This window comes from Primulina eburnea, chromosome 11 (genome assembly GCF_022965805.1).
Source record: "Primulina eburnea isolate SZY01 chromosome 11, ASM2296580v1, whole genome shotgun sequence".
Taxonomy (NCBI): Eukaryota; Viridiplantae; Streptophyta; class Magnoliopsida; order Lamiales; family Gesneriaceae; genus Primulina; species Primulina eburnea.
Window position 1 is genome coordinate 6,240,444 of NC_133111.1, and position 70,474 is coordinate 6,310,917.

The window sequence follows — 70,474 nt, forward strand, 5'->3', positions numbered from 1 at the left end:
CATTGTTTAAAGATTAAACTTTTATTTTATTTCAAATAATTTTGTAACTTTGTATTTGCCTATAGTCTTGCTTCATTCTAGGTTTGAGAGTTGGATTTGAAAAAAATAGATTAAAGAGAAATGGGTATTAAATTTTTATAATTTGTTGGTCGATAATGAGCACTTCTTATATTGATCAAATGAATCCAACCAAGTATAACATTTATACCTGTTGCGGAGACAAGGAATACCCATACCAGTTCGAGTACTCGTCGAGTGAAATGACCATCTCTCGTTTCTCTACGAAAATATTGATGATTATAGTAGAATAGTTCCAATCTTATGTATTGTAATGTCAAAAGGTTGATCTACTAATGCAGAATCATAAACTACAAAGATACAGATAAAGTCTCTGTATCTTGGATAGATTACAAATGAAACAAAGCATTTGACCAGTACCTTGCTTGCCTGTGAAAATTTGGATTATTTCACCCTACCCCTGCAGGCACTGCCTGCAGAGATACATCCAAGGGTCAGAATTTTTTCTGGCCCAATTTTTTATTTTTTTTATAATTTTTTTTTTCCCATGATATGAATCTCAACCCTTGATCTTGGGTGTGGGCACTGCCCCCACACCCAGGATCGAACCTTCCGTGAAAATTTATATATGATGTCTTTTCATGTGTACAGATAGTAAAATCAAATACAATTTTGATTTATTCCTCAAAATAAATAAAGATCTTTTCCTCAAAAAAAAAACAATTGATCTAGGAACCTCCATTGGTCTTGTCCAAGAAGAGAGATGTACATCGCTTCAGTGTGTCTTCAGGACTAGTTACTGATAACAAATGAAAAGATCAATTCAAAACGCCAAGAAAAGCCATAGTTGCAATCTAGATACCCGACCCAAATGGAGATTGCGACTACTCTAAATGATGACAAAAAATAAGGACATGAAATATATCATGTAAATCTGACCTGTGTGACCTATGGTTCTCGCGGACTCGAATATCTCAAAATCATTTCCTCCCTGTTCAAGTTAAAAAATAAAATAAAATTTTCACAGGTTGCCGGAAGTGGAAGCAGCCATATGTCAAGCGAAAAGAATGATCGATCCATTTCTTAGCGCAGTTAGTAAAAACAAGTTCACTACTACATCAATGATAATGTAATTTGGAAATTTCGAAAAGAAAAGAACTAGAGGATTAGTATCATAATGATGGCTTGGATACCTACCTTGTATGTCTTATCTCCAAAGAAGTGAATTTCATGAAATTCGTCCAGATATCTTAAACAATATGTCTTGTCCCAACCTTGAGGGAAAACCTGCTCCAATGTGATAAAATCAGCAACGGATAGAGTATAGTGAAACGTTCAATATTTCTTACATCAAAACTGATTTGCCCCCCGATGGAAAATGTTAGGTTGAAATGGGCAAACTTTTCACGGAGTACGGACACCATTTTGGAGCGTATGTTGAGAACCTGATTCATTATGAACTCTTTCAATCAGAAACAAACTAAATTGAGACTAGTTTCTACAGTAGAGATAGAGAGTAAGAGAGAGTAAATCAGAGAACGATTTCTTATGATAAAGATTTACTCTTGTATATCAATGAACAAATGTTTAGTCCCTCATCTTTGAACTGTTAAATATTGGCATTTCGGATATACCTTGTCATACTTTTCAAACTCATCCCGTTCTTCCTGGCTGCAGTTTCTTCCGATTGGAGATACATTAAGCATCCCGCTTCGAAATTCAATAAATGTCCCCCTAAAAGAAGAAATAATAACCAAACCAGCCAATTATAAATGAAGAGTTACTACTTGAGCTTCCCTTGACGCACCTTTTGATGGGAATATCTAAATCAGCAATATAGTGGAGAGTGAAGTTTATAAATTCCTGCACCATTGCATGCAATATATCAACATAAAAGCTACCAAAAAAACATCCTAAGTTATTACTGTCAAATAATTTTAAAACATTATATGGTTAAAAACTCAACACATATTACACAATGTGCCACACTGCATTTAAAAAGAACACCACAAAAATCAGACCCCATTACAAGCTCTATTGCCTTTAGATATTCCTTTCGGAAAGACAGTCCTATAATCTTGTGATTATTGAGAAATCAAACAACTTCAATCACAACCCATTTAGGTATGATTCATAGACTATAATAAATAAATTCAGAAACAATTTGGTAAGTTCTAACCTTGAGCTTTTCTTCTCCAAGAAATGACTTCAAGCTCTGCATCGAGATAGATAATATGGTCAAATCAAGAAGCGGCTGACAAATGTAAAATTTAAAGAGCTTAAAAATAAAGAAAGTTTACCACCATTATTAATAAACATCCACATTCGATTTGTAGTTCTCTAATACACAGACCGACATGACAAATGTATCAATCAATTTTTTTTAACTTTAAAGTTGTTACGGGCCTAAAGAAAGGGGCCGAAAATTATTTTGATATTTCAAGAGGGAGGAGAGCGGTTTGTTACATCCTTCCATTAATTTGATATTTTGAGAGTCGAGTGACTAGCTTTTCTAGAAAGATTATACATGTACATAGCAGTGTCTCTGGAAAAACTACCTTACATTTTCATTATAATATTTCAATCAATGTTTCCTCTCACTTCCATATTACGTATTATGATCCATTTATTTGTGAGTGTGCTATCGTTGTCGCAACAAAAGTAGTCAAATTCTCAAATAATACCTGTGTTCCAATCAACATGCCATCCTTGTAAGCCACAAGGCCATTCTCAGCAAACACATAGTCGTAGTCATTAATAACTGCATGGGTAAAGAATACATACCATATTCAGAATGTTGAGAATGAAGATGGCGTGGCCACATTTAAATTTTAATATTCCTCAGAGGACAACCCACATCCTTCAAATTTAAGAGATTAAACAAAACACTTGCAAAATAATAAATCGAAAGGAACTATTAGAGATGGAGAATTAAAATGTAATGGTGCTTTAAAGGAACACATATGATAGATTTCACGATCATCCATCGTTAAAAATCAAACATAGACATTTATTCTGATATGGCAAAAGTGAAGGTCTTGAGAACGTCTTATCATGCTTTTCCATCTTTCGTTGCATTGGATTTATCAAAAAGTACGGGGTGGGTATGCGGTGGACATTGCTATGAGTTCCAGAATCTTTAAAAGCTAGATGACCAAGAATTTGAGACCACTTCTAACTGGAGGTGACCTGTTTTCCCAAGCTGCTCGGATATCTTAATAAGGTCAGATCCTCCAACAACACCCACCGTAACAACCTAGAAAAATAAGACTACATTGATTAAAGCACCATTTTTCTACTTTCTATGTATTTTTTTCAAAAGGAAATCATGATAGAAGAAGACACTTTATCATATTATTCTACATTGGTACCATGAGCTACATACTTAAGAAATCAAATACCTTCCGAAGTTCCCGCATAAATTCTATCATCTTAGTATTAGACACCTACAACAGACAAATTAAAAGCATAAATTGAAATAAGAAAATACTAAAAATCGGTAATAATGGGCAGAAATGCATTTAAACTACCAAGTAAACTATCATATGTCACATATCACATACGTGCCACTTCAAAACTACCAAGTAACCCATCATACATCGCTTACGTGCCACTTCAAAACTATCAAGTACAAATGTCATACATCATATATCGCATACGCACTGCTTCAAATCTACCAAGAAAAATGATCGTACATCATATATCATGTAGGCGTCGCTTCAAAACTGCCTGGTACAACTATCATACGTCATAAATCATGTATCAGCACCGCTTCAAACCTACCCATTCACCCTTTTCACTCAATGTATTCCATGGCTTTGCATCATAGACAAACTACTCATTTCGAGCTTTGAAAATGTCAGATTATTGCAGCTAAACATTGAGACTTTCAATGTCATATCTAGTAGACACACCAGATGCATCGATTATCACTACATTATATAGCGTTTGTTATGCATCTTAAAAAAACCCATAACTCGCCTGAGTTTTACTCGATGAAAACCTAAATTCTTATCACCACAAATTTTTTAAATAAAATCAAATGGCCACAGTTCTTGAATTATTAAATTAAAATGACAGATAACTCATTTAATTGAATCAAATAAATATTCTTCACACCAATTGAATGGGAAATCCTAAAACAATCACGTTAAAACAAACAAAAAAATGAAACCTTTCTGGGAGCAGTGAGAGTTCCGTCGACATCAAACAGAGCAATCAAACCAGGATTCCTGACAGCCTCCATGGGAAAAATGAAGCCCTTCTTTTTCCTGCAATCCCAAGTTTTCCGTCTTTTATCTCTTCAGATTCAAAAATCAAAATATAAACTAATAACGCAAGATTCAGCTCAAAAAGCATTCATTACCTCAGTAGATGAAGAGAGAGCAGAGCGCCACCCGAAAGGAATATAGAGAATAGATTTCAATGAGACTGACCGTTGGCTGTAGAGTAAGCCGTAGTTATAGTAACGAGCAGAATTTTCAATTTGCCCACAATATTATTGTTATTTTTCGCCAACCCCCTCTACTTTTTAGAGTTGGTCTTTATAGTTAGAAAAGTTTTAACTGATTCATATTTAGAAAATTATTATTTTTTAAATACAAATTAGGTCGGTTTGAAGTTCTGTCTCAAAGTTGATCCATGAGACAGTCTAATATGATTTTTGAGCATTTTTTTGAATATTGTCTCATAGCTTCTATGATATAAAGTATAAAGGGGGTGTATTGGTTATAGACTTTTAATGACTTTTATGGAGTTTAAAAGTTTAGAGGTATTCAAACTAGACTTTTATATACTCCATAAAAGTTTAGTGGTATTCAATGTAAACTTTTGTAGAATTTTAAAAAGTCATGTGGTATTCAAGCTTGACTTTTAAAAACTCAACAAAAGTCTATAGGTATTCAAAATGTCAATAGACTTTTAATGACTCTATGGAATTCTATTTTGTACAAGAATTATAGCCTAAAGTACAACAATAAAATGTCAACAAAAGTCTTTGTATTTGTACTTTTTAAAAACTAAAATTTAATTTTTTATTAATTATTATATAACATTTTATTTTTAATTATTTTCTTTAATTTTAGTTAATATATCTTAAATTATTGTATAAGCGAATTCATACCGATACTATACCAAAATTTTCGGTATACCGAACCAAAAAAACCTTACATTTTAAAAAAAAAATTATAATTTATTGTTTTAAAATATTATATATTTTAAACTTTTTGTATATTTTTCCGGTATTTCGGTATATACCAAAATTTTAAAATTGGATATCGTTATCGCACCGAAAAATTCGGTATTATTACCGTACCGTACCGAAATCTTCGTTATATTTAAAATTCGATAAATTCAATATTTTTTTGTTACGGTAAACTCTGTATACCGAAAATTCGGTATTTTTTCCCACCACTAACAGGGCATGTATTGACATGTGCTTTATTACACAATTTTCTTTGAAAGAAATGTTAATTTGATGAATTTCAAATTGAACTAGATAATGAAGCTCAATTGTCTTCATTAGCACAAGTTTATGAAGGTGACGACTTTGATCAGTTATTTAATACTAAAAAACAACGAGCAAATGCTAATGCATGGAAGGATATCATAGCCAATGGAATGTAGAACGATGTTGATAAAATTGTCAGTAATGATTAGATTTTTTTTTATAAGAGACTACTCATTATTTTGTGTAACGGCCCGAAAATATGCGGAAAAATTAAAAATTTTCTTTTAAACTAAATGAAGTATCAAATTCATAAAAATAAACCGTTAAATAATGTTTACTGTTTTTAAAAAAAATAGCAGCGAAAGAATTTAATGTTTGGAAAGTAACAATTTAAAATAATTCAACAAGAGATAAAATGTTTGAGCATAAAAAAATATCGTAAGTGCTTAAAATGAGGTCCTCGGGTTCCACTACTGCAGACTCGAGCTGGCTCACTGGTCCCCGCCCTCGGTCCTGACATCATCAGTACCTACAACAATCAAGTCTAGTGAGCCTAAAGACTCAACATGCATAAATCGTATATAACGAGTACATAAATAAATAGTAAAATTTTGCATGGGGTAAGATGTCGTATCAGGAGTCATAAAGTGAAAATACTTCGCCATAAACAATTATAATACGTGCATAACTAAACTGAACATCGTAGTAAAAATGGTTGCTCCATCGAGCTCTGTCATAAATATCAAGTAACAATTTTCTGGTGAGATTATGGTATCCGCAAGTGGCCACTGCACTAATATAAACTGCAAAATGACCGGTGACTGGCGACCGGACCGATAACTGGCGATCGGATTTAAATATGCTCGTCTGATCAGACAAAATGCCACAGTATACTGGGTGGTACAAACTGAAACTGACCGGTAACTGGAGACCGGATTTACAAAGTCTCCCATGATAGTGCTACGGCCACAAGCAATATCGCATAAATCTCAAAAATGAACATTTTAAATTTCTATGCACGTAATATAATTAAATGACATCATCAAATCTGAAAAATTTCAATCTCCTGTATTAAAATCATTTACTTGCGATAATTTAAAAAATATCTATATGACTTGATTGAAGAGTCAAAGGAGATATAAACATGCCTGGGTTTGTTTTGACAGAAAACAAACGAAATACTGACGCGGCGCGGTGGAGACGGAGTGTTCTTCCTTAATTCCTTTAAACCAAACATGCATGATAATTATTATAATAGTGTAAAAATCGTAAGCGTGATGCATGAACATTTAAAAATATCATGATTTGTGCTCAGGGCGATTCTAGGACTAAAATCTCACCCCGGGTGCAAAATGACCATTTTGCCCCTGGAAACCAAAAAATTATCGTTTCAACCCTGGATCTCTAAAATTGACCCGAAGCTTACCAAGATCCCTAAAATATCCCAAAACATTTTAAAAAATATTTCTAGACGTAATCTCAAGCCAAAATCGCAGCTTATCTAATTCGTTTTAAACTTAGACCGATGTCCCGTTTTTTTTTTTTTTCCGAATCGACTCGAAATTTTACCCAAATTTTTCCGAACTTGCACCATAACTTAAACAACTCATCCTAAAACATTTACTACTTAAATTATGTCCTTAAGCCCAAAGTCTTTAGGCCACCACCTATTTTCTAAATTAAGCATCTTGGCCACCTCCCCCCAACAAGACACGTACACCATCATTCACCCGTTTAAATCTTTGTGATGGCCCTTCTCCACCGCAAAACATCCCTCAACCAATCAAATCTCGGCAACTCTAAGCTCACCTGGACTAAATAACTCACGCCTACACTTCCATGCAAGACTACACGACAGCCTCAACGCAAATCACTCAAACCACTCTACTCGAGCCTCCCCTCTTTCATGCATGCGGACGTCTCTTCAGGTGGTTCCAGCGGTGGCTGGACTCCTCAGGGCCGTGACTCAGACCCACAGGGTCTTGTCCATGCCCTGGTTCAACCAACACACCGCCCGTTCCACCCCTTATCCGAACACAGCCCCATTCGAGCCCCACAATGCAACAGCCCTTCGATCCCTCACCCTACAGCATCGACGATGAATTTCACTCCTCAAACCACATCTTGACACTAACATCAGTCCCTTACCAACACTGAAATCGCAGCCCATTGCACAAGAAATCATAGAAGCGTGAATTAACATTAAAGAATGCATACATGTACAAAAACCGAAAAGGGTGTTTCATAGAATTGCTTAGATCGCGGTTCCTTATGCATGAATGAAAACATCAGTATGTAACCCGTGTGTGATATAGAAAAATGGAATAAAGCGTGCCTTAGATGTTTGAATAGCAAGAACGATGCGAGGGAGACCCGGGTGAAGTTTTCTTTGCAAAACAAACCAACAACTCAAGCTTTCGGCTGCTGGGTCTGAATATTTCGGGTTGGAAAGATTTTGAAAATAATAGCCGAACCATTAAAAAGTCCCCCGATGCGATAAAATTAGCGTACCGTTTAAAAATTAAAATCCTGCGGGTAAAAATATCCAAAAATTCTCATTTTTGAAAAGTACGCTTAAAAATATTTTATCTTAATTTATAAAAATAGATCGTGTGATAAAAAAATTTTTCTGAAAATTCTCCGGTCTCCGATCCTCGTTCGAACGTGAAATGCACCTAGAAATCCTAATGCGTGAACTTTTAAAACTTCATGAATTAAATTCTACAATGCATGAATTATGCATAAAATGCATAAAAACAATTAAACATAAATAAATGAAATGAACATGCTAAATTACCACTTCTTAAATGAGTCTTTATTAACTTATCTTAATACTCCATCTCCAGTCCGGCCTCACTTATTTAATTGAAAAGGTAACAATCAAACTACTGTGTAAAATAAATAAATTTAAAGAAAAGAATTTAAATGCTCATACAATAAAAATCATTTTAATTTTAAATCCTAGAATTATGCATGGCTTATACGCAGTCTAATTTACGGGTTCTACATTTTGAGTGTTCTTTTAATAAAATTTTATTATGAACTTATAAAAATATTATTCATTAATATGTTGAATTGAAATAAAGAATTGAAATTTTGATTTCAATAAATTGGATAGTTCATTTGTCGTTTTTCACAAATTAAATTGATTTAACTTTTAAGTAAGTAAAATCCATTTACATTCATAAATAAAAATAATAATTTAAAATTGAAGAGGTTATCTATGTCCAATAATTATTTTAAAAAAAATTAATAAAAAATAAATCACAATTATAAACTACAAAATTCATATAGTTCTATTAAAAAGTTTACAAAAGTCTACAAAAATCTTGAAAAAAAGTCTATAAGAGTATGAAATTTGTTTTACAATTCTATGAAATTCCATAAAAGTCAATAAAAATCATCAACTCCACAAAACTCCATCATTTAAAAAAGTCATTAAAAGTCTTTGAAAGTATAGAATGAATACACCCCCGTAAATTATGTCAGGTTCGGAGTAAAATCTTCTACTATCAATCAAGTGGACAAACGAATAAATCTTGAAAATAAGAAATATACATAGTATCGACCGGATAAATTAGATTGAGTTTAGTGGGTGATTATAGCGGGTCATATGAGTTTCTTCTTGAGTACGCTAGAGATGAAGTGTAGAGCACCCGGACAGGAAAATCTTCAGAATTTAAAGTGTAAAGAACGTTAGTGGGATGTCGGAAGGTTTTCCGACGTGCACACTCTGACGCTCAAATCAGTCAAGTGTTTTACGTAAATGAAAGTATATAGAGAGTATTCTTTTTAATGGAAAAATATTTGAATGCGTTAATGTCAATTAAACCTGGTATTTATAAAAGAAAAAGTCTGATAATCTTGTTTTCAATGTTTGGTTGCTACTAATGACAAGATAGTTGTTTATCCTCTACTTCCTAACATCGTCATATCTGACAACTCATAGCAATCATGATCTAATCACATCGTTCTTACGTATACTGAAAGACACACAAATGATATCAAATCATGGCACCTCATATCTATGTACCCGAAAGTGACATCTATACCAAGGTATTTGGGTTGATGATCATGGTGTGAAGCCATGTTCATTGACTCGTCACTTTGCCCAGGCTTACACCATCTGGGCTCAGCTGAGAGCCCAGACTCGCTCGTGCTCGTGTTGATCTGATCTGTCTCCGTGGTTGGTGCTTCCTCAGCTACACAATTTCACAACAATCCGGATTCTAAAATGACTCGTGCACTTCTTGGGTATCAATACAAACTGATGAAAAAAAAAAAACCAATACAACAAATTAAAATTTCACATTCAAAATATTTGAATCCTTCGACACCTCATTGACACGATTTTATTTTTGGTTAAGAGTAAGATATCTAAAATTGTTAATCAAAATAACTTTACAAGTTAAGAATATTAGAAAATGAGGGAATACTTTCAAGACTTGAAGGACATTCATTATAGTATATATATATATTTTCTTGAATTTTTCTCTCTTTGTATTACGGGCTTTTGGGCTACAGTGTAATTATTAAACGTATCACTTGGATTACATTAAAAAGATATTGATAATGTATTGCTATTAAAATATAGTAGGCCGATATCATGGGCCTTTATATTAAAATTATAATAGACCAGTCTAGCTTAAATATATAAAATAACTGACTAAATATTTAGTGGGTTAGCCTGCGTTTCAGCCCACTAAGAGTTTCGCCTATGATCAGTTCTGTATAAAGTTATTCACCAATTAATTTGAAATTATATTTAAAAAAAACTCGAGGATAAAATAAAAATATAGAAATATATAAACATGAAAAAATAAAAAAATAATTGTATATTTTTTTCCTAATTTTTTCAAACTTTTGTTTTAACAATTTTCTTTAAAATTATTAAATTTTTAATTTTAATATTTTAAATGTCGTAAAAAATTATATATTTACTTCTAATTTTAAATAAAGTTTATGTAACACCCGATTTGAATTTTTCTATTTTTTTATTAAAATCAAATTTTCTTCATGATATGAGTTAAAAATATTTAATTCTATTATTAATTTGTCAAAAAAATTTAATAATAAATTATTTCAAAATATTCAATTTCGTCTCCCAACATAAAAATCCAACATGAGTCAATATTATTATTATTATTATTATTATTATTATTATTATTATATGTACCGAAATTTTCGGTACAACACCTAATTGAGCTACTAGATAGGAGGAATGAAGGGGAACAATGATACGATCAAGCGTAGGATGACCGATTAGAAGAATCGTCGTGTGCCTTATATGCAGATACATATATCAAGCGACGCCGGTAGATGAGATCTTGCACTCAAGATAAATAGAGATATGTGTTACCAAATATATGGAAGAAACAGAAAGGTATACGGAAATCAACGGGCTATTATCGTAAAGAAAACAGTAGCACAATGCTTAAAATAAAGCAAACCGTGGCCTGCATGAAATACAGTGTCCTTAAAACAGATCGTCCCCTCCGAGATGTGCTTCGAGGATGAACTTGGACGTCTGTTTCCTAAGATACAATGAAACAACCAGCAGTACCCAAGCACGAGGTACCACTACGGCGAACTGAAATATACCTGAACTTTATCATAAGGACATAGTAACGACAGAGGAACATCAGCCGAGACAACAAAGAAGAGCAAGGCTTTGAAAATGCAGAGTGTATTGGGTGTGTGAAGGACTTGAGGCTGCCTCTATATATAGATACTCTGGTTCCATATGGACAGTCACGGTTGGCCATCCGAAAGGCCAAAGGTCAGCCCAGCTGGAGCACCAAAGGTCGTTTCAGTTAGAACACCAAAGGTCGGCTGATAACTTCTTTCAAGTAAAATGCAAATAAAAAGGGGGATTTGTTTTGATAATTACTAAATAAAATAATCTAAACTGAAATTACCAAGCAAGAAAGAATATTGAATCTAGAATCGAAAATTAATCGACGAGAATAAATTGAAGAATTTAATACGAGAAAAATACTGATTCAAGGGGATTCTACTATTTAATTATCTCACTGTTCATTGGTTAACCGATCATTTTATTCATGTTATTCCAAGCAATTAACCTTAGAATAATAGGGATAGCCGTAAAATTCTTGTGTTTTCCTAAATTAATTGGCCAACCCCAGCATCCAGTCAAAACTTATCAATAATCAATTGAGCACGATAGCGTTCAATATTAAATAAAGATAGCATTTTAGTTTTGTGAAAACAGTTAATCCTAAAATCTAACAACCGAGATAGCTGCAATTGATAGATTGAGTTTCACTGATTTATTTAGATTACACATGTTATGATAGCACACCACATCTAACCTATTGCTACTCACGTACCAATCGTTCATGACAATTACGGATCAATGAATCTTGTGAGAAGTTGTTAAATCCCATGCATTTTAATTTCTACACATTCTGATTGCAGTGATTGTTCATGATGTTATTTTGTGAGATGCTCTGCAACTAAAATGTTTTGTTGCATGACAAATGTTTTGGATAACTAAAGGAAGCAGAAGGAGGACGAAAAATTGAGATAATGAGTTGATCTATTTTATGCTTGAGGACAAACATCGTTTAGGTGTGGGAGATTTTGATAGTCACATAATAGTTAGAATTTTTATTTTCATATTTCTCATTATTCCAACTTCCGATATGTTTAATTGACACATTTTTGTGTAATTTTATTTTAGGAGGAATTTTTATGATCTTGGAGCAAATTTGAGCTAAAAAGATGATGTTTGTCACATTTGAAGTTTCCAAGATAGAGTTTGAAAGAGAATGACCAAACCAGAAGAGGTCCTAGAACAAGGCGTGACCACGCCTTATGATGATGTTTCAGCTGCCAAAAAAAAATTGCAAGGAGGAAAATCGAGATAAAATATTATTTTATATTTTAGGAATTAATTAGGGTTAATTTAGAGTTAGTGGTCTTTTAGCTTAATTTTTTAGACCCAACCAATTTTCCATTCCTACTATTCACGCACAAAGAGGGGGCGCAGCCTTGGATTTTTTTCTATCAATCACCAACCAACAATTCTCACGTGAAAAAGGGGCGCATCATTGAAAAAAGATTTCCTCAACCAAATTCCACTCTCATCGCACGTATGCAGCAAGAAGACGCTGGAATTTTCTTCGTCTCTTAATTAGTTTGCACTCTTTCTTTTCTATTGTTATTTAATTTTCATGGATATTGTAGATCAAACTATGTTACACTAATTTTCTTAGTCTGATTCAAGGGATAGTCTCCTATTTTAATTTTATCACTGTGAGGTTTTTGCACTTTAATTTATTAATGTTTTTGTTTGCCCAAGTATTCGTTGATTTATGATTTAATTATATGAATGTTATATGTCGATTAATCTGACAATTTAATTTGATGTATGATTTTCTAATGCTAACCATGAATTCAGTGATCCGTAATTGTCATGAACGATTGGTACGTGAGTAGCGCTAGATTAGGTGTTGTGCTATCATAACATATTTAATCTAAATAAATCGACGGAACTAGATCTTTCAATTACAGCTATCTCGGTTGTTAGATTTTAGGATCAACTGTTTTCACAAATCTAAAATGCTATCTTTAATTAATATGGAACACTATCGTGCCCAGTTGATTATTGGTAAGTTTTGACTGGATGCTGGGTTCGGTCAATTAATTTAGGACAACACAAGAATTTTAGTGGCTATCCCTATTGTTCTAAAGTTAATTGCTTGGAATAACATGAATAAACGATTGGTTAACCGATGGACATTGAATAATTAAATAGTAGAATCCTCTTGAATCAGTATTTTTCTCGTATTAAATTCTTCAATTTATTCTCGTCGATTAATTTTCCTAAGAGGCATATTGGGCTTGTATCTTTTGAATGGAAATTAGACAAGCAATGCCCAATAATTGGTAAGTGGGAAATGTCCCACATAGGAAAATAAACATAGCATTGGTGTTGAGTTGCACTTTATGGAGGTATAACAATGATTGGTCAAGACTAGGGGTGCAAACGAACCGAATCGAGCCGAATAATAGTAAAAACGTCAGGCTCGAATTCGGCTCGAAATAGGTATATTTGAGTTCGAGCTCGATTCGAAGTTCGATAATTTCAAATATTTGGGCTCGAGCTCGGCTCGAAATGAAGTTTGAGTTCGAGTTCGGCTCGAAATATTCGAATATATTCGTGAACTATTCGAATTATTGCTCGGATATTAAAGTTTGAAAGTTCGAAATGCTCGAAATATTCGAAATGTATATATATATATATATATAATTATATTATATTAATAAAATATTAAGGCTCGCGAACTATTCGCGAGCTATCGAACAAAATAATTTGGGCTCGAGTTCGGCTAGAAAAAAAGTTCGAACGTGTTCGAGTTCGGCTCAAATTCGATAAGTTCGAATACGAATCGAATATTTATCGAGCCGGCTCGAAAAACTCGCGAACATGTTCGGTTCGTTTGCAGCCCTAGTCAAGATCTTTGCTATGATAAGCTTCTAATGGTGGTACATAGATTGTTATACAAAAATATTGCATAAGATTTCTTCTCGGACAAAGTTAATTAATAAATCTATAACTTTCGAGAGACTAAATTATATTCTTTTGTTATACATAAAAATTTAATTTTTTTTCAAGAGTCGTGATCATATCCACTTGACCAATTGGTCAAGTGGATTTTGAATAGATGAAATAATGTAAAAAGTCAAGATGATTCTTTCAGGAATTTAAAACTATTAAAATGGAATATAATTCTTGAGCTGCATGCAAGCAGATTGACAATTCTTGAGGAAGAAGAGAAAAAAAATGCAAAAGACATTAATGATCTGTACAGTATTCTATCAAAAGTACTATTTCGAGTCAAAATAATCCGAAAATAAAGAAAGGACGTTGATTATCTCACCAATATCAAACAAGCTCGTCTAAGAATGTGTTGGTAAAAAATTGAACATAAGAATAATTGATATAAGTATACGTACTCCACCAACTTAGATACCTCTCGTGGCTTCTTGAAAATATGCATTACACATATTGTAGTATATATGTTCTATGTTTTTTCTATATTATTTAGTTATATGTTACATTTATTATTATAAAGTAATTATAATAAAGAATAATATATAGTGTAACAGATAAGCATATTCAATTTTTAGAAGATGTTGGTGAGATGATAGTGGTTACTTCATCTCACGGTTGATAATTTTATCTAATAGTTTTGCAAGGGTGAGATAATGTTGTAGATGTGATGTTATAATTAAAAACAAATTAAAATGCACATAATTAAAAAATAAAAAATTAAACATAATTAAAATATAACAGATCACAAAAAAATACATGAAAAAAGTAATTTTTTTAAAAGAAAAAAATTACAAATAATTAAAACAAATTACTTACTAACTTAATAAATTAATGTCCAAATTATCTTTTCCGAAGAATTGCTTGTTGCATCTTCAATAAAGGCAAAAACTTGTGTGAGACGGTTTCACGGGTCGTATTTGTGAGACGGATCTCTTATTTGGGTCACCCATGAAAAAGTATTACTTTTTATGCTACAAGTATTACTTTTTATTGTGAATATGGGTAGGGTTGACCCGTCTCACATATTATGATCCGTGAGACGGTCTCAAATGAGACCCACTCCTTCATAAAATACTCATGTTGCATGTCATTCATGTTTGGATAGTTAATATATTTCTCCAAGATCCAAGATCCGATTTTCATGCTCAATTATCTTCGTTTCGATCATATTCTTTCTCCTTCTCTTTCTCCCTCATTGCCTGCTTTCTCTCCTTCATTTCTTGTCTTTTCCTCTCTATTTCGTTATCGTTGTTATTTCCTCAACTTTTGCAAAATGCTCTCTTGCTATATAGTAATCTTCGCACCCTCAATTTCATAGTATTTTGTCATATTTTGCAAATCATGATTGTTCCAAGAATCCGTTTTCGTCGTTGGATCGAATGAAATCAAAAATGAATAATTCTTTTTTTTTAATGAAGGTGGAATAAGTTCTAATTTATTTTGAAGACATAATGAAGTGAATTTATAAAAATTGAATAATATAGTTGTTACTAGCCGTTGAAGATTTTTATCAGCTTTTTCTATTTTTAATATATAATTTTTTAATAACTTTTCTATTTTTTAAAAAAACATTTAAAAGCTAATATGATCTTGATTGTTGATCTAAATCATCCCAACCACTTCTTTATTTTTTATTAATTATTTATTTTCAATTTTTATTAATTATTTGAATTATTATCGTTGAATTTAATAAATAAATAATTAAAAAAATTAAACAAGAGGTTCAATAAATAAATAAATAAATAAAGAAGAAGAAAAATTAAGCAAGTGGTCGTTTGCATTAATTCCATTCTGGTTAAGAAGATGGTCCAATTAAAGATAATCCAAATTCTTAGCTTTTCAGTTAATATATTTACTGTTCAAGGCAATGTGTATATAAATCCTACTTTGGTCTCAACCCTAACCATCAAACACTGGTAATATATCTTCTCTTTCGAACCTAAAAATGACATCAAAGTTCATTTTCCTTGTTCTTCTTGGTGCTCTTGTATGCACGACCACTGCGAGAAAACTGGCCGGCTCGGAGGGTAACTCCTTCGAGGAGCAAAAGCCTTTATCGTGGCCTGCAGGATTTGGAGGAGGAGGTGGTTTCGGTGGCGGAGGAGGATTGGGTGGAGGTGGATTCGGAGGTGGTGCAGGAGGAGGTGGTGGTTTTGGTGGTCTTGGTGGTGGCGGTTTCGGAGGAGGCGGAGGAGCTGGCGGCGGCGCTTTGGGTGGTGGCGGGTTCGGAGGCGGGGCTGGTGGCGGTGGGGGGTGGCCTTGAAGGAATGCAATGGCTTTCATTCGGGGCTTGATCCACTCGTTTACGTCCATTCTAAATCTGAGTAATATTTCAAATCGTGTTTCATTTTCTATGTTAGACGTGTGTGTGCTAGTGATGCAGTAATATGTCGATGTATTTGAACAAATTTGGAATAAGCGTCGAAGCGCCAACTATTTGTATCATGTGGTATTGCATGCATGCATGAATGAAGTTAAACTTTTATGTACGAAATTGGGGATTGTATTAATTATATAAAGTCGTTTTTTTTTATTAACGTGGTAAAGTGTTTAAAGTATGTGTTACATATGTCATACATCGATATATTAAACTAATAAAAAGTAAATTCAAAATGTTATATCACCCCACAGACAAGCTTTTTGGAATGATACATCTCTTTTTTTTTATAACCTAACATCGGTGCCCTCGTTGAAAGTCGATATAAGCAGAAGAGATGACATAGAAAAGAGCTATCATCGGATCAATGTCGATTAAAAAATTATAGGCTGGTTGGGTTGCATTGAAACTGAAAGGTGAGTAAAAGCCGAGACTAGAGTGGGATGCCGCGGACGCCAACTTCTCAAGGAGTCGAAATATTACAAATATCTCAATTGTTATATTACATTAATAAAGAATGAATTATAAATCCAAGAGGTCACATCATTCAATAGAAAAGTCTTTTAAGATAATACCGCTCTTAGGTTTATAACCGAACAGCATGTGTACTATATGTTTAATTTTAAGTGGTAAATGAACTAGAGTGTGAGAGAGCTATAAAAATCAAATAATTAAATTAGTTTAATAGCTATTGATGAGGAGACTAAATTATCTTAAAAATTCCTTGATAGCTAGCCAGAACAAAATTATGAAGGAAAATTTTAAAAAAAAAATCAATTGGTTAAGAATACTGGGGGATAATCAATTTGCTTTTGAATCATACAATAATTGATTCATCATAGGATCATTTATAAATATAAAAATTATGCATCTCAATTAACGGTTTTGTTCATACTACTCATATGGGTAGTGTTCTTATTCACTCAATATATAACATGTATATTGAATCGATAAATCATGGTCACTCATTAAACCATGATGTACGTATAGATGAGTGACAATGATTCATCACTTAAAATTCGTATTATGTACTAATTGGATGAGGAGACTGTAAGAAAATTGTGACCCGTAAAATAAACGTGTTGAAAATGACGACGGTCATTGCCAACAATTTTTGAAAAATTTGTACACGGCAGCCTCAAATTTTGAAAATAGAGATGCGTATACAAATTTGGTTTGAATCTCGAGCTCCCAAAACACTCGGTGATGGTATGAATGTGCCTATAAATACCGAAGGCATTGAGATCCCTAAACACACAATCTCATACAGAAAATACACCATCTAAAGGAGTGTTGGAGTGTTTAGAAGGCTTCAATCGAAAGGAAATCAGAAAGCTTCAACAAATTTTCAATGGCCGGAGGTGAGGTGAGATCGGAGAGAGAGGCAGCCCTCGTCCGGGCACTCCCTGCATACATGGTCCGGGGCTAGTATGTTACCATTAACTAGCCCCTTAACCACTCCTCTTATAACCCTATAGTAGCTCTATCAAGTCCTTTAAAGCCCCTTAAGAGGTCCATAAGGTAGTAGTTCCTCTATACCATTAGGTATAGTTAAAGTCGAGCTGCTTCCGCATATTATATCATGTTCATGTATACGTGCAAAAACATGATTTTAAGTAAAATATCTAATATTTGGTATCAGAGCCAGTGATACCTCTACCTTGAAAATTTGTTTTCTAAAAAATACGCGATATCATAAAATTTCTTTTGAAGTTTTTGTATATGAAACTTACCTGGAATTTGTTCTCGGCTGCATCTTGAAGATGAAAATATTACGTTTTCTGATTTCTGAAATTTTTTTGAGAAAAGAAATTTTCAGACGAAGGGAAAATTTTATTCCATAGAGAATGAAGATGATCGATATAATGAAGATGCCTTTGTGATTGAATCATTATAAAATGCATGCGTGATTGAACCATTATTAAATGCCTTTGTGATTGAATCCAACATGCCACGTGAAGTCATCAGAAAAATTAAATGCATGCAAATTTTATATTATTTTATTTTTTTTAAAAAAAATAAATGGTACATCAATATTCACATTATGTTCATATTAAATTATATTAAGTTGTTTATAATTTGAGATGAACATATCAAGTAATATGTGAATATAATATTATAAAATATTTCAGATGTTCACAAATGAACAAATAATCCTCACTTTATCACTACTCTGATAAAAGAGAAAAACTGATGAGGAACCCGTATTTTTATGTAAATGTGATCCTCACTTTATCACTACTCTGATTGAAGAGAAAAACTGATGGAGAATGTAATTGTTCATATTAAGTAAAAATGTGCATATAAAGTTATTAATATGAAAATTTTGGCTTATAAAGATTCACATAAATGTGGATAATTAAGTTGAATAATAATTATTAGGTAACGTAAGAAAACATGAACTGAGGGAGTTCTTCATAGATCGGTTTAAACTGCCTTGACTAGCCACTGGTCTCCCTGAGGAATGTTGCTCTATCTAGGAGTTGGGTATTTAAAGAGCCTTAGCACTACCTATCTTTCCTGGGAGCACTCTTGGAAATTGTTGATTGTGTTACTAAATTTTATTATATGAAGATTTAAGTAAAGCCAAAATTTTTGTCAAGTGATCCGTATAATTTTAAATAATTAAGGTTTAGCCACAACACCCTTAATTATGAGAAATTATACATTAAAGTCAGATTTGGATCACATTAAGGGCATTTATTAAGCATAATAAAATAAAATTGTCTAGTAATCCGTATAATTTTAAATAATTAAGGTTTAGCCACAACACCCTTAATTATGAGAAATTATACATTAAGTCGGTTAAAGATCACATAAAGAACATTTATCTAGTGATCTGTATAATTTTAAATAATTAAGGTTTAACCACAGTACCCTTAATTATGAGAAATTATACATTAAGTCGGTTAAGAATCGCATAAAGGATATTTATAAAATAAAAATTTATGTCTAGTGAACCGTCTAATTTTAAATAATTAAGGTTTGGCCACATCACCCTTAATTATGCAAAATTATACATTAAGTGGGCTGGAGATCACATGAAAGACATATATTAAGAGCATAAATATTTAAAAAATTTGTAATTTAATATCTTTGTGATTCGTATAATTTTAATTTATTAAAGAATATCTATAGAATCTTTAATTGAATTAAAATTATACACTAATTTTTAATGACAATACTTTGAGATGAATAATTATGAAGAATAAATATTTTATGCATAAAGAATTTAATATGCTAGTGATTCGTATGATTTTAATTAATTGAAGAGTAGCCACTGCATCTTTGATTGAATTAAAATTATACATAAATTATGATGATCACATTTGGTTATAAGGGATATAAATTGTAATTAATTATATTTGAACATTGAAATTTATCCCTCAAGAAATTTCGTTATGTTAAATATAATTAATTAGGATACAATATTGAATTATTTTCTTAATTTATCCACATGAATTAAGAATTGAATATAATTCAATAGTTATATCATTAAGTGGTATGAATCTAATTGAATTAAATTCAGTCCGCAGACAATTTTTATGTCAGTGATTCATATGTAAACCATGATTACATGGGTAAAACATGATATATGACTTATTGCTTCATTTAATAATATCAGCATGTATTCATTAAATTTGCAGCATATTGCTATTTGATATTAATTTCTTGAGAATGACTTGATTAGTGGGAGCGATCAAATTCAGAATATTGATCATTATGATGCTCATTCAACCACACAAGTTATATGTATTGATTGCTATTCACAACATCCTCCAGTTAAAAAGTGTGTTGTAAAACCAATCATATAAATTCCATAAAAGTTGGTTCAATTGCCATTCATTTTTAGATGAGTCTTCAAAATAAATAAAGTCTCATTAGGCAACATCGAACAACGTAAAGAATTCATCTCTAGTGATGATGAATATTTAATATTTCAAGATTAAGAAAACGATATGGATTGAAACATGTCTCACATTAGTGGTATTTCAGGTTTTACAATGTTATATCTTCATTAAATTTGTTGAGAATATTGTGGGCCATTAAGAATACCAGAAGGTTAGTGGGAGCTTAATTATTATCAGAATAATATAAGTATTTGACCACTAAAAAGCTGCAAAATGTTTTGGGATACCTTTATGGTATTAAAGTTTTACATGCTTATGTGAGACGAATTGAGAATTTGGAAAGTGATTTGCTACTTCCAATATTGAGTCAAAATTCGTCATTGAAGCAATATTGTGTGGTGTATTTTAAGGAGTTTCATTATGGGCTTAGAATTATGGATTATATGTCTAAGCCATTAAGATTATATTACTGCAATTCAGTTATGGTCTTTGTGACTAAAGCGGTGGTCGAATTAAGTATATCGACATAATGTATTTTAAACCGTTGGAGAACGTGTTAATTAAGTGGTCATTAAACATGTTAGCACTGAATTGATGATCTTTTAACTTAAAAGCATGCAAATTTCAGATGTTAAAGGATCATATGATAATTACTGATGGATTTGATTCCATAATAAATTTATATTATATACATTTGGTTTTGATAATAAAACGCATTCAGTTATGATATTTCTCATATTCAGTTATGTACATATTCAGTTATCTTGAGAAAAATATCAATAAAGTTGGACCTCGAATAAATATTCATTAAGTTATTTGAGAGATATACTACATTGTGATACATGGAAGATAATAATCGCTTTTAGATGACCTATCGCCATGATTCATGTATTTTAATTTCTCATATGATAAATGAGATATACGGGTCAAGTGGAAAAATGTAAGAAAATTGTGACCCGTAAAATAAACGTGTTGAAAATGACGACGGTCATTGCCAACAATTTTTGAAAAATTTGTACACGGCAGCCTCAAATTTTGAAAATAGAGATGCGTATACAAATTTGGTTTGAATCTCGAGCTCCCAAAACACTCGGTGATGGTATGAGTGTGCCTATAAATACCGAAGGCATTGAGGTCCCTAATCACACAATCTCATACAGAAAATACACCATCTAAAGGAGTGTTGGAATGTTTAGAAGACTTCAATCGAAAGGAAATCAGAAAGCTTCAACAAATTTTCAATGGCCGGAGGTAATTCTCGATTAAGCTTCCACATATTATATCATGTTCATGTATACGTGCAAAAACATGATTTTAAGTAAAATATCTAACAGACACTACCCATATGAATAACATCTATCAAACCCGAGTTAACATCCATCGTGGGTAATACGTTTGTTTTGTCCCACATCAGACCGCAACCGTGCGGATGTTACCTACGACCCGTCAATCTATATAGATCATTCACCTCAAAAGCAAAGTGCATAACATTGCTCGAAAGCAATATTACCTGCCGAAAAAATTAATGATCAGGATGACACTTTTATAGTGGTGAAAAGTGGCGAGATCTAGGGTTTTTTAGGCGAAAAATATTTTGAGAAATTTTTTTCAAGACTTATTACCTGAATGTATAGGTTATCTCGTCTCACGAACCAAACGAGCTAGTATCTAAAAAATCACGAGTGTGAAATATGGTTTTTTAGATACAAATGCTAAATTTGAAAATGTATGAGTTGTAAATATTTCTTGATTTTGTCTAAAAATGTCTCTTGTGAGACCGCGGTCTCACGAATTTTTATTTGTGAGACGGGTAAATGCTACCGATATTCACAATAAAAAGTAATACTCTTAACATAAAAAATAGTACTTCTTCATGGATGACCCAAATAAGAGATCCGTCTTACAAAATACGACCTGTGAGATCGTCTCACATAAATTTTTGTCTTTTGTCTATATGAGGTAATTCATGGTGTTAATTTTTTTAAAAAATATATAATGTATTTAAAATATTGTCGAATTGAAAATTTCGAACAATTACATTAAAAAATATTGATATAGAAAATAAGTGTATTTCCATTTATTTAGTGAATTAATGAACACTTAAAATGAATTAGTTACATTGAGTTAGTAGAATAAAAAAAATAGAATGAAAGTCATAGTGTACGAATTCTTGAACTTGCTGATTAAATCAAACTTCCTCTCTTCAATTTCTTGTTCATCTATTTTCTCGAACGAGAAGTCTGGTTAACTCGTACTAGCCAACTTATCAAAAATCTTGAACAATTATTCGTCTTACTTTCTAGCTCTGACTTATCAGAATGAATATAATCCTACGAAGTCAATTAAGAGTTTCAGTTTGGAAGAATCGTAATTAATGTTCGATAGGAAACTGGAACAAATATTTTTGGACAGATTCAATTATATTATCTTGTTATACATAAAAATTGAATTTGTTCAAGGATCGTAATCATATCCGCTTGACTAATTGAATTTATGCGATACAAAATGTCAACATATTGACTATTGCAGGAATTTAATATTTTGATATGACATTTTCATCGTCTTAAATTCATATATATATATATATATAAAGGAAATTTTTGACTACACATATCTATATATGTATATATACTTAATATTATGTCCGACTTTGTGACACCAATCAATTTTTACGAAAGGCAAAAATTTGTGTGAGACGGTCTCACGGGTCGTATCTGTGAGACGGATCTCTTATTTGGGTCACCCATATAAAAGTATTACTTTTTATGCTAAGAGTATTACTTTTTATTGTGAATATGGGTAGGGTTGACCCGTCTCACGGATTAAGATCCGTGATACGGTCTCACATAAGACTCACTCTTTACGAAAATATCATATCCATTTAGATAATTATTATTTGTGATATAATTTACTTATTATAACTACAATATCTAATCGACTTTAAAAATTCAAAAATTCACGTTATATCTCTACAAATTATATATTTAATATAATTTCATTTTCATTATCCAAATAATACTTTAAAATTATAACAAAATTTTATGAATCAACTAGATCTATTAATGTTCATGATCTGATTCATTTATGTAATAGCCATTATTTTATACACGCATAGCATGTGCATCATTAGCCGGTAAAAATTAGCTGGTAAAAATAATTTTTTGTGTAACATTAGATATAATAAAATTCAAATCTTTTTAAAGTAATCTTGCACCCGGAATTAAGTAAAGTGTATACTATCATTTAATAGAAGTATAAATACAATCGTTTATTTTATTACATTTCTCTAAATCAAGTATTTTCCTCCGTACCATCATATTTACCAGCCTAATAATTATTTTTAACTGAATTTTTTTTTTATCGAGCTCCTAATTAATTACACAATTATTATATTTTTTTATAATTAGAAATATATTATTTTAAAATATTTAAGCAATTTTATTCAATTATTTTTCTTTAATTTGTTTAGTTTTTCTAGCGAATGAATAATTTTTCCGTTGAAATGCGTGGGAAGAAAATGCCCAAATGCAACATGATTATGTAATATTTTGGTATTATAAATATAATATAAGAATATGAAGTACAAGTCGTCCCAAATGCAATAGAATAAAATTAGAGGATTTTGAAAAATCGAAGTCAAGGAGAGAAAAGATGCATGCACGCGTATTGACTAATATTGAGAAAGAAGACAAAATACTGTCCGAAGTGAAGAGTGGGTTCATCAAGCATCAACTTAGAAAAATATAGTAAGACATTATATATATTAATATAATAAACAATTGAAAATATTAACACAACGCAAACAAATTAGACAAAAATAGTTTAATATTTTTTTTTTAAAAAAAAGCAAGTGGTTGTTGGATTAACTCCATTCTGGTTAAGAATATATCCATTAAAGATCATCCCAACTCTCAGCTTCTGTGAATATATTTACTATTCATGGCAATGTGTATATAAGCCCTACTTAGGTCTAGTCAAGAATAAAGGAGAAGTTAGCTGCTGCTGGTTGGCTGAGTCACTATGATTTACCTCCATTCACATTCCTGTCGGGCCGGGGGGTGAGGGCGCCTAAAGTGAGCGATTTCACCTTTTGGAACAAGAATAAAGGAGAAGCTTCACTAGAAACAAATTGTGTTGATTTTCTTGAATAAAATAATACATTCTACAGCCTTTTTATACATGTCATTAGTGAATAAAACAAAGAATGAAAAAAAGAATTTTTTATTCTGTGTTATCCAAAATATATAAAGAGACAGAAAGGTATATTAAAAACCAGGGAACTAGTATCGTAAACAAAACAGTAGTACAATGCTCAAAATAAAGCAAACCGAGGCCTGTATGAAATACAGTATCCTTAAAACAGATTCGTCCCCTCCGAGATGTGCTTCGAGGATGAACTTGGACGTCTGTTTTCCAGTATAAAACGGAACAACCAGCAGTACCCTAGCACGAGGTACCACTGCGGCGAACTGAAATGTACCTGAACTTTATCACGAGACAGAGTAACGACAAAAGAGCAGCAGCCGGTGGAAGCAGCAGCAGCTGAGACATCAAAACAAACACAGCTTCGAAAATATCAGAATGTAGGAGAGTGTGTTGTGTGTGTTTGAAGGGCTCGAGGCTACCCCTATATATAAGCACTCTGGTTCCATATGGACAGTCACGGTTGGCCATCTGAAAGGCCAAAGGTCAGCCCAGCTGGAGCACCAAAAGGCCATTTCAGTTTGGAATACCAACGGTCAGCTGAAATACCAAAGGTCTTGGTCCATAATGTAAATTTTCGAAAATAAAAATAGCAAAAGCCAGGTGAACCTTGGTGGGAAATTTTGCCTTGATCGGTCCGACATTCGACGCACCCAGGTCCGCGCTCGTACACTTGCACACAAGTCAAGCCTTTTTCCACTGCAAATCGGGCCCATGATTTGCACCCCCATGCGCCTGTGCACGCGAGAGAGAGCCTCTTGACCAATCTTTGTTACACCTTCATAAAGTGGAACTCAATATAATCTCACCAATGCTATGTTTATTTTTCTATGTGGGACATTTCCCACTTACCAACTATTGAGTATTGCTTGTCCAATTTTTCATTCAATTGATACAAGCACAATAGACCTCTTAGTCCAACATTCTGTTGGAGTCAAAATATATCCATAGACTCATCTAGAATCCTACACATGTGCCAATCTTGTTGATGTCATTGTTGATGTAATCCTATGTTTCCATTTGTTACTTAACTGTCTAAAGTATAGCCATCAAACACTTGTAATATCTTTTCTTTCAAAGCTAAAAATGGCTTCAAAGCTCATTTTCCTTGTTCTCTTAGGTGCTCTTGTATGCACGGCCACTGCGAGAAAACTGGACGGCTCGGAGGGGTCTTTCTAGGAACAAAAGCCATTGTTTTGGCCAGGGTTCGGCGGTGGCGGCGGTTTTGGAGGTGGTGGAGGATTGGGTGGAGGAGGATTTGGAGGTGGTGCGGGAGCAGGTGTTGGTTTAGGTGGTCTTGGTGGTGGTGGTGGTGGTTTTGGAAGAGGCGGAGGAGCTGCGGCGGCATGTTGGGTGGTGGTGGGTTCGATGGCGGGGATGGTGGTGTTGGAGGGTGGCCTTAAAGGAATGGAATGACTTTCATCCAGGGATTCCACTTGTTTACGTCCGGTCCAAATCTAGTATTTCGAATTGTGTCTCATTTTCTAATTTATATGTGGAAATGACATAGGATAATGAAATGGGACTTTTGGAGTGCTAAATATTATATTCTAATTGTAAGAAAAGTGACTCATATCAGAAGAAGAATAAACGTTTAAGAAGAATAAACGTTTAAGAAATGACGACGGCCATAAGCTTCAATTTTTTACAAAGAGTACATGCATTGTCTCAACTTTAGAAACTTGTGACATGTATGCGCCTCTTCTTTTAACTCTCGAGCTCCTGATAAACTTATCGATGATATGAGAAATGCATATAAATAGCAGTGATTGAAGTCCCTAAGTACATACCTCATAAGAAAAAAATACACTATCTACAGAGAGTTGAAGTGCTTACAAGGCTTCAATCGAAGCAAATTAGAAAACATACAAATTATTCGATGGTCGAAGATAACGCTCAATCCGCTTCCGCATATTGTTTATCATGTTCATAAATGTGTAGAAACATGATTTTTTTGTTGAAAAAACTCTAACATTTGATATCAGAGTCCGTAATAACCCTACCTTGAAAATATTTATTTTCATTTTATGAAAATATCCGAAACTTACCTGAGAATTTTGTTCTCGGTTGCACCTTGAGTTCTTCCTCGAAGTCTTGAAGATGACAATATTAATTTTTTTGGTTTTTCAAAATTTTTGAGAGAAGAAATTTTCAAGACGAAGGTTTCTGAAAATTTTATTTCGGAGAGGTTGAAGACGATGTTCAAATGCAGATACCTTCGTATTTGAAGCATTTAATTTGAATATAACATATCACGTGAAGATGAATTAAATGCTCTACAAAGTTATATAATTTTTTTAAGAAAATAATAATAATAGTGCAATATGAATTCAATATAATATATATGATGATAAAAATCATTTAATGACATTGAATTTTTTGTCGACCAATTGATTGGAGCAAATAAAAGTTGTTTGCTAATATTTTTTTTTAAAAAAAATTAACTTATAGTAAGAACCCAACATTGTAATTTAATTTTTGGCAGCATGTTTTATGAAACTTGTCTCTTGAATTATTCAATTTAAAATTGAATGTATATTTAAAATATATATTAATTTGGAAATAATTTTCGAATTAATAAATTTTGACTTTGAATTATATTTTAATTACAAGTTAATTTCTACTACATGTTTAGAAATTATTTTTGTATACTAGATATTATGTCAAATATTATGAATATTTATTTGATTAACATGCAAATTTAATATTATGTGTGCAGCCATGCATTTATTATTTAAAAAATGAAAAATATATTGAAAATTATTTTTTCATCTATAAATTTACATTATGTTGATATTAAATTATATTAAATTTTTTATGATTTTAAATGAATATATCAAGTAAAAATGTGAATATAAAATTATTTAATAAAAATTTTATCTTATAAAGATTCACATTAATGAGAATAATAATTATAAGATGACGTAAGAAAACATGATCTGAAGGGTTCTTCATAGATCAGTTTAAACTGTTTTGAGTTGCCACTGGTCTCTCTGATGAACGTTGTTTTGTCTAGGAGTTAGGTATTTAAAGGGTCATAGCCCTACCTATATTGTGTGAGAGTACACTTGGAAAGTATTGATTGTGTCACTAAATAATTATTATATAGAATATTAAGTAATTAAAGTCAAAATTTTGTTGAGTGAACTGTATAACTTTAAATAATTTAGGAATAGAAATAACATTCTTAATTATGAAAAATTTTGTATTAAGTGGATTTGGATAACATAATGGACATCAATTGTAATTAATTATATAAGCATAATAAATTTAACCCAACTGAGATTTTTGTTATATTTATATAACTATTTAGGTTAAAATATCAAAATTATATTTTTCTTAATTTACCCACAGGAGTTAAGGGAAAATATATTTTGATAGTTTTATCATAAAGTTCCAGAAATTTTTATTGAATTAAAATTTTAACTCACGTGCAAATTTTATGTCACTAGATTTTTAAAAATGATTTACTTTGGTAAAACATGATATTAACTCAAAATTTTAAAAATAATAAGTATATTATATTTTATGAAGTTATGCCACCTGCGAGTTTTTCTGATATGAAATGTGCCAAATTGAAGGTCGATAATTATAAAATGTGGAAAATAAAGAATTATCTTTCAATTAGGGTTGATGGATATTGATTACGTTATGGGGAAAGACGAACCATCTGCTATTACTGAAAATAACATTCCAGATGATGTTGATCTTTATAAAAAAATGAGAACGATCTAATCAACTCTGCGTAATGTCCATAAAGACCAAAATCTTTGCTGACATGCGTGGTTCCGTCGATCATCATGATAATGTCAAATAATTACTGAAGGCTATTGATGACAATTTCAATCTTCAGATAAGACACTTGCCAGTACCCTAATTATGGATTTTTCTTCATTAAAGCTCACTAGTGTGAGATGTGTGCGAGGGCACATCATGAAAATGGGGGATATAGCGGCTCGACTCAAGACGGTTGAAGTGGAAATGTCTGAAACTTTTCTTGTGTACTACATTTTATGCACTCTTCCACAACAATATGGACCCTTCAAAATTTTCTACAATACACATAAATATAAGTGGTCAACAAATGAATTAATGACTATGTATGCTCAAGAGAAAAGAATGTTGTAAATGCAAATGAGTGATAATGTTTTTATGACTACACAAGGAAAGTATAAGAAGTAAGCCAAAGTCAAGGGAAAAGGGAATGAAATAATTCCACCCCAACCTAATATTAAGAAAGAATCCAAGTGTTTCTTCTTTAAAAATATGAGACATATGAAGAATGATTGTAATAAATTTAAGGATTGACTTGAAAAGTGAAAGGATTATTTCGTCCGACAGAAATAACAAATAATATAAATATCAGAATATGATGTAAAACAGTAAATTTGTGTTTTGTCAGAATTCAATGTTGTGCCAGATGTTACAACATCTCGGACAACATCTACATGCAGCGGAAACTTAACTTTTATAACACAAATTCGCTTTAAATAAATAGATGGACACTATTAAATATGCACAAGTATAAATACTTGTGCGGTGCCTTATGGCAAAAATTAATCACTAGAAAAATCAATTGTTTACAAAAAACCTAACACTAGTGATTATGACAAAAATCAATTTCCTCAACAAGTTGAGAAAACAAAGCTTTCTAAAAACTACCAACAATATTAAAACATAAATAAGAAAGCAAAACTTGATCCCAGAAAGCACGATCAGTTAGATGTAATCTTCAGTCAACATCGTTACGGATGTTGTCTGTAGATGTTGGCAACACTCAGAGTAACACGGGATCAACACTCTTCAAAACGCAGCACGTCTCTTGAATAGGATTTTCTCTGAAATTCTGAACGTGCACAAGTGAGTGAATATTAACCGAGGAAGAGAGAGCACCACGAAAACTTTCCCACGAAAAAACTCCTCCATTAAAACTCTATGAATTTCTCTTAGTCTCTCTCTACAATCTTCTCTCTATTTTCCCACCATCACTTCACGTTGATCACATCATATATATAGCTTTCATATCTCCTAGAGTTTATCTTCCATAAAGAAATCTACAAGATATGATAAACAAGAATTCTATTAGAAACAAATCAATAATATCATATCATGTAAATCATTATCATAAATATTATATCTAGAAGATATTTATCCCAAAGATAATATCTAGAAAGATAAAACTCAATATTCCACATAATCTTATCAATAGAAAATTAAATTCAAAGAAGATATTATAGCACAATAAAATCTTAACTATCTAGAAAGGCAAAACCATAATTAAATATTATATTCAATCAAATCTACAAAGAAAAGATAATATTAGGGAAATCAATTTACTATGGAAATTATATTTCCCTTCAATCTCCCCCTTTTTGCCTTTCTAGAAAAAATCAAATCAAACTCAATTTCTCAGTTAATCTTCAGTGAACTCCCCCTTAATATGAGAATTTTTCTCCCCCTGAATAAAATCAAGTTAGTACGAATGTTGTTCGTAGTGTTGGCAACACTTGAGACACCACCTGCAAAAATCATTAACAGTTCACTAAAACAGAAACACATCAGGGAAGACAAAATAAAAAAGAAGTCAAGCAAGGGAATCAGATAGATGTTATCCTTTGAGTTTGAGTCGCATCTTCTCCCCCTTTTTGTCTAGAATGGACATCTACCTCTATATCCAGACGATAGTCAGAAGCTAAGTTCTCATAGGAGACAATATCAACTTTAGCATGTAATCACTATCCAAAATTACTGAGATAATTGCGTCAAAAGTTATTTCAAAAAAATTTCCAGAATTGAAACACACATCGATTTTAACACCACTGAACCATCAAAGATCACAAATATTCAATTTTTCGTAAAATCTGGATTTTCATCGAATTTTCTTCGTCGAAATACTCATGTCCTCATGACACAACAATATTCACAATGACATGTTTATGCATGACCTATTTATGCCTAAAACAGAATGTAACAGAATTAGAAACATGAAAACAAATATGAGATATGTTCACAAATGAAGTGTTGGCACAAATGTTGGCAACATCTTCTGACAACACGCACAATTTCAGAAAACAATTTTGATTTTTCTTCACACTTGGTGATTTAACAACTTTATGATCATAGAAGTGGCAGCTCCCACACTAGAAGAACGGTCTTCTTTAGGACTCCTCTAGGTAGCTTTTTCCAATTTCTTCTATTTTACTTTCTGTATGAAATTCAGAAGAGGTAGCTCCCACACTAAAATCACAGTCTTCATTGGACTCTTTTAGGTAGCTTTTTCCCATCTTTTCTTCTGATACAGATCAATATGCATAATCGATTTGTCTTTTTATTCTATCTTTTCAAGTCACTTTGCGTATGAGACAAAGTCATGGAGTACATGATCATCCTTCAACTACTTTGTGATTTAATCAGATTGTTAAGCATATCCAAGTGTGTTAAGATTAAATAGAACAAGAAATTGTAAGTGCACCAGAAGATTATGCAACATTGTGAAAACACATCATAAAACAGTATGAATGCAAATGCAGTATGTCTAAGTCCTAGAAATGCACATGCATGTTGGGTGTTGTCCGAGATGTTGTAACATCTGAGACAACATCTATGAATGATCAGGCAGAACACATGCTGAAAGATTTCCTAAGGTTGGAGAACCTCTCAAAGTCTAATGCTTTTGTGAATATATCGGTCAATTGGTTATTTGTATCAACAAATTCCATCCGAATCAATCCTTTCTCTACTAGATCTCGAATAAAGTGATGAAGAATGTCAATGTGTTTGGTTCGAGAGTGTTGTACTGGGTTTTTGAAATGTTTATTGCACTAGAATTATCACAGTATACAACTAAAGTTTCACTTGAAAGTCCATAGTATTCAATCATTTGATTCATCAACAAAAGATGAGTGCAACCACTTCCTGCTGCCACATATTTGGATTCAGCAGTTGAAAGTGACACAGAAAGAAACAAAATTATCAGCATGCTTTTGAGATGAGGAACCAAAGATTATATCATCAACATAGACTTGACAAATAAGAATCTCACCTTTAGATTTTTGAATAAAAAGAGTTTTGTCTACCTCACCTCGTTTGAAGCCAATTACCAGTAGATGTTCACTCAATCTGTGAGTATAAGGAGCTCATGCAAATAAGTCCAGCCATTTTTCGATAATCCACTTTTTCTTTCTTTCGAGTTTGGACACCTTCATGCATACTTCCAATTATTTGAGATGATGGATGATTTTTCTGAATTTTACTTGGAATATTCTGTCCATCATCGTTATTCGTTCTGTCCTCAGCTTCAGTGACTTCAGTGTCAAGTGTTGTGTCAGATGTTGCAACATCTGGGGCAACATCTGCATTTTTCAGTATGATTGGAATTTCCAGTATGTCTTCCACATTATCTTCAGCTGTTTTCTTTTTCAAATCTGCACAGTCATCAAAAACAACATTAATGGATTCCATAATAGTCCTAGTTCGTAAATTAAACATGCGGTAAGCTCGAATATTAGTTGCATATCCCAAAAACAAACACTTATCACTCTTTGAATCAAATTTTGCAAGTTTATTCTTGTCATTCAAAACATAGCACACACAACCAAAAACATGAAAATATTTCAGGTTAGGCTTCTTTCCCATAATTATCTCATACGATGTTATAGTCGAACCACTTCTCAAATACACCCTATTTGAAATGTGGCAAGCGGTGTTAAGGGCTTCTGCCCAAAAATGCTTTGAAATACACTTTGAAGTCAACATCACCCTTGCCATTTCTTGAAGTGTTCTATTCTTACATTCGGCTATCCTATTTTGGTGCGGTTTCTTTGGAGCATAAAATTCATGTGAAATACCTTTCTTGTCACAAAAAGATGAGAATGAGGAGTTTTCAAATTCCTTACCATGGTCGGTCCTTAGCCTTGTCACCTTCAAATTATGAAAGTTTGTAATCCTTGTGACCAATTTTTTAAATACATTGAAAGTGTCTGATTTCTCCCTAATGAAACTTATCCATGAAAACTGTGAGAAATCATCAACACAAACAAATGAATACTTCTTACCTCCAAAACTTTCCACTTCCACAGGACCCATAAGATTCATGTGTAGCAATTCGAGGCAACATGTTGTCTCAAAGTGGGGCAACATGTGATGTGACACGCGAGTTTGCTTACCCTTTTGACAGTCTCCACAAACATATGGTGTACTAGATGATAGGTTAGGCATACCTCGTACAGCATCGTACTTACTCAAATTCTTCAGGGTTTTGAAACTAGCATGTCCAAGTTTTTGATGCCATAGGTCGAGTTCGGTGATTTGCACATGTTTGCATGAAAGATCTTCACCTATTTGGTAGAAATTATCCGAAGACCTTATACCTGTCATAATGCACATATTAGTTTCATGAAAAACTTCACAAGTATGTCTATCAAACTTAACAAGCAAATTATCATCACACAATTGGCTTATGCTTATCAAATTCGAATTTAGTCCTTCAACATGAAGCACATTGTGGAGCTTTGGTAGTCCTTCCACATTCAAAGTTCCCTTTCCCACAATCTTTCCTTTAGCTCCCCCTCCATAGGTCACTCTACCACATTTTTGCTCAACATAATCGGTGAGATATTCTCGTGATCCCGTCATGTGGCGTGAGCTTCCACTATCAAAGTACCAATGACCTGCAGTATTAGTTTTCAATGAAGTATAGACAACTTTACAGTGAGTTTTTACCTTTGGGACCCAAATTTGTCTTACTGTAGGTCGATGGTAGGAGGTGTTGCGGAAAGTGTTGGACAACATTCGGGGCAACATCTGGCTCGACTTTCGATTCAAGTAGTCATCCCGGAGTTTAAAGCAATAGGGCCTGATATGTCCATGTTTAAAGCAGTAATGACATACGTACATGCGTTTTCGTTTCTTAGAAATTGGTGCAGCAGTTTCTCTTTTTGATGAAAAGCTTTCGATTGGTGAATTGTATTGTGGTTGTGGAGAGGTATCAGCTTTTCCCTTCACGAAAACAGTAGACTTGGAGGATTCACCTATCTCAAACACACTGTCTTTGAACCCTAACCTTTCTTGTCATCTCCTCCCATCAAAAGTATGGATTCAAGCTTGGATGAGCTTGAGTTAAATTTGGACAAAGTTTCTGTTGCCTTTTGAAGCTCTTCTTTGGTCTTACCAAGTTCCAAATCCTTTTTGCTCAAAAGTACTTCAAATTTGGCAACTACGACTTTTAGTTCAACGTTTTCCTTCATGAGACTTGAGTTCAACTTGTTTCTCTTGGTCCAATCTTCAAACAGCTCTTCATATAGCTTTTGCACACTCTCAAGAGTGAGTTCTTCATAATCAGCCTCTGATCCATCATCTCCACTCAAATTTCCAGAAGTTGTGGAGTTCAAACATACTGAATTTTTGCAGATGTTGCGGCCAGGTGTGGCAACACCTAGGGCAACACCTAAAGGATTCACTTGCAACCAGCGTTTTTCTTCATTCTTTGGTCGAAACTGTTGTTGGACAGGAGGTTTAGGAGCTGGTGGTCGAAGTGCTCCGTTTGCAAGTGATGTGTCCATTAAATATTTCTGTCAAAACAAAATAAAAACCAGAATCAGCACTTAGTATATCAAGAGTAGGCTCTGATACCAATTGAAAGGATTATTTCGTCCGACAGAAATAACAAATAATATAAATATCAAAATATGATGTAAAACAGTAAATTTGTGTTTTGTCAGAATTCAATGTTGTGCCAGATGTTACAACATCTCGGACAACATCTACATGCAGCGGAAACTTAACTTTTATAACACAAATTCGCTTTAAATAAATAGATGGACACTATTAAATATGCACAAGTATAAATACTTGTGCGGTGCCTTATGGCAAAAATTAATCACTAGAAAAATCAATTGTTTACAAAAAACCTAACACTAGTGATTATGACAAAAATCAATTTCCTCAACAAGTTGAGAAAACAAAGCTTTCTAAAAACTACCAACAATATTAAAACATAAATAAGAAAGCAAAACTTGATCCCAGAAAGCACGATCAGTTAGATGTAATCTTCAGTCAACATCGTTACGGATGTTGTCTGTAGATGTTGGCAACACTCAGAGTAACACGGGATCAACACTCTTCAAAACGCAGCACGTCTCTTGAATAGGATTTTCTCTGAAATTCTGAACGTGCACAAGTGAGTGAATATTAACCGAGGAAGAGAGAGCACCACGAAAACTTTCCCACGAAAAAACTCCTCCACTAAAACTCTATGAATTTCTCTTAGTCTCTCTCTACAATCTTCTCTCTATTTTCCCACCATCACTTCACGTTGATCACATCATATATATAGCTTTCATATCTCCTAGAGTTTATCTTCCATAAAGAAATCTACAAGATATGGTAAACAAGAATTCTATTAGAAACAAATCAATAATATCATATCATGTAAATCATTATCATAAATATTATATCTAGAAGATATTTATCCCAAAGATAATATCTAGAAAGATAAAACTCAATATTCCACATAATCTTATCAATAGGAAATTAAATTCAAGGAAGATATTATAGCACAATAAAATCTTAACTATCTAGAAAGGCAAAACCATAATTAAATATTATATTCAATCAAATCTACAAAGAAAAGATAATATTAGGGAAATCAATTTACTATGGAAATTATATTTCCTTTCAAAAAGAAAGATATTCATATTTCATTTGTCTGTTATGAATCTAATATGGTTGGTATGATTTATAACATATGGTGGATTGATTTTGGTTCTACAATCCATGTTACAAATATCTTGCAGGGTATGCAAAACCTTATAAAACCTCTAGGAAATGAGTGAAACATCTATTAAGGAAACGAGATGTCTTCACATGTGGAGGCTATTAGGACTTGCTACCTTATATTGGATAGTGATTTTATTTTAAATTTGGAAAAGAGACATTTTATATTCCTAGTTTTTCTAGCAACTTAATTTCGGTTTCAAATCTTGTACTACTTGGTTATTCTTTTCAGTTTTTGGATAAATCAATAAAATTATTTTATAAATCAAATATTGTTGGAAATGGTACAATGATTGATTATTTTTTCTCTATTTCTTTATAAAATAATAACACAACTATGCATGTTCAAATATATATTAAAAGATGTGTTATAAATGAAGATTCATCTATATTGTGACACATGAGATTGGGATGCACATCTCCATATAGAAGATTAAAATATTAGTGAATGGTGGAGTACTTAGTACTTTAGATTTTACTGATTTTGAGACTTGTGTGGACTGCATAAAAGGAAAGCAGATCAATAAGTCTAAAAAGGATGTCAAGGGGAGTACATAAATATTAGAAAGCATACGTTCGGATATTTATTTTCTAGATATGGACATGCAAAGTCCGAAATATTTCATCTCCTTCATTGATGCTTACTCACAATATATGTATATCAACATGCTTCATAACAAAAATAAAGTACTTGAAGCCTTTAAGGTTTTCAAGGCTGGAGCGGAGAAGCATTGTGAAAAACAAATTAAAATCATGATAACCGATAGAGATGGAGAATATTACGGTAGATACACTGAGAATGGACAGGCACCTAGTCCGTTTGCGAAGTTTCTACAAGAACATGGGATTGTTGCCTAATATATTATGCCTGGTTCTCCAAACCAAAATGGTGTAGCTGAAAGGAGAAATCAAACATTATTGAACATGGTGAGGAGCATGTTTAGTAGCTCCAAACTTCCTAAATCCTTGTGTACTGAGGTTCTTAAGACAGTTATGTATATATAAATCAAGTTCCAACTAAGGTTGTCCCAAAAACACCATTTGGATTATTTAAAGGTTGGAAACTAAGTTTGCAACATGTACGCATTTGGGGTTGTTCGTCAGAAAAAAATAGTTTACAACCCACATGAAAATAAATTGGACCCAAGAACTATAAGTAGATTTTTCATCGGGTATGCCGAAAAATCTAAAGCGTATAGATTCTATTTCTAAGCTCACAACACTAGAATTGTGGGATCGAGAAATGCAAAATTTCTTGAGAATGACTTGATTAGTGAGAGTGATAATTCAAATGACATAGTTTTTGAGAAATATCACATTATTTCACACCCTCATATTCAAATGATATATTGGTCATTATTCACACCCTTCAAGATCAAACTGGTGTTAGGCAACCGGTTACTGAAGTTCCTCAAATCGTCGATGAAAATCCAGTAGATCATTTTGTTAATTAAGAACAACAAGAAATTGTTGATCAACCAAACAACCTAATGAGATATACTAGAATAAGAAGATCAGCTATATCTAGTGATTATGTTGTGTATTTACATGAATCGAACTTTAACATTGGAGTCGAAAATGATCCTGATATGTTTTTACAAGCCATGAGTTGTAATGAGTCAAAATTATGATTTAATGCTAAGAAAGAAGAGGTGAATTCTATGGTATTTAATAGAGTCTAGGATCTTGTTCAGTTGCCTGATGATGTAAAATTCATTGTATATAAATGGGTCTTCAAAACAAAGAAAGACTCATTAGGCAATATTGAAAGATATAAAGCAAGACTCGTAGCTAAAGGATTCACTCAGCGGGAAGGAATCGAATATAAGGAGACTTTTTCTCTTGTATCTAAGAAATATTCTCTCCCTATCATTCTACCATTAGTTGCACATATTGACTTAGATTTACAACAAATGGATGTGAAAACGGCTTTTCTCAATGAAGAATTAGAGAAGAGATTTATATGAAACAATCTGAAGATTCTTCTCTAGTATTGGTGAGTACTTGGTATGTAAGCTTAAGAAATCTATATATGGATTGAAACAAACTTCATGTCAATGGTATTTAAAATTTCATTATGTTATCTCTTCATTCTGGTTCGTAGAGAACATCATGGATCAATGTATATACCAGAAGATCAATGAGAGTAAGATTTGTTTTCTTATTCTATATGTGGATGATATATTACTTGCAACCAATGACAAGGGTTTGTTATATAAAATAAAACAATTTCTCTCTAAAACTTTGATATAAAGGATATGGATTATGCATCTTATGTCATTGGCATTAAGATACATAGAGACCGAATTCGAGTTATTCTAGGTCTGTCTCAAGAAACCTCTATCAACAAAGTTTTAAAAAGATATCGAATGAAAGATTGTTCACCAAGTATAGATCTCATTGTGAAAGGAGATAAGTTCAATTTAAACGCCCAAAGAATGATCTAGAGCGGCAACAAATAAAAAACATTCATTATGCTTACGTTGTCGGAAGCTTGATGTACGTTCAGGTTTTTACTGGAACTGACATTGCATTTGTTGTTGAGATGTTGGGAAGATATCAGAATAATCGAGGTTTAGACCCTTGGAAAGCTGCAAAAAAAGTGATGAAGTACCTTCACGGGACCAAAGAATATATGTTTATGTTCAGACAAACTGAGAAGTTGGTAAGCTGGCTGCATTGATTTACGAAAATCCATTTCATGATATATTTTCATGCTAGCTGGTGGAGTTGTATCTTGGAAAAGTGCAAAGCAGACATTGACCGCTACTTCCACTATGGAAGCTGAGTTTATATCTTGTTTTGAAGCAACCTCACATGGTGTATGGTTGAATAATTTCATTTCGATGCTTAGAATTATGGATTCTATATCTAGGCCATTAAGAATATATTGTGACAATTCACTTGATGTTTTTATGGCTAAAAATAGCAAAATTTGTAGTCGAAGCAAGCACATCGACATTAAGTATTTAGCCATACGAGAACGTGTTAAAGATAATAAATTAATTATCGAGCGCATTTGCATTGAATTAATGATTGCAGATCCTTTGAGTAAAGGCATGCCACCATTAAAATTTAAGGATCATACAGAAAGAATGAGACTTGGTTCGTCTATTTGATTAAGGGAACTTATTCAGTTATAGCGAAAGGTTAGTTATATCCAAATCTCAATCCTAAAACATATTTCACACTTTTTCTCAGATTCGGGATTTTCCTATTCTTAAAAAAAACATATCGGTTCAAAAAATTGTAAGAAAAATATACTATTTCCGGAGAAAATCCAAATTTGACTCGGAACTGATACTGAAAACCATTGAAATTGAGTTCAAGAGACGATTGGAAACGTGTAACATAATAATACATTGCATCTTTCTTCTTTCTTTTTTTCTTTTTTATGAGACAAGCAGTGCATCTATTTTTTACCCTAATAATGCATTGCATCTTTCTTCTTTCTTTTTTCTTTTTTATGAGACAAGCAGTGCATCTATTTTTTACCCATTTTTTTTTTCGTTTTGTTTTTCTAGCCCACGCTTAGAAGTCAATAATCTCTTTTTCCCTTTTCCAAGCCAATTAATCTGCAGACATCTGAGGTTACATTTAATGAAGTATTTTTGATTGAATTTTCACCAACACGTCGAAAATTCCAAGATAATGGCATAAATTCTTGTCAGAATATGATGATTCTATCATGCAGTGATTGTATTCAGTGGTCAATAGTGATACTAGAGAATTTTCATTCGAGCTATGTCAACCGTCTGGAGGGTAGGTGTGTGCGTGCGCGCGTGTACGGGCACGTGTTTTAAATTGTGTTTAGCTGAGTTGATGAAATTAGATATGATAAATATTGTTATGATTATTAAAATATTGAGTATGATTTTGAATAGTATTTAATAAATAATAGTATGTTTTGTTCGATTGATTAAATTTGAGATAAGATAATAAATTACGGTTTTTGTCATTTTCAAAAATTAATTAATATAAACAAAATAGAGATAAAAAAGATAATTTTGTACTTTTTAATTAATTTAATGATTCATCTATGATAAATAATTAAAATTTTGATTAATATTATATGTTCGTAAACAAAATTGCAACTAAACGATTTTTTTTTTACCAAACACAACCTTGGAATATACACGTATATACTTGTTCTTGCCGTGCAATATTTTCATTTGATCACGGTGAGTCCGTCCCTCTTTGTTTATGTGATACCGTATCTGTAGTGCCTATAAATACCAGTAAGACCGTGACACAATACACTATTCGAGCCAACAAAATCAACAAAGATCCCTTCGTTAACTAAACTTCAAATGGCCACTTTCTGATCTTCAACTTCGCTCATTTTTCTTGTTACTTTAGAAAAATCAGAGCCATCATTCATACTCATCAAATGCTTCAAGAAGCCAACAATTTGATTTCTTGTTACTAGAAAAAGGATCATTATGTTGGTTTAAACAAACAAAAGAATCAAACACTCAATATGAGAACTAACCCTGAAAGGACAGAAGAATTTAGTCGTCCCAATTCAAGTTTGGTCGAAGGACTCTATACGATTATGGATATCGTAGGAGATAAGAGTTGAAATGCACAAAAACATTGGAGAACAAGAAATAACTGGAACCATCTCCTGCTAACTTTGGTTAATAGTACGACTGTATCTGCTGCAATTATAGCCGTGTATAGCAGTAGGGAGCGAAGCTGGATCAACTCATAACTCAGGGCCTACGGTAAAGGAATTCGAGAATGGATGGAGCCAAGGGCTCGAAGAAGAGATGAGGGAGGATTATATCGGTCCTAAGGAGGAAGTATGATGCGGAGTATATCAAACTAGGAAAGTTTGTTTTAAATATTAACAAGATTCTAGCCGTCTGTGGACCTCTGCTGACGTGTTTAGCTGTGACTGGTGTATCATTCATTGGATCGCCAATTCTTGGATCAATGCCTTCCTTATTCGTGATTGTATTTGGAGCACTGGCAACAATGATGAGCACAGTTGAACAGGGAGGTCAAATGGGTATGGTGTTTGAGATGTAAAGAAGCATGGCTGGCTTCTTTAAGCTGATGGAGGAAAACATTGATCTTTGGAGCAAAGCAAGAGATTAGAGAGAATGGGCAAGAGTTCAAAGAAAAAGTAGCTCTTGAACTGGGCAGAAATCTGTCGGAACTCAGAGATCTTGCAAGCGCTTCTTGTTCGAGAATTCCAAATTCACAGGAGTTCGCAAGCAAGTTATTCTGATGAAGTTATACCAGGACCGAGTTTCATTGAGTCATCAGCGGACCATAGTGAATAATCACTCAACCAACTTAACATTATTCGACTTTCATGTACGACAGAGGATCATCAATTTGGTCCATGTCGAAACGACCCTTTGGCAAAAGTTCAATTTCAGTTGTCAAAGGAGATCCAATGGTAATTAGGATAGAAACACAAATGACATATATATTAAATTTTATCTTCTTTATTAATATGTTAATCAAAACTTTTAAAAATCCAGGGCAGCAAGATAGCAACACACTTGCGAATATACACCAAAGTAAATATTCCAAAAGATATTCATTGAGCTTACTTTTAATTACAGAAAAACACATGCGTAAAACCAGGCTGAAATTTTCTGAGATAAGATGAATACAGAGAAAAGATATATATCACAAGAGTACCTCAGAAAAAAATTAAATCAAAGTTTTCTGTCAGTTGAAATGACACAATACCTTCGGTCATTAAGTTTTCGTAAGGCCAAGATTGTCATATTCGAACTTCAATTCCAGAATTTAGCAAGTGAACTTTCACTGAAGGAACAGGAACCTGAAATTTGTACAACGAGGTAATGAAGTCAAAAGTTGATGTGAGTATAAAGCTCATTGACTTTCCATTAGTTTTTTTTTCTAAAATTTAACAATCCTACGAAACTGGTAGATTTTGCCTTCATAATATTAATTATACTGTGCATAAACCGATAGACGGACCAACAATGATGTCTCAAGGATTGCCTAAGAAAAATAACTGAGAAGTTCATCCAATATCATGAATAAGAAATTAAACTACGAAGAGGATGAGGCATGTCTTTTAGAGAGAATTCATCAATAAAACTCCTACTTTAAATAGATACTGAATCACTGTGTTACCTCCTTTCGATGGAAAATACCAGCAGCTAGGGCAGCTGATGCATTTGTTCTGGAGAAAACTTCAGAGAAGTGTTCAGGCGCACCAGCACCACTACTTGCTATTACAGGGATACTAACAGCGTCTGAGATAAGTTTTATTAAATCTATATCAAATCCTTTCCCTTGACCTGAATAGATATAAAAAACCAAAAGTTTAATTAGCTCCCATAAAAAACAAAGCACAAATAATAGCAAGTCCCTTCAACAATTCTATGAAGAAGAACTACTCTGTATATCAACACAACATTCGCAAATGTGACAACCTAATGAAGAATATCAAAGAACAGATTTTGGAGAAGTGGGGGCTGCTTTTTTGTCCTTCAAGCTACCAGCCTCTCCATAATCAGTTAGTAAAAGGAAAATTCAGTGCTGACGAAGTGAAGAATGACAAGACATAATTAAACATAATTAATTCTAAGCTTTAAAAAAAGCACATCAAAGTTCCATGGAAGAAACTAAGACATGCTCAATCACTGGTTTGAATTATGCATACCATCGCAGTCAATACAGTTCAGGAGTATTTCTCCTGCTCCCAGTTCTTCAACAGCTTTTGCAAGCTCGTATGCTCCAATTGGTCGACCCTCTCGCCCACCGTTCACCTAAAAAAAGTAATTAAAATGTTTTCAAGTGCTTAGGGGGATGTAAGGTAATCTATTCCACAGGGTATCTCAAAATAAAAAGAGAAGGAAACAAATAATAATGAAGGCGAAGGCCACCACTTTGCAAATCAAGGTCTAAATCTTGAGAGCAGCTAAGAGTAGATGAAAGCTTTAAAACCTCATCCAGACCCACGATTAGCGTTTCTTATCATAACAGTCAAAAGTTGTGAAATTTCTTCCATTAGATTCAGAATGCTCGAGGAGGTATCACGTGAAATGATGAAAATAAGGAATTCTATCTATAATAATTCAGTGATATATGAACCTTTGCATATGTTATCTCGGTACATTGCAACGAGTATTTTGTTTAGGCAAAAACGACAAGAAACTGATTGATAAATGAATTTTGACAGATGGAAAATTATACTTACCGTGCATTGATACCACACATATTCCTCTCCATTTGGACCTGACATAAGCATAAAATGTTTGTTACTGGCAGCTTCTAGTCATTAACAATTTTATTTTTCCTGTTTAATACGATTCTAGGAGGTAAGCTGATCAGACCAAAAAAATATAAAATTCTTGGTTCTGTATCTAAATCATCATAATCTAATCAACTGCCAATGGACAGATGTAGAAATTTCCAGTTATGTACAGGAGGAGACTGCAAAGAAAATAATTTGAAATTTAAATAAATAAACCCAAAGCCACTAATAAGCACATGAATCACATCTACCGTTTACCTGGGTTTGTTACTTTAATGGACTTGAATTCCACATCCTTAGGATCTTTCAAGTACACTCTACGTGGATCAATGCTTACAACCACAGCCTAAAACACAAAAAGGAAAAAAGAACAAAGTGAAAACACATTTGGAAGCGAATATGGAATGGGAAAGTTGAAAATAGACGACATATTTAATTGCATACTTGAATTGATATTATGAACAGGAAAATCAATAAAATTTGTTTGGTGCAAAACTCACTTGATTTCCATAAACTCTGGAGATTTGCTCTAGGCTGCTTTTTCCTGTTTTTACCTAGAGGAAAATCGCATAAACTTCACAGTAAAATAAAACTATCACAAAAAGGCAATATGAGAAAGGAGAGTACATTGGTTTTTAGGTACTCTTCAGCAGCATAAACTGCATCACTACCAATAGATATCTTATCTGCACCAGATCGGAAATATTCTGAAGCAACTTCCAAACTCGAGTAGTACCTGAGGAATATGCATTGCATAAACACCAATAACAAGTAGAACTCTCACTAAAAAATTATGGTGCTATATAGCAAGTCTTGTAGCACAATTACAAGAACGCAAATTGAAAAAAGAAGTTCTCTTCACAGAGTCAAAGACCTAACGTTAAAAAGATAATTACCTGCCATTGGAATCAGTAAAATCTCGAATACCACCTCCAACTGTTAATGGCACAAAAACATTCTCCGATGCATGCCTCAATACCTATGAGGAAAAACAGAACTAAGTTGATACCAATGTTGTCAAATCTCCTGCTGACAGCCACTATTATTTAATGCTTAAAATAAAAAGCTCCTGAATCCCTAACAAGGAAAAGAACAGAGTGCACAAGCTAAAAAGCCTGCAAACTACAATGTTCCTGTTATTCAGATAGAAATACAACAATTGAAAAAACAAACCTGCAACATTGGCAAATCGCCTAGAGGGAAGTCGCGAAAACCAGTAATATTCAGAAAGCTAATCTGAAATAGCATTAAAGAGAATATTGAGTCATCTTCGTCAGTCTGGATTTTCTTTTTAACATTTCCTTCTGGTTTACCAGTTCTGTATATACATGCTCCATGGGAAGCATTTTTTTTATGCATGTTTATCAAACTGCAATGTCAGTACAGTTGTTTATTGCCAAAGGGTATGGCATTACCTCATCCGCCCCATCTTTGTAATACTGTCCAGCAAGATCCACTGGCTTGCCAAGGTTTCTCACCTTTAAAAAGAGCAAGAAAAAATGTTAAACAGATCTTGCGCTAACATCAATTCTATATTGATTTACTCTAAAGGAAGACACTGAATTTCATCATTTGAACAGGAAAGAAGTTGAAATATCAATCAACTTGAACACATGCACTTCCCACATCAGAATAATATGAAGGCCTGAGGATCTAAATTATAATAAGATATTTTAACATAATGTAAAATCTAGATTAAAGATGATCAAAGAATGCTCATTGGCAACAACCAGCTTAGAGATTATGACTTCTAGAAAATACTTGATCATAACATTTTGTTTTTATGAGAAACAAAAATTTTATTAATATAGTTCTTTTAACATTACAAGAAGTGGACTAGCAATCCACTGAAAAACCATCTAATTTTAACAATACACATAGGACCAATCCCTTAATATGTCAAATGTAGAGACTCCATAAAAGTTTTTATCCGCTCCAATCCAATTGGCTAACGTGAACTTGACTTTTCCCCAGATATCTTCCGTTGTTTCTTCTAACTCTTGGAAAATTCTTCTATTCCTCTGCAACCAAATTTCCATGTAACTCCGTGGATTACCATTCTCCAAAAAATCTTACCTTTCTTACCGAGCATATGGCCAAGATCCGTATTAAACAAATCATTAGTTGTCCTCGGCACAACCCAAATCAGTCTCAATTCCACCAAAGCCTTGGGCCACAATGCATGAGTGAATTTGCAATGAATGAACAAATGATCTTGTGTTTCCACCTCCTGACGACACAACACACACCAGTTTGGACAGAGAGAACAATTAGGATATCTCTTTTGCATCATCTCAGCTGTCGGTAATTTAGCAAGGATTATTTGCCGTCCATGAGAATATCTGAACCTTAGAAGGAATAGGCACTTTCCAAATGATATTGAAAAATTTGAAATCTTGAGCACCATTATCATGCATGAAAAAAGATTTGACCGAGAACCTCCCGGATGGATCCCCCTCCCACTGCTGAAAATCATCAACTCCTTCCACTAATCTCACCCCCTCTAGAATGCTTAATAGTGAAGATAACTGCCTGACCTCCTCCTCTCGGAGTGGTCGACGGAAATGAAAGTCCCAAGAAAAAGCATTTGTGGAAAAATCAAAGTGAGCAAAATAAGAGATAGGCAAATTATGAACCAAGGAGACACGAAACAAAGATGGGAACAACTCCCGGAAAGATGAATCTCCCAACCAAATATCCTACCAAAACCTGATTTTTGTCCCCCCTCGAACCACTAATCTCACTAGTCGGTGATAAGTCGGGTATGATTTTGAATGAACTTCCACGGACATCTAAAAGTCACATTCTTAGCCAACCCCGCATCCCATCCATTTTCTTGTATCCCATACTTGCTCCTTATTATTCTTTTCCACAACGACTCATTTTCAACATTAAACCTCCACCACCATTTTCCCATTAAAGCTATATTTCGTAAACAAATATTCCCAATGCCTAATCCCCCTTTCTCCTTCGGTCTACAAACTTTTTCCCATCTAACCATGTGACAATGTGATTCGCCCTCATTCCCATCCCACAAAAAATCTCTCATTACTTTTTCCATCGCCCCCGCTATTCCTTTTGGTACCTTGAAAAGAGACAAAAAGTATATAGGCAAGGTAGTCAACACCGCGGCAATCAATGTTAGTCTCCGCCCTTAGACAAGAACGCTTTTTTCCATGATGCTAATCTTCTTTTTATCTTAATGACGATAGGTTCCCAAAAAGACGCTTGTAATGGGTTACCACCGAGAGGTACTCCCAAATATTTTATTGGCCATTGTTCCCTGCGGCAACCAATTCCCCTCGCCATATCTCCCTTTCTACTTCATCTTGATTTAATCCCAGCAAGGCACTCTTATCCCAGTTGATCCTCAATCCTGACATATCACAAAACACTTTCAAAATTCTCAGCAAAAATCTCAAGTGATCCTCCCTCTGAACAAAAAACAATGTATCATCCGCAAACTGTATATGATATACTTCCACCTTTTCTCTGCTCACTTCGCATCCTATGATGAATTTCTCTTCTTTTGCTTTGTCAACTAGTCTACCCAAAACATCCACAACCATGTTGAACAAAAAAGGTGATAAAGGATCTCCCTGTCTAAGTCCCTTAAATGCTTTAAATTTCCCCCTCGGTCTCCCATTAATCATGATTGAAAACGATACATTAGACACGCATCATCTTATCCATCCTCTCCACCTTTCCCCAAACCCCTTCTTTTTTAAGACGAAATCCAAAAAATCACATTCAACATTGTCATATGCTTTTTCAAAATCAATTTTCAAAACCCATCCTTTCTTATTTTTCTTTCTCCCTTCTTCCACCAACTCATTCGCAATCAAACAACAATCCAAAATTTGCTTACCCTCAATAAATGCATTTTGAGATTCGGACAATGTATGTGACAACACCTTTTTCATCCTTGTAGCCAAAGCTTTTGCAATTATCTTGTATAAGCTCGTAGTGAGGCTAATTGGCCTGAAATCTTTTACCTTTAACGAGTCATGTTTCTTAGGTATCAAACATATATACGATTCATTGGTCAACCCATTAATGATGCCCCCTTCATGAAATTCTGTGAATACCTTCGTCAAATCCCCTTTAACTACATCCCAACAATCCTGGTAGACCGCCATAGTATAGCCATCGGGCCCTGGTGCTTTACACCTCTCACAAGCAAACACCGCCTTCTTGATCTCATCTTCACAGAAAGGTTGTTCAAGCTCTACCCTCATATCATCGTCGATAGGTGTCCATTCTACTCCTTCAATCCCAAATCTTTCCACATCTGTCTTGCTGTACAATTGCTGAAAATATTCAACAATGAATTGAATTATTTGACCCTCATCCTCTATGACCCCTCCATCATCCATTTCCAACTTATTAATCATTGCCTTTGTTTTTCGGTGGTTCAACAATGAATGGAAGAACTTGGTGTTGCGATCTCCTTGTTTTAACCATTTAATCTTTGCTTTTTGATATAGCATTCTATTTCGCCGGCACACCAATTCTTCCAATTCCCATTTTAACTTAATTTTTTCAGCCACCCCTTCCGCATTCTCCCTCCCCTCACTCTCCTTTTCATCCAATCTCCCAATTCTGTTTATCATTTTTCCCTCCCTCATGTCAATCCTCCCAAACTCCTCCTCATTCCATAATTTGATCGCTTCTTTAATGTACTTAAGTTTTCTCATAAACTTATAACCCTCCCATCCTTGAACTTGTGTGCTATTCCACCGCATAGAAAATTTATCCTTGAAAGCCTTATTTTGCAACCACGTGTTCTCGAATCTGAATGGACAGGGCCCCCATTTAATTTTCTGTGTTTCCAATACAATTGGGAAATGATCCGAAGTAATGCGAGGTAAAACAATTTGTTTATGATGTGGAAATAGTTCCACCCATCCTCCCAAAAATAAAAACCTATCTAACCTGCTACAAATAGGATTTGCCCTCAAATTTGACCATGTAAATTTCGCATTCATCAGAGGTGGGTCACACAATTCTAATTCCTGAATCAACATATCAAAACAAGCCATACTTGTTGTTTGTGAGTGGCTGTTAATTTTCTCATTCAAAAATCTCACAACATTGAAATCCCCTCCCAACACCACCTATCCCCACACAAAACTCTCAAGCCCGCCAACTCATCCCAAAATCTATTACGCAATGTTGCTGTGCATGGACCATAAAATGCCGTAAACCACCAAAAATCCAAGTCATTATTTTTATCGATGCAGACCGAAACTGTGAATTCCCCAATCATATTATCCGTGATGGATACCACTCTCGGATCTCACATAACCAAAATCCCCCCGCTGATCCAATTGAAGGTAAATGAACCCAATCAACAAACCTTGATTTCCACACGCTGGATATAAATTTTCTATCAATCACTTCCTGTTTTGTTTCTTGCAGGATAACTAAGTCGGGTTTCTCCTTTCGTAACATATCTCTAATGAATCCTCTCCTCGTTGCCGACCACTCTCCTCTTATATTCCAAGACAAAATCTTCATGGAACCACCTCCTCTCCCAAATTACGCAGTCCTTCTCTCTTCAACTCATCCCCGATCTCTACTCTTTTAACTCCCATCATCTTCAAACAACCATAATCTCCTTCTTTGTTTGCCAATATCATCAACCCCCTACTATCCCTCTCACCCTCGTGGTTATTGATTTCTAACATACCCAACTTATCACCAACCAGTAAATCTCCCTCAACCTCCGTAATTCTCCCCTCCCCAGATTTGTTTTTGAAAGAACGTTTGGAAGAATGAGATGAATGATTGGAAGAAGGAATATGGGAAGCAGTAGTTGTGTGGTGTACCTTAGCCGAGGGTGATGCGAAGAGATCCCCTATGTCCTCCAAACCCAAGCTGGTGTGTGTCGTCGTGTCTGAGGTAATGGTTATATGAGTCCCGGCATCGCTGAAATCACTATCTTCTTCAGAAACGTGGCTTTGATCCTTCATGAAATCCATGTCATCCCATGTGGTATCCTGTTCCTTATGCAATAATTCATCATCCAGCAACTGTCTCTTGATCTTTGTTGTTGTTTCATCCTGTGCATTAAACCAAGCAAGCTTTTTCCCTGATTTCCTTCTAGTATAAACAATCTGATAATTCTTTTCTTGTTTACTGATGTCATGTTGATGATCGCAGCGCCATGTATGCTCACTCCTTTTGTTGCTCAGAGATTGAACTATTCCTCTGTTGAAACCATGTACTCCTTTCGGACTCACCCTTTTGAGAATTTTGAGATGTTTGCTCCTTCTCGCTGGTTCTGATCCCAACACTTTAGAACCCTTACCCCCATCCCTGCTTGAGGTCGGATCACCATCCTGTTTTTTGCCAACAAAGACTTCTATCCCTTGAACAATCTTAGTATTGCTGTATTCCCATGCTTTGTGTTTGAAATGGACCTGTCCTTCTAATACCTTTTCTAATCCAGTAAGTTTTTGTTGTGTATCTTCACCAACACTTGTATTCTGTTTGTATGCTGTTGTTACCATCACCTCCCTCGCATCTCCTGCTTGTTTGAAATTTTCAGCGGTTTCCTCAATAGGTCTTTTCACTCTGACCCAACCCGCTATCTTTCTAGCCCCATCAACTACTACCTGAGCGTATGATCTTTTTTCGTAGATTTCATACGCAGATTTGTTGATTGAATCAACATAAATGCGCACAGTCAAAGGTCCACTAAGTGTCTGAATTGTCAAAGAGCTATTAATGAAACCCCCTTCTAGCCCCACCACTTTAATCTTTGCAGCTGCTAAATCCTTGAGCATAAATGTATCTTGACTAATATCCACCAATCCCCCACAACTATCCCCCACACTTTTGAGCACATCTATTGTCCACATATCCCATGGTAGTCCAACAATCCTAATCCAACTATTGCAGCATTCAAAAACTTCTTCATCAGTGTTGATGTCACTCCTCCAACTTTCAAAAGTCAAACAAATACTCTTCTCGAAAAAGCATCTCTTGATTTTCAGATAAAACTCGAAATCCTCTCCACTATTCGGCCACCACATTGCTTTATTTGCATTGAAAGGGAATATCTCTATCTTCTTGGCAACCGCTTTGCCAATGGCTGACTTTACCATCTCCCATGAAATATTAACACATTCCTTCGTGACTACCAAAGCTTTGTTCCACTCTTTGGTCAAGCACTGGCGGAATTCTCTGTGGGCATCAAAGTTCCCTGATTCAGTGGGTTTTGAATGAATCTTTCCACCAAACAAGGATTGTCGATGTTGTTGGTTGATCTTCAATGTTCCTTTGAACTTACTGTTGTTCAAAATTCTTTCAATATAGTACACCAAACATTTCCAGCCCTCCTCATATCTTCCGCTTGGGATAATAATTCGCTGCTTCTTACTGGATCGCTCAAATTTTGACACCTCAATGTAGCTTCCTCGGCTGTTAACAAACTTTTGCACCGAAACAACTGCTTCTCCCTTTCTGAATCTGTTAAAGGTATTTTGTGATTTAGGATTTGTAATGTAATCCCCCATAATTTTCCTCATCCAAGCAGCACTGTCACGATCAATATCCAGCATATAACTCGCATTCCGAGTTCTCTCTGTGATATTAATGAAGTCTCCCCCCCTTCTGCCCAGTGAGATTAGAAATAATTTTTGCTCTATTCTAACCTCCTCTACTGCCTCAGCAAAATTGTAATTGCTAGTCTTCCTTGGTAACATCTCTGATGGTGGTGAAGGCTTCAATATTCAAAGTGGTTGACAATGTTCGGACCAATAACTGAGGAGAAGTATGTATGCTGAAAGGATCGAGTAGTATATATGTTGGGTTGATACAACAAACGGCCACAAATCGCTTGAAAATGTTCGACGATGGAGGAAGAATAATCGCCGTAAAACTAAATGGTGGATGACGGAATGAATGGTAGACTAAGTTGGGCAATGGTCGGAAATGGTTGGTGATGGACGGCGGAGTAAGGCGAAAGTCAACGGATATGGCAGCCTACTAACGTCATGTGAGGGCAACACATTTTGGTCAAAAGGACAGAAAAAATATGAGAATAAGGTCGCCGGCGGCCGACGGCCGTCGCCGGTGACTGGGAAAAAGTGTGACCGACAAGACTCAGTAGATGGAGATGCTGGTTGGAAGAAGGAAGGAACCGGTTGTTTGAACGTTGGAGAAGGGAGGGAGCATTTTCAAAATTTTCTCTCACTAGGGCACAGCACCCGTATATCTTATGCTCTTATTTTTTATCATAACATTTGAAATACATGCAAAATAACTAAGTGATTTTAAGACGGAATTTTTATAACAGTCAAACACTGAAGAATTTGCTTGTTCATTTTTAAAGGCTTGTTTACGCAAAATTCACAAAAAAAAAAACGAGAATCCAAAGGGTTTGCACTTGTTTATGGAAAGAATTTCCCTGCTCACTCACTAATCAAAGGTTTTCCACATCAAAAGGTAACCAACAAAGCATAATTCTATGACATAAATAAAGTATAAATATGAGAATAACTGCAGTATAATCACTCGCACATTCTCTATACCTCATTTTCCTTGGTGTGCTCCCTTACATCATATTGGTCGCCTTTAGTTACGACAAGATCACCTTTGTCATTGGTCCTCACATCAAGACAAGCTATTACCTGAACCAAGTGTAAATCAAACAAATAAATGTTGCTTTCCTACAGCTCGCACAATCAGCTCCAATAACTCTAACTGGGCAGGATTGCACACATTGGAAATTCATTAAGCAGAGTGCAGTGAAATAATTATGACACAAAAGTATCGTTCTGTGGCTGGATGCATCTCTGTTCAAAATTCTTGCTTTGGCTGGTTATTACAATTTGGTTTGGTTAGGACATCATCGAAAAATGATTTATACTTTGATTTTGGAACACGGATTTCATTCTCAATATTGTTCACAATTTAATTGCAGGGATAGTTTTCAAATTTTTTAACTTCCACACATTTATACGAACGATACTAGTTTTAATGCACTTTCAAATCTCAGACATTCAGGATTTTCTAATCCCATAAATCTGAATTCAAGTGGTGAAAACCAAACTATCAAACCAAGCTTTTCGATATCATGCTATCAGCATTACTCACCCTCTTAGCGAGCTTAGATGCTGTCCCTGGGACTGGCTTCTGTCTTCGCATGAAAATTGTTATTGGTTAGGTACCGTGTCAAATAACCACAGAAAGAAAGCATCATACTGGAGCAGGTGTCACCTTTGTTATCTCTGGACTGGGATACAAAAACCTTCTCAAAACAGAAAGGCCAACATCTGCAAAACTCATTAATGTGATTAACCAGCTGAATAAATTCCTGAACAGGACACTATAAAACACAAAGAGACCGGTTCAATTCCCTCTATTCCGTCAACAAGGATCTGAGAAATATTCTTACCTCCACTCTTCTCTGGGTGAAATTGAACCGCATGGACATTTCCTCTTCTTACTGAGGCTATAAAATTGTCTCCATAGTTGCATGTAGAAGATACCCATTCACGGTTATCATCTGACTGTAGAAAATAAGGAGAAATTGGCTACTTGAGATGTGATAGAAAGAAATGAGAAATTGGAACAAATGGTGTCATTGGATATGTATTGAGAAAAAATGAGAATTTACTGGTAGTGCACGGTAAGAATGAACAAAATAAACATGGTGGCTCCCAATGTCATCCAAAATCTGTGATTCTTTAGTAATTTGAATAGCATCCCACCCAATATGAGGTACTCTGAAACCATTTGATGAGTCAAAACGACCTACCACCCCAGGAATCAAACCAAGGCCTTTCACTGAAAAAATGGCATGAAAAATTAAATTTAAAAGACAAAACCAACATTAATACTGAGAATGACCAGCATTTTAGTAAATGAGAAAATAATTAGATTGAAAAGGCAAACCAAATGAAAAAAAAAATCAAATTGAAAAGGCAGTAATTAGATTGAAAAGGCAAACCAAATGAAAAAAAAAATCAAATTGAAAAGGCAAAACGGAATCTTAAAGTTTTAGAGCATTGAAGAACTAAAGCTGGAAAACTATACAAATCTATTTTTTGAATAATCGTCTCATAATATAATCATAAGGAAACATTACTCTACAAATTGAGCCAGAAATGTATGTAGACTAATTTTTGCATCAATCATTTACCTGGCCCATTTTCCTTGCTTGATTCAAAAAGTAGCTGCAGTCCAAGACAAATACCAAGAAATGGGCGATCTTGCTCAATGTAAGCACAAAGTGCTTCAGCCATTCTACAGATATGACATAAAGTTGCATGACATTTTCAGTCACTTAACAGATTACTACAGTGTAAAGATTCCTTCCACTTAACTGCTAAATCAATCAAACATGTTCTCAATCGGAAAAGCCAACAATAAATGAGAACTACCTTATAATGTGAGAGAAATGGAAAAATATATGAGATAAACAATAACACAATGGCTTTCCTTATTCAACATGCAATCATTCTTAATCTGTTGGATAAAATTTTCAGCTCCTCAAACTACTCAAATTGAATTTTTCACTTCAAAATCAGATCACAATCAAAATGCACAACATAAAATAAAGAATGCAGCATAAGGAGGCTCACCCCTTCTTGTTCAGCACATCCATGGCAGGTGCAAAGGCCCCTACACCAGGAAATATAAGACGTTTCGCATTCAGAATATCTTCTGGCGTTTGTACCTACATCACAGTTAAACTTCAACAAATTAGAAAACACCCTTTTAAAAATAAATAATAAACTCGATTCTATCCATTTCAATTTCGGTTTCCCTTCATGCGGGACTACACGACTAACTTGTGAAGGAAAAACAAGAATTGAAAGATCGAGCAAAAAATTACATCTTTGATATCGAATCCAAGAAACCGAATAGCGTTTCTGACACTCCGTACATTTCCAGCTCCGTAATCAAGCAATGTCACCACTATCACCAAAAAAAAAATACAAAGCAAATTGAAAATTACAAAAAGAACACAGCTTAATCAGAAAAATTCAGGAAAACTACTCATGAATCTACAAATACACAACTAATACTTTCCACGCTATCCCATCATTGCTTACGCATCGCTCACATTCTATATAGGTATTTAAGAGTACCAGAGTCATCGGCAGAATAAGCAGAAGCGCGAACTGAGAAAGCTCTTGAAGGTCTGTATTTGAGCCGGTGAAAGCGAATGAACTGTTGCGAAAGACGGCCAGAGGAGTACGGGGGGCAAGAGGATTTTGCTGTAGGTAACTGTGACGCATAAGAACCCGCCGCCGCCATTTGAGGTGCCGCCATTTGAGGTGCCGCAAATTGCGCCATCCTCGTCCGAGCTTTTGTAGTTCGACAAATACCGCTGCTCCGTTTGGCGTCCAACGATGTAATGAATATATTTTGGGCCAAAATCCTTTTCAGTAGCCCAAAAGTGAATATAAATTTACCTGTGTCACGTATCGTATTTTATTAGATGAAATATCTATGAAAAATATCATTTTTTATATAAGAGTATTAATTTTTAGGTAAAAACTTATGTGAGACGGTCTCTCAGATCGTAATTTGTGATACGAGTTTTTTATTTGGATCATCAATGAAAAAATATTACTTTTTATGCTAAGAGTATTACTTTTTGTTGTGAATATCGGTAGGGTTGATCCGTCTCACAAATAAAGATTCGTGAGAATATCTCACAAGAGACCAACTCTATTTTTTATTGTGAATATCGATAGCATTAACACGTCTCATAGATAAAGATTCATGAGACCGTCTACTAAGAGACCTACTAAAAGCGATAAACAAAATATAGTTGAATTTAATTATTTTTAAATGAAAATTTCTCAAATTGACCATTTATTTGAAAAAAGTCAATTATTTATGATTTGATAAGTAATATTATTCTTGGTTTCCAAAGATTATAAAAAAAATAATGGGGGAAGGTAAATAGATTGTTTTTTTTATATAAAAATAACACCTATATAAAAGAACAATTTTATTTTCTAATATGCATATAAGGTGGAGTTATTATAATTACATTCTTGATATATATTTAAGAATAAGTATTACATAAAAATCATATGATACGATCTTATGAGACGATCTCATACGTCAACTTTGTGATACGAAAATGACATAATAGAATCATTGAAGTTATCTAGCAATACTATTCATAAAGTCAACCGTGCAACATTTGATTCGGTCCTTGTTGGAAAATGAGTCTGAATCACTCACGTTTACCGTATTAATAAAAAGCTATAGTTAGTACAATTCAAAAATATGTTTATTATATAAGAATTTTAAAATCAGGTTGTGAATCAAAAGCTATAAGCCTATAGACCATAACTTTGGACATATGTCTACGTTACAACAGCCAAAAAATTTAAAATTTTTACAATTATTATGATTTTTTTTAATGACATGAGAACTCACAATCGTTATTTTTTCAAACGCGATAGCATGAAACCACGTTAGTTAGGTAAACCACACTGAACAAGTTTTGTGTGTCAAGCTGGCTCGAAAAAATGTTGATTTAAAAATCGATCTTCTGATCATTGATCAAATATTCACACGCCTTATTAATTCGAACATCTCATTTGAAGATAATTATCATAATTTTCTGTACGGGCAATAGTAATAGTCAAACAAGCTTGCCAAAACAATAATTGCACCGTATTTCCCTCTTGCTATACTAAAAATAAATTAAAAACCACGTGAAAATGGATTAGTTTAATAAAAAAAACGTGAAAAGAGGACAATAAACTCAATTAATTCTCCCACGTGCCTAGAAGTCAATTCCAAATTAAAATTAAAAAAATGAAATATGAATATAATTTTTTTTAAAAAAAAAACTATCCATTTTATATGGAGTAGTTCTAGGACTTCAAAACTACTCGAAAAGACCACATTTCGTTCTAAGAAATCGCGATTCTTTTATTTGGGAAAGTTTCCTCGTTGACTCGAATTGTTTCTTTTTTAAAAGAAAATTTGTTTTCTCAAAGTTTCATCCTACAATTACAATGAAGGGTATAATAATGTGAATAAAACATGTATATTTTGTAGGCAAAAATTTGTGTGAGACGGTCTCACATGTCGTATTTGTGAGACGGATCTCTTATTCGGGTCACCCATAAAAAAGTATTACTTTTTATGCTAAGAGTGTTACTTTTTATTGTAAATATTGATATGGTTGACCCGTCTCACTGATTATGATCCGTGAGACGGTCTAACATGAGACTCACTCTATTTTTTAAAACTTCAAATATAAAACAATGTATATTAACATAATCACAATCAAATTAAGGAGTTTTTGCAATAACTAAAAAAAATGATTATTGGTTTTTGATTTTTTTGATCAGTGAGACGGTCTAACATGAGACTCACTCTATTTTTTAAAACTTCAAATATAAAACAATGTATATTAACATAATCACAATCAAATTAAGGAGTTTTTGCAATAACTAAAAAAAAGTGATTATTGGTTTTTGATTTTTTTTATAAAAAAAAATCAAATTAAACAATGTTTGCAATAACTAAATAAAAGTGATTATTAGCTTAAAAAAGTGGTTTTATGCGTTTTTTAAATCCAAATTATGCTTTAGCTGAAGTTTAATTTAATTGAAATCCAATAGCTAGTGATATGCTGATTTTCTTCTATAAAACTTATTTTAATAACAAGTTAATAACATAATCAATTATTTATTAAAAACTACTATATTGTTAGATGTTCTCATAATTTATCTGTGAGACGGGTCAACTCTACCCATATTCACAATAAAAAGTAATATTCTTAGCATAAAAAATAATATTTTTTCATTATTAACTCAAATAAGAGATCTGTCTCACAAACTAGGAACCGTGAGACCGTCTCACACAAGTTTTTGTCTATATAAATTTAATGACTTCTTAAAAAATAGAAGTTGTTTATTCAAACACTTGGTTTACAATTTAATCACTTCGATTGGTTAACATGTCCAAAATCAGCGCAACTAACTGTGTTTGTTCGGGTCAAGTATCCATTACTTAATTCTAAATTGTTGATACGGGTGTTCTAAATTGTTTCTAAACTAATACAATGTACTAAATTAATACGAATTAATATATAATAATTATTTTTAGCTATGGGATCTTCCCGAAGTTCTAGGGATTTTGATATTTTATTTGGTCAATTTCGAAATTTGATTAATCATTTTTAAAATGAAATATTTTAAACTGTTTTAATATATATTTTGTTTATAGTTATTACGTGGACTCATAAAATTAAATTTATATAATATCAATATTTTTGCAAAAAAATTGTAAAAGTGTAACAAAAACAACTTATTGTACTAATGCCAAATTTTTTTCCGATTAAAGGACCAAATACCCAAATATGCTAACTTAGAAGACTTTTTTTTTTCCTAATTATTTGCCTTGATGATTCAAGATTGCCCGTCTTTAAAGTAAGAATGCTACATGCAAGAATAAGCCTAATTTAATAATATACTATAGTATATATATACCTTCTCGTATGGTAGAATCGAATATTCACTACTTTATCAAAAATTATAGCTGATAGTAACGGGAGCACTCAAATTTTTCAAACTGTCCAACAACTCAAACCATATATCTCAAGTACCACATTTGAATTGATCTGCCCAGTAGAGACCATTATTGCAGCCAACAATCACTTTCTCAACAATTGCACTCATTGCAATAATTGATAATCGAATCAATGATCTTAGCTCTTATTAAAACTAGTATCTAACCCGTGCGATGCACGGGATAAAATTAATTACTATGCTAAATTTTACAGAATTTAACAATACAAAAAAAATGCTTATAAATTAGATAATTATCACATATCAAAATTTTTAGACCTTTAGGGTTTGTAACTCTGGATACAGCGACATACAACTGACCATGACTAAAAACTGGTTTTTTCAAAAGAAGTCCTACGTGAGATAAAGACTGCCCCTGGCTTTTGTTGATTGTCATTGCATATGAAACAATCAAAGGAAATTGTCTTCGTTGGAATTTGAAAGGAAGTCTTGGATCAGAAGGAGTCAATGACAATCTTGGAATAATAATTTTATGACCCGCATTAGTCCAAGTTAGAATCTTTCCTTCCAAAACATAATTTTCAAGTCTTGTCAAAATCAATCTAGCTCCATTGCATAGTCCAAGAGAATGATCTATGTTTCGTAGCTACATAACCGGAGTTCCTACCTTCGAGTTTAACTCGTGATTTGGTACTCCAGAACACCTTATTGCATTTAAGAACTCGGGGGTATGCACATCATGTAATAAGTCACTATTTTTATCGGAATGACACGTTGTATCAGAACTTAGATACAATCTTCCCTCTGAATGGTTCATTGAAATCATGTATTCATTTACTGACTGAACGACATCAAGAGTCGGGGCCAATATAGCTCTTTGCTGGAAATATGTTGCATCATTGACATTATTTTGAAACAACGGATATGTGCTTTCAACAATTGTTGCAATAGGATCATTGTAATCTTTCAACAAAAGTTCATCTTGAATATCAATTGTCGCATAACCATCATTTGCTTCTCCAATTTTTCCATCTCCTAAATTAGCAATCCAATCCGAAAATTTTTTCATTTCAGCATATTCTCGATCAGAACCCAAATTCTGCAATATCATGTTTTTCGTCAATCTCAAAACTTTGCAATGTCTCCAAAGGTACGGTGAATTAATAGTGGCAATAACAATATCTTGTCTACTACCTTTTGGAATTACAGGCAATATTTGTCTAAAATCATCGCCGAGAACAACTGTTTTTCCTCCAAAAGGCATATGAAGGCTTGAAGGATTGACGAATCTCATTATATCTTTCATACTTTTATCCAGATCTTCAAAACAAAACTTGTGCGTCATTGGAGCCTCATCCCAAATGATAAGTTTAGATTTTACTATAAGTTCTGCAAGAGGACTTCCTTGCTTGATATTGCATGTTGATTCCTCGGTAGGATTAAATGGATTTAATTACTAAAAGCTTTTTTATTCATTTTTCATTTAGATCTAAGCCTGGAGCTTTATTTAAAGCTAGTCTCAACTTCAGATCTGAGAAATAATATAATTTCTTTTCTTTTTTTTAACTAATCGGTTTTTTTAAAAAAAATAAAAGAAATGATTCATTTTTTATTTAGATCTGAACCTGGATCTGAATTCTGGAGCTTTGTTTAAAGCTATTCCAGACTTCAGAACTGACAAATTATTTGATTTATTTTATGTGGTTGGACATATTTTCGTTTTTTTTACGTTTGTAATTTTTTAGTGTTTATTTCATCTCGAGAATAAACATTTGTTGACAACGTGATTAGTAGTTGGATCAACAATTGTAATTTTTTATAGTTTCAATGATTTCTTTTATGTTGTTGGATCGTTTTCTCTTTTTTTTTAATTACTAAAATCTATTTTATTCATTTTTCATTTAGATCTAAGCCTGGAGCTTTATTTAAAGCTAGTCCACACTTCAGATCTGAGAAATAATATAATTTCTTTTCTTTTTTTAACTAATCGGTTTTTTTTTAAAAAAAAATAAAAGATATTATACATTTTTCATTTAGATATGAACCTGAATCTGAACCTGGAGCTTTGTTTAAAGCTATTCCACACTTCAGAACTGAGAAATTATGTGATTTATTTTATGCTGTAAAATATGAAAATGTTCTAAAAAAGAATACAAAATAATCAATTACAAAGAAATTAAAATATTTCTTTAAAGATGCATCCAAGACCATTTCAAAGGCTATTTTTCCTTACGTGAAAATAGTTTTGGAAAATATTCTCATCAAATCCGAGAATAAAAAGGACAAAGAGTTAAATTAAAGGAATAACCAACCTAAAACTCATGGTCAGATGTCAAGAACATCTAAATCTGGTGATCTTCGCTGCCTACAGACAATATTCCCTAACCAGGAGGAAACATCAACAGATAGATGGGATAAATCTGTTGATCAAGAAACAGTTGAACACTCAAGGGAATGACAGTAAAAATTCAACTCAAGTAGTGAATTGTGTGCGTGTTATGAATAATCATTTGTATCATCATGAATCTTACTAGGAGAGGGCTAACACTATTTGTCAATAAGTAAATATTGGTGTAAATGCCCCGAGGTACAATCATCTAAGGAGGAGTTGAAAGAAAATATCATTGTAAGTACCACCATTCATTTAACCATACTAGTATGGTACAATGTGTGGGGCCCTTAGCTCCTAATCGTTATTACAATGCAATCTGATTAGGGTTAAGTAATTAATCACAGCGGAAAACGATTTTAAATTCCTTTACAACGAGCCCAAAACATTTATTCTAGTTTTATAATACTAAAAATAGTATTTAATCTCACGTCATAAACACGCCCACACGTAATCAAAACCAATCACATACAAACAATTCATATCCTCGGGAAACTCTCTTATTTCTGAGTGAGACAAAAACAAGAGAGTCACGATGCAAACATTGGAAACTTCTTTGGGTTTTACTGGTTTTTTTTTGTGGTGGAGTGTAATGGGAATAGTGGGGTTCTTGCTCTGCTTTGGAAAGAACCTCTTGATGTACTCATTAAATCTTTCTCTGTTGGGCATATAGACTGTATTGTAACTGTTGATGATAGATGCTGGAGATTTACAGGATTCTATGGGCACGCGGATTCCGCTCAACGTCACTTTTCTTGGGACCTCCTTCTGCATCTCAAAGGCTTGACTGAATTCCTTGATTTACCATGGTTAGTCGGTAGTGATTTTAATGAGATTTGTTTTGATAGTGAAAAATTAGGTGGCATAGGAGATATTCTACTAGAATGCAGGCATTCCGTGATACTCTTGAACTTTGTGATCTCCAAACTCTACACTGCCGTGGGGACTTATTTACTTGGGTGAATAGACGATCTATGGACAATATTATCTTTGAACGACTCGATAGATATGCGGGGAATCTGAGCTGGAGACTACTCTTCCCGGCCGCATATGTATAATCTCTTGACTTCTATCATTCAGATCACCGACCTCTTTGCCTACAGTTGAATGGTACCGAGTCTCAGTTTCGGGATCGAGGTGGGTTGCAGCAAGTTTTGTTCCGATTTGAGAAATATTGGCTCTGTGAGGAAGATTGTGGGGAGGTAGTTAAAGCAGGGTGGGGCACCATTACCGGTTCTCGGACAATACATGAACGTATCTTGAGTTGCCAACGTGAGCTTGGAATCTGGTCTAAAGCTCGATTTAAATCCTTATCCAAGCAGCTGCTGGAGAAGCGTTCGAAATTAAACAATCTTCGACAAAGCTGGAATTGGAGTTCATCTACTGCACAGATCCGAGAGCTAGAAACTGAAGTTGAAAGAATGGCAACCCAAGATGAAATATATTGGAAACAACGAAGTCTTGCTTTATGGTTAAAGGATGGCGATCGGAATTCCCGATATTTCCAAATCTCTGCATCTAGGCGTCGGGCACAGAATTCAATCAAGGGTTTGGTTTCCTCTCATGGAGATTGTTGTTCGAATAGCACTGGTATGGCAGCTCTTGTTCTTGAATATTTCAGTAACATGTTCACTTCTGGCTCCCCTACTGTAGCGGATATGAATCCTGTCTTAGACACTTTGTCTCCAGTTGTAGACGAGCTTATGAACTCAGTCCTTTGTGCTCCATTTACAACCGTGGATGTCCGGAAAGCCCTATTTGATATGCACCAAGACAAAGCACCAGGTATCGATTGTATGTCTACGCTCTTTTACAAAAAAATTTGGCATATTGTAGGAAATGATGTTACATATGCTGTTCTGCATGTCCTTAATGAAGGGGCTCTTCTTGATAAATGGAATGATACCATGGTCACTTTGATACCAAAGACAGCTAATCCAGTGCTTATGAAAGAATTCCGTCCAATTAGCCTTTGTAACGTCTGTTACAAAATTGTGTCTCATACGCTAACTAATCGCCTTAGACTGGTTATGACAAAATTGATTGATGAATTCTAGAGTGCTTTTATTCCGGGCAGGATGATCACAGACAATATCATTGTGGGATATGAAGTCATCCATTGGATGCGCTCCAGAAAATCAGGCAGAGCTGGGTATGCGGCGCTTAAACTTGATATGAGTAAAGCGTACGATCGAGTGGAATGTGATTTTTTACAGGATCTAATGATTCAATTGGGGTTTGCGACAGAGTGGGTTGATAAGATTATGAGGTGTGTGCGGACAATGAGATAATTTTTCCGTATTAATCAGGAAGTGACTGGGCCTATTACTCCAAGCCGTGGACTTCGTCAAGGAGACCCATTGTCGCCTTACTTGTTCATTTTATGTGCACATGGCATGTCTAGACTCATCACCTCTTACGAGTCTAGGGGGCTGATTCGAGGAGTGAAGATTGCTTCAACTTGTCCAATAGTGTCACACCTCTTTTTCGCAGATGATAGCCTTTTATTCTTCAGGGCCACGATGGAGGATGGGGCTCGGGTTAAAGAATGCTTATACCTCTATGAACGAGCTTTGGGTCAGTTGACTAACTATGAAAAATCGGATCTCTCTTTTAGCCCCAATACTCATCCGTTAGTAATGGAGACGACTGAATCTATTCTGACCATTCCCATTGTTCAGAGGCATGAGATTTACCTTGGCCTCCCCACTTTTTCTCTATATAGCAAGCGTCTCCAATTCCAGTATCTTGTGGAAAGAGTTGTGAAGAAGATACAAGGATGGGGACACAAATATTTCTCTAGTGGAGGTAAAAAGACTTTGATTAAAGTTGTTATACAGGCTATCCCAACATATGCGATGAACTGTTTCAGAATTCCCAAGGCTATTTGTCTTGAGATTGAGAGGGAGTGTGCTAACTTCCGGTGGGGAATGGAAAATGGGAAGAGGAAAATATACTGGAAGACATGGGATTTATTATGCAAGCCTAAAGTGCATGGTGGTATGGGTTTCAGAAGAATGGAGGACTTTAACTGAGCTCTTCTTGCGAAGCAAGTTTGGAGATTGATTAGATTTCCAGATTCTTTACCCTCACGAATTCTTAAGGGGCGGTACTTTAAACATGGTGATGTGTTGAAGGCGGGCTTGGGTAGCAACTCATCTTATATTTGGAGATCAATATTCTGGAGTAAAGGGCTTCTGGAGAGGGGACTCCTTTGGAGGGTTGGTAACGGTAAGTCCATAAGAGTCTTCGATGACAGTTGAATACATAGTATGGTCTCGAAGTTAGGGAGGATGGATGGGATAGACCGAAATGATTCCACATTGGACACATCGATAAAGGATGGAGATTGGGATGTGGACCTTTTATCTAATAACTTTAACCCATGGATAGCTAAGGAGATTTTCAAGATTCCTCTGCCGACTAGGAACTATTGTGATACAAGGTTTTGGAGATTTTACAAGACAAGGAAATATTCGGTTCGTGATGGTTACCGGCTACAAGAAGGATTATTTACACAACCAGCCCACGCGATTGGTGCTCACGCTCCAAACGTGGTGAACATTTCTATGGGGTCTTTCTATTCCGTGGAAGGTGCGTATCTTTATTGGCATATTTCCTATGATATTATACCCACTAATCTCAATCTTCTAAGGCAACATGTCCCGACTTCTGGAGCTTGTGTGCTTTGTTCCAACCCACAAGACACAACATGCCATTCTTTATTCTTTTGTGCCACATCTAAGCCAATAAATACTGAATTCTTCTAGTCCTTAGATTGGCGAACAAGAGCAGTACTATTGATCTTTGTGGATGGATGAGGGATAAATTATTAAAAGTTGAGTTTGAAAAATTTGCTATTCAAACTTGGGACATATGGAAAGAAAGGCAAAACATGATTCATGACACAAGCAGAACTAGCATGGCAGAGGATGTCTCGTGGAGTTTGACCTTTCTTTCAGACTTTCAGCTAGCTAAGGCCCTTGATTATAAAGAGGTCGCATCTCATGGTGAACCTGCTAACAAGAGATGGAACAAACCGGCTACAGGTACCTACAAACTAAATGTTGACGCTTGTGTTAATGAAAATACTAACCTATACAGCATAGGTGGTGTTGTTCTTACAGACTTTTAGGGGAGATTATTGTTAGCATTTGGTAAGAAAATCTCTCAACCTCTGTCTGTTGCCCATGGTGAACTACTGGCTATTCGGGAATGAGTTAATTTGTTCTATGAAAAGAACTTTCGGGATGTCCTAGTCGTTTCTGACTCTGTATTGGCAGTGCAAGCAGTCAAAGCCGTACATGACAACCTCGATTATATTGGAGCATGTGCGTCTGAAATCAATCTATTGGTGCAAGATCAATTTATCTCTAACATAGTTTATGAGCCTAGATTGTCTAATAATGTTGCTCATAATTTAGCTAAATTTGCTTCTTTTTCCCCTTCACCCTTTGTTTGGTTGAATGAGGATTTTTCTCATTGGTTGGTCGAGTTTGTAATGAACGATTTATCTTAATTTAATTACAATCTTACCTTTCAAAAAAATTAAAATTTTTAAAGCAGAAAAATTTAAAACAAAATCTTAATGAACATGTTAATTAAAATGAGAAACTAGAATTAAAATTTGTTGACAATGGAAAGTCATTAATATGAAAAGTTGACAGATTGATTCATAAAATATGAATGAATTTCCGAAGATTTTAAACTAAGTGGAAATTTGTAAACGCTCCCTTTTTCCAAACTCAATTTTCTCCTTTCTCCCTACCCATCTAAAACTGTTTTAACTCCCTAATTTTCTAAAATATTCAAAATCATCCTTAATTCTTATAATTTTTTTGCGTGACATTATTATGTCTATCGATCTTGTTCTTGAAGATATATAGTCCCAAGACATATAACTACGCAAGGTTTCCAGCCTATATATCATTATGAAATGATCGATTTAAAAAAAATAAAAAATGGCCCATCATGCTTTCGTATAATAGATCGAACTATTTATCTCTTTGACCAAAGTGCCATCGGGTTGTATCCACTGGTTTTTACGGACTGCTCCTCATAGCCTAACCACGCAGTCGCAACAGGTGGTTCCTGAAGTATATTTCTTCAACAACACCTAGCACAACCCTGTTTCGTTTCATACATCATGGTGTATAGTAAAGTAGTTCAATAAGAAACTAATACATGAGAGGGGCAAAAGCCTTGGTTCTTTTATTCAAACATACCAAATATTATTACATAGTAACCTCCTGTAGAGGAGGTGAATCTTGTTTAGCTACTTATATTAGCCGATGTGAAAACACACATAAACTTGAAAAATATTACAATGTTTGAAAGAAAATGAAGAGGTTGAATATTGTCTTCATCTTCCTTCTGCCTTCTTATTTATAGAAGCCCTTCGGATTTGATTTAGGACTTCAAATTCTTGTCATAGTTTTTCTTTATTGCCATCCAGCTGTGTTTGGCATTATCTCTTGAGTGGGTTGAGTGGGTGATTGAATGATCCCTCCACATTTTCTTGATTTGTCTCTTTTCTAGATCATTAATCTAGAAATAGCTTGTTCTTCTGATCTTATCTCCTGACATAACCAGTAGATATGTTTTTGTATCATATCAGCTGAGATCTTGTTCCCTTATTCTTTTAACAGTTTGTAGAGATCTTTAAAATTAATCAGCTGCTTTCTTAATGCTTTAATCCGTCTTTTAGAAACCTTAAGATATGTAGCGTAGATTTTCTTTGGTTCTAATATTCGGTTTAAATCTTGTGTGATTTTCTTGTTCTCATTTATTCTTTATTTATATTTGTTTGGGTCCAAGTTTTCTTGGTCATTTAGTGGGTTTATCACATGTCCATTATCTTCTGTCGAGGAATCTTTTAACTTTTGTAATCCCCAAGGAAAAGTGATGGTATTCACATGTCCACTTATTTTTGTCGAGGAATCTTAAACTTTTGATGTCCCCGTGAAAAACGTGGTTGTGGTCTTTTACCACTTGATCATGTCTCTGCAAGATGCTTTCTATCCGACCGAGGTCTGAAACACTTGCCAAACTCTGGCTCCTTATGATTTCGGCATTTTGGGCATTACCATCTTCTCCCATGAGCCATATTGCAGAATTTACGACGAGTTTCTTTACTTCCCGCAAGCTTGCTGTTCTACAAAAGATTTTTTTTTTTTAATAAATCTTCTGCAAAACTTGTTGTTTTTCCCATAATGGTATTTAACAGGAATGATTCGTTTACGGAATTGTGACAAAATTCAAACGGAAACTTGAACTTGTCCATCTCACTTAGACAGACACATAAAATTCATGCTCTTCTGGTTGAAATGTCATCTTCAGTTATTGAAGCAATAGTTTTTTTCTGTCGGATGATCTTTGATAAATTTTTGAACATTATCATCTGGCCTCCTTAACTCGATTAAATGAAAGGCTTCGTTAGAGCCTTTTCCTGCTGGTTCTGGTGCTCTACTGAAAATTCTCATGTAGACAAATAGTCGTTATTTGCTCATGTTTCATGCACGGCTTCCTGAATCCATTTAGGTGGTCCTGAAATTTCTGGGAAGATTGGTGATGTGGTATAAACTGAGGCAAGAGCCCCGAATTCATACCATGCTTTAAAATATGAATTTGGTTTCATCCACACACTAGGATATTTCTCTAAAACATCAACCCTGATTGTAGTTGGGTTAATGCCTACTCTTGTTTTAAATTTCTCCAAGATTTGTCGGTAAACCTGAAATGGAGAAATTGTAGTTCATTAGTATCAATCATAGATTTACCCTTGTCAGTATTAGGTCTAAGGTTTATCTTTCCCTCTTCGATCCCCGAGGTGAAGATTTGACTTGAAGACTCGAGATAAGGATCTGTAGTTTCAATTTTTGTTTCAGCCGATTCATCTGGAGATGATCCCGACTTAACACTTGTGCTAGGGGTATTTGAATCTCCTGCTCCAGGTATAGAGTCATGTACTCGAAAACTCTCCATTTTGAAAACTATTGGCTTCTCAATGCTTTGGAAGAGAGGCCTTTGTATTACATATCATAACAGAGTATAAGCCTGTAAACATCATGTGATTCGATCAGAGACAATTCTCTTATCGGCATATTGTATCCTGAACTCGTTTTGAAGCATTTTAAGGTGTTCCCTTAAATGACTTCTACATTTTTATGATGACATCAATATCACCGATGTCCATCTCTTGTTAAAAAATTTGCAAGAATATTTTCATGAGATTTTATAATCACAATATCAAAATTATAATTTTGACATAACACTTGCCATCTTAATACTCTGGCTTCCTCATGTTTAGACTATATTCTATTCCTCAAGAAAGCTTTCACCTGTGTATTATCAAGTTTTAAAGTAAATTTTCTTGCATGTACAGATAATGGCTATTTTTCAAAAGTCTTTTTTACTGCATAAAATTCTTTTTCGTTGATATGTCATCTTATGGGCTCCGTATCTGAGAAGAGTCCATTGCAATATCTGCATGGATGTTCTCCTTCTGGTGTGAGCTTGGTTAAAATACCACCCACCAATGATCACTGGCATCCGTATATTATACCAGATCATCTTCATCCTGTATAATAGCCATTTTCAGAAGATTTTTACAAATCTCCTTTAGTTGACTAAGTCATTGTGTATGTTCTTTTGTCCATATAAATTTTGCATCTTTTTTCAGCAATGGGCTAAACATTTTCTTGTGTATTGCTAGATTTTTAATAAACATTCCAGCAAAATTAACAACTCCTAGAAAACTTTGAAGTTTTTAATTTTTTTTAAGCTAGTTTGGTTAAAATTTTGCACGTTTTCTACTATATGATCATGCAAAATTATTCCAGATTTATCGATTTCTATTCCGAGGAATTCAATCTTTCTTGTGGCAATGACTGCTTTCTTTTCTGGTAGAACTAGTCCTTCCTTTTTACAAACATCTGAGAAAATCTCTAAATGATTAATATGTTCTTCTATATTTTTAGATGCGATTAAAACATCATCAATATAGAAAAACATAAATTTAAAATAATCTTTCAATAGATTATCCATTTTCCTTTGAAATATCTTATGTGAATTAGCCAATTCCATTGGTAATACTTCCCGTATATAATGTCCTTGTGGTGTGGAGAAAGCTATGAATTTCTTGCTTTCTTCCTGCATCCGAATCAGATAAAACCCAGATTTACAAAAGAGAATATCTTTGCATTGCGTATGTAACTAATCAGATGTTCTCTAATAAGTATAAAATACCCATCAAACTCCAAAATTTTATTAAATTCTTGATAATTAATAACTAATATGGGTTTGTTCCTTTTTATATCACTGTGATTTCTTACCATAAATCCGTATGGTGAAATTCATGCTTTGATTAAATCAAGGTCCAAATGTTCCTAAATTATAATCTTCATATTATTTTGATCCACTATGTTCATTGGGATATGTTTGCAACAGACAAATTCATACTATTTACCTTCCTTAATTTTAAGGCAAGTTTTGATTTGATTTTTATCCCACCATGCCAAATGATCTTCATTATAATTTTCTTTGATCCTTTTCTGGACATCCTGTAATGATACTTTTGATTCAAAACCTACCTCATTCTGATGTAGAGATATCTTAAGGCATTATATTTCTTCTGGTTGGAGAGGTTTATCTGCTCTTAATTGAATCATTGTTTATCCAAACCTTCTAGAATCCTTCATTTTTGGGTTTATAAGTTTTCCTTCATCACCACGCTTGCAGCGAAACTGAATTGACAATTTTCTATAAAATGCCTCTCGTAGTCGCTGGACTATGATTTTATGATCACAAGGTATCGTAAACACTAATCTTCTAGTCTCATTTTCTTTAGTAAATGATTTAAACATTTGTAGGAAATTATTTCCTAGCAAAATGTCAGCTCATGTATCATGAAAATAAATCGGTGGTGTTTTTACCTTATACAAAGGCGTTTGTCCAGCACCTCCGATCACGATTTCAGTCATCTTAATCCATTTACATAAGATTAATATTCTTCTGGAGAAATCCCTTCCAGAAATCTTTGGTAATTCTTCTTCCAAATTATTTGGAAAAACTCCTTTTTTTTACTGTACAGATTCTAGTACCTGAGTCAATATAAGCAGCAAAATATTCTGATTTATATTGTTCATATAACATCCCTACTGGAATGTATATCGAGAATGGACTTGTGGTCGTTGGATTTTCCACATCCTATCTTCCCCCATAAACTTCATTCCATATTCTAGAAGTTTCCAAGGTTTATGTTTCTCGAGAAACTCTAGTCCAAGAACCAATCGATATGGTTCTTTCCCTGGAATTTATTTGATATGAACTTTCAATTATCTGATATTGATCATTCCTTGGTAAGTTCCTATAATAGGTTGTTCTAAATAGTATATGTTATTACAAGGAAATTGATTCCTTTGTTTCATAATATCAAATATTATTTCTACTTCCTTCCATCATTCTGGGCATCTGAACTTTCCTATTGTAGAAAATATTTTTAGCTCCTGTTGGGTTTCTTGAACATGTGCTTTTTCCCACCTGTACCTTGTAATTCTATCTCCATGAAAAGATAGTCTTCTTGATTCCAATCTAAGACTTTGATTCCTCTGTAGAATCGGTTTGTCTTGTATTTCGATGTCTGTTTCCTGTATTAAGGGAAACTTAACTCTTTCTGGATAAATTGTCTGAGCAACTTTTCCAAATATCTCAGGTATTTCAATAAACTCATTTCTAATAAACAATTCTAAATGATGTGTATTAGATAGAGCATATGAAATCTGATAGGTAATCAAATATGGTCTATTACCTTCTTTCAGCAGCTTTTTTTCCTTTAAATTCTGATGTAATGTCAAAGATCGGCTGAAATCTCGATCTGCCAGGTTGTATGCTATTTTTGGATAGATTACTCCTACAATCTTTCCCGCGCAGAGATTGCACCTGATGAAGTGGAATTGGATCCTTCTATTTCCTATGTCGAACAACCTGTTCGCATTATGGATCGAAAGGAGAAGATATTGAGAAATAAATCGATTCCTTTGGTACGAGTGCAATGGACTCGACATGGTGTTAAAGAATCGACATGGGAATTGGAGAGCAAGATGCGAGATTCGTATCCGCATTTATTTGATGCTAATCCATCTGTTCCATTGTATTCGATGTGTTTTGATCCTTATTCTGATTTTAGTTTTGATATGTACTATAACTGGTGACATATGTATGTTTACCAATGTTATGTATATAGAGATGTTTGAGATTTCGAGGACGAAATCTTTTAAGAGGGGGAGAAATGTAAGGACCGTGTACCGTGTTATCGTAAATCTTATGTGATTATCGATAATTAATGAAATTGGCATGTGATTATGTATTTGATGTATGGCGTGACAATGAATTGAGAAATGAGTATTGAATATGAATTGACATTGTAAGAGCTCGAGTGGAGAGGCCGGACGCCAATTTAGTACAAAATTGATATTTTGTACAGAACATGTGGCGCCCGAGCGGTAGGAAATTACCGCCCGAGCGCCAGGGTTGAAATTGCCAGGGCCGCCCGAGCGCGGCATAAATGCAACTCGGGGACAGAATGTCTCGCGCTCGGGCACGAGAATTCTACCGCCCGAGCTACCGCCCGAGCGCGAGAGCGGTAGGGATAAGTGTCCGCTTTTCTTTCTTTTCTTCTTCATTTTGTTTGTAAGAAACTTCAAGAGACACGAGAGATTTTAACTTTCTTCCGTCCGAATCGACTTCGAAACACTGTCTAAACGCGAAACAAATTATATATTTTTGATCGTCGCGTTGAGGGCTTCTGACTGAGGTAATTTTCTTCTGATTTCAGCAGCTTTAAATATCAAAGTGCTGGAATAGCATGTATTTGAAGTTGAATTTCTGATATGTAGTAGAATAACCGACAAGAAACTTATATTCGAAGTCGGAATTGAATTAGGATATGATTATGATTTGATATGAATATTTGAAGTTTCAAATGATATTTGAAACTTATATTAATAATTTTGGAATATGTTATTGATTGGAATGAGTATGTTATTGATGTAGATAAAGTGTA

At 34.0% G+C, this 70,474-nt stretch overlaps 2 protein-coding genes and 1 pseudogene across 5 annotated transcripts; all 3 read right to left on the minus strand.

Annotated features, from left to right (window-relative positions):
* Nucleotides 1-635: 635 nt before the first annotated feature.
* Nucleotides 636-4,534, minus strand: LOC140805222 (phosphomannomutase). 4 transcript variants are annotated; one of them, XM_073161458.1, is made up of 12 exons: nucleotides 4,385-4,534; nucleotides 4,193-4,289; nucleotides 3,420-3,464; nucleotides 3,208-3,274; nucleotides 2,703-2,779; nucleotides 2,198-2,233; nucleotides 1,826-1,881; nucleotides 1,653-1,752; nucleotides 1,368-1,463; nucleotides 1,216-1,305; nucleotides 958-1,009; nucleotides 636-817 (listed from the first exon to the last, which is right to left on the minus strand). In XM_073161458.1, exons 2-12 carry the CDS (start codon nucleotides 4,262-4,264, stop codon nucleotides 747-749), a joined length of 762 nt encoding a protein of 253 aa, XP_073017559.1. In that variant the 5' UTR covers nucleotides 4,265-4,289; nucleotides 4,385-4,534; the 3' UTR covers nucleotides 636-746. The 4 variants fall into 4 exon arrangements, with proteins under 4 accessions (XP_073017559.1, XP_073017562.1, XP_073017560.1 ...); XM_073161461.1 differs by having other exon boundaries at nucleotides 4,193-4,319; nucleotides 4,416-4,513; XM_073161459.1 differs by having other exon boundaries at nucleotides 4,193-4,319; nucleotides 4,385-4,502.
* A 36,253-nt stretch (nucleotides 4,535-40,787) lies between these two features.
* On the minus strand, nucleotides 40,788-53,862 carry LOC140804640 (imidazole glycerol phosphate synthase hisHF, chloroplastic). Its single transcript, XM_073160714.1, has 19 exons — nucleotides 53,607-53,862; nucleotides 53,351-53,433; nucleotides 53,097-53,191; nucleotides 52,655-52,758; nucleotides 52,130-52,299; nucleotides 51,908-52,022; nucleotides 51,730-51,785; nucleotides 51,607-51,645; nucleotides 51,042-51,140; nucleotides 43,917-43,979; nucleotides 43,675-43,737; nucleotides 43,398-43,480; nucleotides 43,129-43,237; nucleotides 43,002-43,055; nucleotides 42,760-42,847; nucleotides 42,445-42,482; nucleotides 41,908-42,013; nucleotides 41,376-41,542; nucleotides 40,788-41,055 (listed from the first exon to the last, which is right to left on the minus strand). Exons 1-19 carry the CDS (start codon nucleotides 53,812-53,814, stop codon nucleotides 40,996-40,998), a joined length of 1,800 nt encoding a protein of 599 aa, XP_073016815.1. The 5' UTR covers nucleotides 53,815-53,862; the 3' UTR covers nucleotides 40,788-40,995.
* Nucleotides 53,863-57,264: 3,402 nt separating this feature from the next.
* Nucleotides 57,265-60,186, minus strand: LOC140804586 (uncharacterized; annotated as a pseudogene).
* Nucleotides 60,187-70,474: the final 10,288 nt, after the last annotated feature.

What these genes read in the sequence shown, in the direction of transcription:
- LOC140804640 (XM_073160714.1), bottom strand. Translation starts at nt 53,814, where the DNA reads ATGGCGCAATTTGCGGCACCTCAAATGGCGGCACCTCAAATGGCGGCG. An exon ending in TCACCCAGAGAAGAGTGGAG is followed by an intron (nt 51,786 to 51,907) that starts GTAAGAATATTT and finishes TGAGTTTTGCAG; the next exon opens with ATGTTGGCCTTTCTGTTTTG. An exon ending in ACAAAGATGGGGCGGATGAG is followed by an intron (nt 43,738 to 43,916) that starts GTAATGCCATAC and finishes ATGCTATTTCAG; the next exon opens with ATTAGCTTTCTGAATATTAC.
- LOC140805222 (XM_073161458.1), bottom strand. Translation starts at nt 4,264, where the DNA reads ATGGAGGCTGTCAGGAATCCTGGTTTGATTGCTCTGTTTGATGTCGAC. An exon ending in GCATGTTGATTGGAACACAG is followed by an intron (nt 2,234 to 2,702) that starts GTATTATTTGAG and finishes ATCTCGATGCAG; the next exon opens with AGCTTGAAGTCATTTCTTGG. An exon ending in TTGGAGAAGAAAAGCTCAAG is followed by an intron (nt 1,882 to 2,197) that starts GTTAGAACTTAC and finishes GCAATGGTGCAG; the next exon opens with GAATTTATAAACTTCACTCT.